We start from the raw sequence: 72,089 nt of genomic DNA, 5'->3' as shown, positions 1-72,089 counted from the left end.
TTTATAGTTTACAATTGTCTAGAAAAATCACTGTATACTGAACATAATACGACTTCTGTTTAAAACCTTCATTTAAACTTAGGCATGTATTTTTTTATGTATCTTAAAAGTCTACCTACAGCAATTTTGTGTATGCAATCTTGTACTAGGATACTGACATGACAAGATTACATTGCTGATCAAAGAATGGAAAGAATACTGTATCTAAAAACTGAATAAAACAAGATATAAGCATCTGTATCATGTTTTTTTATTATTATTATTATTTTTCCATAATGTCTGTCCACATGGAATTTGTAAGCACTCTTGTGCGTTCTTATACCACCAAAAGGGTGGGTAAACTGGAATCAGGTTGTCTATCCGTCCATCCATCTGTTTGTCTGTCTGTAGACACATCTTGTCTGGACAACTCCAATGAAACTTTTCAGTAATATTCGGGACAATGTGTAGATGTGCATGCACCATTTTCCCTCGAAATATTCATTGCCATGGCAACTGGTCAATATAGACGGGTTTTGCTCGTCGGTCAACTTCTAAACCTGTGGACCAATTTCAACAAAACTTTGCAGGAATGTAGGGGAACGTGCACATGCCGCTGTGTTTCAGAGGATGTTTCTGTGCAAAAGGTCACCATGGGGAGATAGCTAAGGCTGTGGGTGTTGGGGGGTATTAGTTATCATTTGGATTACAGTTTCAGTTATCCCTGGGCAATGTGCAGAGGATATAGTAATGATTTTGAGGATTGAATGTAGAGGTCACAGTACTTGCATAAGTACTATATGATTACCTTGTAAACGCATTGAGACTAAGACAGTATACCTTAATCAAATTTGGAACATGTATCCCTTATGGGAAGTCGGTTTCTTTAGAACTTCAGGGTCAGATGTCGAAGATCAAGGTCACAGTCAAAAAACGGATAGATGCATGGGGGTGTTCTTTGCATTACCCTCATTTTTCTATCAAATTTCACAACCTAAAAGATATTCACATCTTGCAAATTTCAAGGTTCAAGGTCACTGTTAGTATGTAAAAATTATAATACAAGAGGAATAAAATATCTTGCGACAAGTTTTAGAGAACAAAGAATATATAAACATGTCAACAGAATTGTAGAACCAGTAAAACAAGTGTAAAATTGAAACAAAGGCAATATCTACTCGAAGATTCCCTGAAAAAGTACAAGGAGAATAAGACCAGGTGTTCCGAAAGAACAGGCATCTTTTATTTTAAGATATGGTGACATATCATGTTTGTTTTAGAAAATTGGCACTCTTATGCAGTCATTTACAGAAAATCTGGAAAATGAAGCTGCCCAATATTTGTATGTAGCATGTTATTTGCATGATGGTCTAACTAATGGTCTTAAACCAATAAGATACGCAGTCTTTAAAGTGATAATATGGTGTCCAAGATCAACATTTCCTACAATGTATCCAAAGAAATGGACAACTTCCCTATCATTGCATCTTGGAGCCTACTTGGGACATGTATTACATAAGTAATACTACTATGCTTGTTATTTCTGATATCTGCTGGTCATTTTATGGGCTGTAATGATTTACTGCTTGCATATAGTTGGTTTCAGTATATAGCAAGCTAATAACAAAGAATTTGTTTTTTTAATGGTCTTAGCATACCAGTACTTTCAGTACTTTGATTTTCTTTATGGTTCATAATGTCAACACAGAGTAGTTACCCTTGAAATATCATAGATTTCACCTTGACCTTTAGTCCAGTGAAATTCACATAACTTTTTTTCAAGATGATAAAAGATGTATTTACCATGTAGTTACGACATAGGTTAGATGATTTTGAGTTTAAGCCATTGTATTTGTGAACTTTGTAAATATTTCCATGTAAATAAAAAATGTAAAAGTTTGACCTTGACATTTGACCTGATGATCTTGTCTGTAGTCGGGCGACTTAACATTTGATTTCAGTCAATTTGCTTCATAATACTATGAAAGAATATTTACTGGTGATATATTCATATGTCTTTTACCTGTATGTTCCCAGATCTGATTGATAAAAACATTATCCTTTTGCACATCGGCATAACACAGTCTATCAGCATGTGGCATTTCAGAAAGTTTGGCCTTCTGCTATGACCTTTCATCATGTATTTTTGACAAATTCCGGGATCTTTTTTGTAACAACAACAATGCCCTCGACCTGAGGGACTTTTTTAAAATCCGTAACGCGCAGTACAGTATATCATAACGTAAACTTAGCGTTTGGTCTTCTGTATTATGAGGAAAAATTTGATAGACGGACAGAAGGATGGATACCGTGATTTCTATAAACATGTAGATCATCCGCATTTTCCTTCATATCTTTACCAAGTACGTAACAATCCTCATAAAGGATTTTATCCGCCACAAAACCACATGTATAAGCAAGTGGCGTCGATATTTGTCCAGTCGGTGTAGTGTTATAAAGTATCTATGTATAGATGACCTTGATCTACATTCAGTGTCACAGGGAACAAATATGTGAAGACAGGTAATAATCTACTCGAATTTCAGGAAACCAAGGTCTAGTTATTAGACCTGCGGTTACATGGATTGAGGAGATATAAAATTTCATTTAAATGACCTTGATCTTAGTTCAAGGTCTCATGGGCACAATGCGTTACGAGCATGGATTTCCCTAAAGGTTATACAAATAATGACCTTGACCTCCTTTCAATGCCAAAAAGACCATTTGTACTAATTTCAGGCCAACAAGTACCCGGAATACAGTGCAATAAGGTTTTAAATATTTATGTGAACTCTAATTCCATGGCTACTGGGGTCAATTGTGTTATGACCATTTAGAAATCTTTTTTGGCGGGATGAAGGAGACACGGGAACCTGTTAGTAATCAAAGATATCATGTGTCTTAATGTAAATGACCTTGACCTATTTTCAAGGTCATAGAGGCAATGTATTTCAGATATATTTAAAAATCTTTGGTTCCAGAAGGCAAAGTGTACTGCTCTTTCGGAAAATGGTAGTATTGACGGAGCCTTTTTGATTGTTTAAATATAAATAACCATTGGCTTTAAATATCACAGGGTTCAGTAACGTTGAACACTGTAAGAAGCTTCTCTGGCTACACGTGACTCTAGAGTCATCATATTTTCAAGTAGGTAACTGGAATGTAATGCTTTAATGTATTCAGTTATTGACTTCCATTCAGTGTGACAGAAAATAAGTGTATTTAAAAAGTTGTGTCGTAACAGAAAATAAGTATATTTAAAAAGTTGTGTTGTGACGGAAAATAAGTATATTTAAAAAGTTGTGTTGTGACAGAAAATAAGTATATTTAAAAAGTTGTGTGTGACAGAAAATAAGTATATTTAAAAAGTTGTGTTGTGACAGAAAATAAGTATATTTAAAAAGTTGTGTTGTGACAGAAAATAAGTATATTTAAAAAGTTGTGTATCTACTCAAGTTCAAAAATACACCTAGTTCTGATATTTAGCCAGTATGCATACCTTGTATTATGTCAACAATCAGAACTTCAAGAATTGGTTATATTGAACACCAGCAGTGTAAATAGTTGTCAATTTACGTTGGCACTTGAACACGGGTGATTGAATGCGTGATATTAGAACACTTTTTACTGGAACAATTTGCCCTTATTGTTTGTACATGTAGCGATACAGATCCTTCGGGCCTCTTGTTTATGTTTCAGCAGAGAACAAAGAAATATAGAAAAATCATGAACAGGAGACTCGGATCGATCTTGGCGCACAGCATCTTATTGTCTTTTATGCGACTGTTATAAATTTGCACTTTTCTCATCTTTCTTCTTCTTTTCCCGCAAAATCGGATATGCACTAGTGGGGACAGGAACATTCATATAAATTTTGAAAAAGATTCATCCATGACTTTTCAAGATATGGTAATAACAACTGTCGTAATCCAACATGGCCGTCTGTTGGCCATTTTGGTGTTCAGTCCAATGTTGGACAGTGTATGACTACTCTTTTTGTGGCACGCGGCCTGCATATGAAATTATCAGAACCACAGATAGAATGATAACAGTTTCCAACTCTCATTGACTACCTGTCGACCATTTGCTCATGCATGAAACATGCTTAACATGGGACTGAGGGAAACCTACCTAATATATTTAGGTTAGATCCACCCATTCTAAAGAAATAGCGATAAAAAAACGTCAACTTTGAACATTCATTATTTCTTTTGCTCAGTCACAGAGTCTACCTGCGAAATCTAAGAAAAACCCATACCATACATCTCTCTAGAGATAACAATAAGAATTGCAAAGGACTGACGGACGGACCACGGTGGTGGACGAGAAATTGTTGTCTGTCTGGTGTTTTTTAAACATAGATACGTAAAGGTGTTATTCCCCATCAATACTACACTGTTAAGACCTTATCTCTACATGTATTATCCAAGCTCATAAACATGTCGTAGTTCTCTCAATTTTTGATCTAGCGATCTATTTCACCATAAACATTTCTACATATATGTGGTTTCATCACAAGTATTGATAATTAAGACGCCATTTCTTGATTGTTTTTCTAGCTTTAAACATGTTTTATGTGAGTCTGTAATCTCGACTTAAAGTGATGTCGTAGTCATTTGTTGATATATTGTTTTGTGCATTTTCAGTGGGAAGATGGACGACGGTAGAACAAGATTCAAACAGGAGCCAGTAAGTCCCGGGAGTCGTCACGGACACGATCTTATGGCCATGCAACAGACTTATCATCAAGGAGAGGTTTTGTCTCGGACCAGCACCCAAGGCGCCCTCGATATGTCGCAGGGAGGGCGCACGGCAACAATAGCCGCCGGAATGCCATACATTTCTGATACAATGACGTCATATGCAATGACAGCTCACGATGTCACACCGGCCTACGTCATGCAGGACCGTAACCTTATGTTGGGGATGTATGGATATGCTCCAGTGATAGGTGAAAACAAAGGGTCTGGTCACGTAGACCTGCTGGCTAATAGCATAGACAGTGCTGAGGTGAACGGCGACGGGGCGGGGACTCCGGAGAGTGTTCAACCAAAGCTTCGTAATACAGCCTTACCAGGAATGGGCAAACGATCGCACCTTCCTAAACGGTACAAATGCGCGATGTGTGCCTACCGCACCAGATACAAGTCCGATTTGAACCGTCATGTAAGGAAGCACGCCGTAGCAACGTTCAACTGCGAAATATGTAATATGCCATTTAAAACAATTGGAAACGTGGAATTCCACAAACGCAAGGAGCACGCGGATTTGATTGTGTCGTCAGCTACAACAATATCCGGGTCAGGAAAAGATCAGCCTCCAAAACATAGTTGTAAGCATTGTGACTATAGCACATCATACAGTTCCGATCTGACTCGCCATGTCCGAAAACACTTGTCGTCCAAGTTTCATTGCAACATGTGTAATCGACCTTTCATGACCTTCTCAAGTCTGGCGACACACAAACGTACAGCACACAACAACGGCGATCACGACATTGAAGTCCTTGGAAGTGAAGGTGAATGTGTGATTGCTGAGGAGGTTGGACCGGAGGGAGCCGGTGGAGATATAGACGAGGATGGCGCTAAGGGTGAAGAAATGGACATGACAGTTACTGGTTCGCAAGCTATCGGTGATGCTGGAGACAGACTCGAGGACGTGACGAGGCAACAGGTCAGTGTTGACAGTAATGAGAACGGTAAGAAGATAGAAGAGGACGAAAACAGAAATATCGCAAACATGAATCCACAACTCGAGGAAAAACCTGATACTGATATAGGTCAGTTGCCATCAACAAAGACAACCAACTCACCAGACAGCGTGCCTAGTACAAAGTATACCTGCGAACACTGTGATAAATCCTTTGGTCGAAAACTAGTTTTGGAGTATCATCTTAAAAATATTCACAAGATAGGAAAGTCTGGGCAGGAAGACACCGACGTATTTGTCGAATACCCTGATGACGATTATGACCTTGCACTAGACATGTCTATTCAAGAGTTGGAGAATTCTACGTCTGATGGTCTAGCTGAACGCACGCTTGATTCTAATGGTAAACTACGTCACCAGTGTCACTTGTGTGCCTATGCCACCAACTACAAAAGTACATTCGATCGGCACGTGCGCAAGCACGACCTCGAATGCCATATATGTGACGTCTGCCGAATGCCATTCATTACCTTTGGACATCTTCAGCGCCACATCCGTGACAATCATCCTGAACACACCCAAGCAAGCTCTCGCAAGGAGACTGCGGAAGGACACCATGATCACATGCAAATGAACGCCAGAAAAGAGTCTGCGGATGGGCGATCTATCGTGTACAACTTCCCACCAAGCGACGTGCACCACCGTGGCACTAACCCTCCGTCCCCCTCCTGCTATAAGATGGAGGGTCCAGCTTTGTCACAGGGTAACTTCCAGGGGATGTCGGTGAACAAATCCTTAACGTTATCACCAGGGAAGAGTCAACAGGGCCATAGTGATGGGACAAAGGCCAGCTGGACCAGTCTGCGACGTGTGTCAAATGTTGAGGATGGAGTGATGACTAGCCCACCTACCTGCGGACGTTACGCCAAGCTAGTGTCCGACTATGACAGTTTTGCTGAACAGCCTTTTGCTTGTGCATTGTGCTTTTATAGAACAGGTGACATTTCAAGCCTTGTCGATCACGCGGAGAATCACCTGACCGGATGCAGCATGACGCCAGTGCCGGACACTTGTAAGTTTAGAGTGGGTGCTTCGATGTCGCGCGGTACAACCGACCCGAACCGTTCACTGAGATGTCCGAGTTTACCATCATACAGTATATATACTCCACTTTCCACAAATGGCCATGGTCATGGGGACAGGTCGGTCACGCCTAATGACATTTCACGATCGCACGTTATGGTTGCTGATCATACACGTGCCTTTGTATCAAAGAATCATAATTCAAACCACAGGCCGATTTCTCAAAACCAATATTTACCAAACAATTCAATTCAGAGCCATGAAAATCAAGAAAAGAAACAAGTAATTTCTTGTGAACAACAGTCATCGATGATGGTACAACAGCCATCAAGTCTTGACGATACCACTTTGAGAGTTAACGACATCCAGAAAAGAAATGACCGCATGATTCCAACATTTTCCGTCCACTACAGAAAGGACAAGACTAACAAAGTGCGGCCGTACCTGTGTCTGTTGTGCCGTAAACGTTTCCGTCATCTAATGTTACTAAAACAGCATTTCAAAGTGGCTCACAGCGAGTCACAGGTAGGAAATCCACGATATTATAACTGTCGTATGTGTAAGGAGGTATTCGACAATCCCATGTTATTACAGGAACACCACGACATTAATCACTAGGCATAGAGACACCAAGACATCACTTACTAATGGTAGACACCAAATGAAAGGACTCTTTAGGGATATTTTAGATATTTACTCATTCTATCCTGATGATACGTTTCTGATGTGTAACTTTCCACGTCCTAGACGGGATATTATGTATGTTACAATGGTAACAAGGCTGATTTTAGAAATTAATTGATCTAGTGCTTTGTCAGCTGTATATTCAGTGCCTTGTATTAAGTCAGTTGTAAATAACATATGGATAAAGTTATATTTACAATCCATTTATTAAGTGCCTTGTATCCAGTCAGTATTAGATAGTATTTGGATAACATTATATTTACAATCCATTTTTTTCAGTGCCTTGTATGAAGTCTGCAATATACAATCCATTTATTCAGCACCTTGTAATGAGTTTGCTGCATAAAACAAATTAAAATTTACAATCCATTTTTTCAGTGTTTTGTATCGTCAGCTGTATATAACGCATGGATGTAATTATATAAACCAGAAGGGCCAGGATGTTATCTGACCATTGTGTTTCATCCATCGTTCGCCGAGCGTAAACTTTTCACAATTTAAATTTCTCAGGTTATACCTTTGGAAATGAAACTTGCTTGAAATGATCCCATGATTCCAATTCCTGACCAAGAGTTAATTTCGGGTTGTGAAAAACATACATTTTAAATCTCAAGTTCCACTAGTGTCATTGAAAAGCTACTTGTTAAATGTATTTTTTTCAAATTCGTCAAAAGTTCAATACAACATCCAGTTTTGTAATGGTTGTCCCATCATGGTTTCCCTGACAATATCTTCTTTAAACGTCTCAAATTGTTCTTGTGGAATTGGGCAAAAACTTACCAGAAATGATCCTTAAAGCCCCAATATACGTAAAAATCACTATAAAAAACTTTATCTTATTTTCCCCGTAATATATGTAACAAAACAATTACTTTCCTTCAATTAAAGAAAATAAAAATTGAAAAAATCGGAAAATAAACAATGTGGGACCCACAATAATTCATACATTACCGCTCGTATCGATGACATTGCGCATGCGCATATTCCGCTTGTGTAAACATGGCAGACACAGTACAGACGTCCACCAGTCGCTTCCTTTTTTCCCGATCATACATCAGGCCAGTTCTGAATTTTTACATTATAATTGTGCGTCGTATCGTTTCTAAACTAATTATTCCTTCTAATAATTTCCCAAGAACTGAAAGGTTATCACAGGAATACCTTAAGTCTACGACAAGACTTCGCAAACAATGTTTGTAAACAAAAACTTACCGTATTAGTAGAAACCTCAACTCTCGCGAGATAAGGTCATGAACTTTCCGACGTGGTTCGGCAACAATCGTAATTTCGATGGCGGCGTGTTTAAAATGGGGGTGTGTTTACAAACAGCGAGTTTCAACTGCTCATATATCAATACTTTATGCACAAAGTCATGGTAACTATTGTTTGAATAACTTAATTCTAACTACACCTTAGAGAATATCTCAATAATTATGTGTGATTTTACACTAAATTTTTGGTGAATGTTACGTATATTGGGGCTTTAAATGGCCCCTATCATATGTTGTTAATTTTTGGTCGGTCCAAAATCCGAAATCGTTGTCATGGCCACTATTTTGAGACTTCTCGATTTTACTTGTGCCTTTATATGGGAATATTTACAAACCGAAATAAGGAGTGTTTATTGCCTTTAATACTGAAATATTCTGATGCCTACTATTGATCCTGTTGTTATAGCATATACAAGATATCTCCTTTGACCTAAAATAACCCACGGGAAGGCATTACATAAGTTAAGGACATTTCCTGAAATTTAAGAAATTAAGATAAGTTTTGGACGATTAGCGATACTGGGGCGAGATCTTTATAATCTGCCCCGTGGGTCTCTTGTGTTCAAAATGCACATATCCAGTGCCTTGTATTAAGACATCTATATATAGCACGTGGCTCTAGATGTATACCCAGTGCCTTGTATTAAGACAGCTATATATAGCGCGTGGCTCTAGCTTTATACCCAGAGCCTTGTACTAAGACAGCTATATATAGCACGTTGCTCTAGCTTTATACCCAGAGCCTTGTACTAAGACAGCTATATATAGCACGTGGCTCTAGCTTTATACCCAGAGCCTTGTACTAAGACAGCTATATATAGCACGTTGCTCTAGCTTTATACCCAGAGCCTTGTACTAAGACAGCTATATATAGCACGTGGCTCTAGCTTTATACCAAATGTCTTGTATTAAGACAGCTATATATAGCACGTTAATCTAGCTTTATACCCAGAGCCTTGTATTAAGACAGCTATATATAGCAGGTGGCTCCAATTTTATACCCAGAGCCTTGTATTAAGACAGCTATATATAGCACATTGCTCTAGCATTATACCCAGTGCCTTGTATTAAAACAGCTATATATAGCACGCGAGTCTAGCATTATACCCAGTGCCTTGTATTAAGACAGCTATATATAGCACGCGAGTCTAGCTTTATAACCAGTGCAATTAAAAAGTTTTCTATAGCGATAGTCTACAATTATGAAGTTTTCTATAGCGATAGTCTACGATTTAGAAGTTTTGTTTGGCGATAGTCTACGATTTAGAAGTTTTCTATGGCGATAGTCTACGATTAAGACGTTTTCTATGGTGATAGTCTACGATTTAGAAGTTTTCTATGGTGATAGTCTACGATTAAGACGTTTTCTATGGTGATAGTCTACGATTTAGAAGTTTTGTTTGGCGATAGTCTACGATTATGAAGTTTTCTATGGTGATAGTCTACGATTAAAGTTTTGTTTGGCGATAGTCGTTTTCTATGGTGATAGTCTACGATTTAGAAGTTTTGTTTGGTGATAGTCTACGATTTAGAAGTTTTGTTTGGCGATAGTCTACGATTTAGAAGTTTTGTTTGGCGATAGTCTACGATTAAGAAGTTTTGTTTGGCGATAGTCTACGATTAAGAAGTTTTCTATGGCGATAGTCTACGATTAAGAAGTTTTCTATGGTGATAGTCTACGATTAAGAAGTTTTCTATGATAGTGATATTAAGACGTTTTCTATGGTGATAGTCTACGATTTAGAAGTTTTGTTTGGCGATAGTCTACGATTATGAAGTTTTCTATGGTGATAGTCTACGATTAAGACGTTTTCTATGGTGATAGTCTACGATTTAGAAGTTTTGTTTGGTGATAGTCTACGATTTAGAAGTTTTGTTTGGCGATAGTCTACGATTAAGAAGTTTTGTTTGGCGATAGTCTACGATTTAGAAGTTTTCTATGGCGATAGTCTACGATTAAGACGTTTTCTATGGTGATAGTCTACGATTTAGAAGTTTTCTATGGTGATAGTCTACGATTTAGAAGTTTTCTATGGTGATAGTCTACGATTAAGAGGTTTTGTTTGGCGATAGTCTACGATTAAGACGTTTTCTATGGTGATAGTCTACGATTAAGACGTTTTCTATGGTGATAGTCTACGATTAAGACGTTTTCTATGGTGATAGTCTACGATTAAGAAGTTTTCTATGGTGATAGTCTACGATTTAGAACGATTTAGAAGTTTTGTTTGGCGATAGTCTACGATTAAGACGTTTTCTATGGTGATAGTCTACGATTAAGACGTTTTCTATGGTGATAGTCTACGATTAAGAAGTTTTCTATGGCGATAGTCTACGATTTAGAAGTTTTGTTTGGTGATAGTCTACGATTTAGAAGTTTTGTTTGGCGATAGTCTACGATTAAGAAGTTTTGTTTGGCGATAGTCTAAGATTAAGACGTTTTCTATGGTGATAGTCTACGATTAAGACGTTTTCTATGGTGATAGTCTACGATTTAGAAGTTTTCTATGGCGATAGTCTAAGATTAAGACGTTTTCTATGGTGATAGTCTACGATTAAGACGTTTTCTATGGTGATAGTCTACGATTAAGACGTTTTCTATGGTGATAGTCTACGATTAAGAAGTTTTGTTTGGCGATAGTCTACGATTTAGAAGTTTTGTATGGCGATAGTCTACGATTATGACGTTTTCTATGGTGATAGTCTACGATTAAGACGTTTTCTATGGCGATAGTCTACGATTATGAAGTTTTCTATGGCGATAGTCTACGATTATGAAGTTTTCTATGGCGATAGTCTACGATTAAGAGGTTTTGTTTGGCGATAGTCTACGATTAAGACGTTTTCTATGGTGATAGTCTACGATTAAGACGTTTTCTATGGTGATAGTCTACGATTAAGACGTTTTCTATGGTGATAGTCTACGATTAAGAAGTTTTCTATGGCGATAGTCCACGATTATGAAGTTTTCTATGGTGATAGTCTACGATTAAGACGTTTTCTATGGTGATAGTCTACGATTAAGAAGTTTTGTTTGGCGATAGTCTACGATTATGAAGTTTTCTATGGTGATAGTCTACGATTAAGACGTTTTCTATGGCGATAGTCTACGATTTAGAAGTTTTCTATGGCGATAGTCTACGATTAAGACGTTTTCTATGGTGATAGTCTACGATTAAGACGTTTTCTATGGTGATAGTCTACGATTAAGAAGTTTTCTATGGCGATAGTCTACGATTATGAAGTTTTCTATGGTGATAGTCTACGATTAAGACGTTTTCTATGGTGATAGTCTACGATTAAGACGTTTTCTATGGTGATAGTCTACGATTAAGAAGTTTTGTTTGGCGATAGTCTACGATTAAGAAGTTTTGTTTGGCGATAGTCTACGATTTAGAAGTTTTGTATGGTGATAGTCTACGATTAAGATGTTTTCTATGGTGATAGTCTACGATTAAGACGTTTTGTTTGGCGATAGTCTACGATTAAGACGTTTTCTATGGCGATAGTCTATGATTAAGAAGTTTTGTGCGGCAATAGTCTACGATTAAGAAGTTTTGTTTGGCGATAGTCTACGATTAAGAAGTTTTGTTTGGCGATAGTCTACGATTAAGACGTTTTCTATGGTGATAGTCTACGATTAAGACGTTTTGTTTGGCGATAGTCTACGATTAAGACGTTTTCTATGGCGATAGTCTACGATTAAGAAGTTTTGTTTGGCGATAGTCTACGATTTAGAAGTTTTGTTTGGCGATAGTCTACGATTAAGACGTTTTCTATGGTGATAGTCTACGATTAAGACGTTTTCTATGGTGATAGTCTACGATTAAGAAGTTTTGTGCGGCGATAGTCTACGATTAAGAAGTTTTGTTTGGCGATAGTCTACGATTAAGAAGTTTTGTTTGGCGATAGTCTACGATTTAGAAGTTTTCTATGGTGATAGTCTACGATTAAGACGTTTTCTATGGTGATAGTCTACGATTAAGAAGTTTTGTTTGGCGATAGTCTACGATTTAGACGTTTTCTATGGTGATAGTCTACGATTAAGACGTTTTCTATGGTGATAGTCTACGATTAAGACGTTTTCTATGGCGATAGTCTACGATTAAGAAGTTTTGTGCGGCGATAGTCTACGATTAAGAAGTTTTGTTTGGCGATAGTCTACGATTAAGAAGTTTTGTTTGGCGATAGTCTACGATTTAGAAGTTTTGTGCGGCGATAGTCTACGATTAAGAAGTTTTGTTTGGCGATAGTCTACGATTTAGACGTTTTCTATGGTGATAGTCTACGATTAAGACGTTTTCTATGGTGATAGTCTACGATTAAGACGTTTTCTATGGCGATAGTCTACGATTAAGAAGTTTTGTGCGGCGATAGTCTACGATTAAGAAGTTTTGTTTGGCGATAGTCTACGATTATGACGTTTTCTATGGTGATAGTCTACGATTAAGACGTTTTCTATGGTGATAGTCTACGATTAAGAAGTTTTGTATGGCGATAGTCTACGATTAAGAGGTTTTCTATGGCGATAGTTTACGATTTAGAAGTTTTCTATGGTGATAGTCTACGATTAAGACGTTTTCTATGGTGATAGTCTACGATTAAGAAGTTTTGTATGGCGATAGTCTACGATTAAGAGGTTTTCTATGGCGATAGTCTACGATTTAGAAGTTTTCTATGGTGATAGTCTACGATTAAGACGTTTTCTATGGCGATAGTCTACGATTAAGAAGTTTTGTTTGGCGATAGTCTACGATTAAGAAGTTTTGTTTGGCGATAGTCTACGATTAAGACGTTTTCTATGGTGATAGTCTACGATTAAGACGTTTTCTATGGTGATAGTCTACGATTAAGACGTTTTCTATGGTGATAGTCTACGATGAAGACGTTTTCTATGGTGATAGTCTACGATTATGAAGTTTTCTATGGTGATAGTCTACGATTTAGACGTTTTCTATGGTGATAGTCTACGATTAAGACGTTTTCTATGGCGATAGTCTACGATTAAGAAGTTTTGTATGGCGATGGTCTACGATTAAGAAGTTTTGTATGGCGATGGTCTAAGATTAAGAAGTTTTGTTTGGCGAGTGTCTGTGTTTTAGTTTATTTCTAGAATGTCTGCCATAAATAGGTTAACTTGGCGAATATATTCGAGTAAGACTTTTTATTTGGCGAGTGTTTAAGACTACAAAGTTAAAAGTTTGGGAGTGTTTATAATAGCAGTATACCTTTCCATTTATCCCCAATGCCATTGTCTGGTGCCTTAGATACCAATATACGCGTCATGACACATGTACGGGTTAGGAAGTACGTGAAATCTCGAACGTTCCTTGTTCTTCGTGATATTGCTTTACTGATGCACGTGGAACCATTTTTTTTCTGAAACCATGTACTACATTTGAAGATTAAACCTATGTCGTTTTCTTATTCTCTTAATTTATATTCAATTCCTTAGTATTCGAGTTTGTATTAATCAACACAAAATGAAATCTATCTGTCGTCTGAATTTTGGATGCTGATTTTTCATTGATTCAAAGGCCCTTATCAGGTTATGGTTTTGACTATTGACCGGTAACATGACAACACAAAGCTTTTATGATAGCTACTTATTTTTGAGAACTCTTTTAACAACTCTTATTGATTCACTAAAATAACGTTACAACCTAATCCAGCAAAATCGATTCTTTTTACTTTGTTTTAAAATTAATGCTTATTATTTTTAATTGATTATTTGTTATCAAAGTTTTAAGTCAAAACATATGTTCATGGTGTATCTATAGAGACCATACGTGTGGAAAACTAACTATGAAAAAAACAATCTTTCACGAACGCGCACCTATCAAATTAATTACTTCAGCGAAACAATTTAAGCGAAATCAGGCTTCAATTTTGCATTAGTAAACCTTACTGAAAACTCACAGGAACCGTTTTTCTGGAACTACATATAGTCTCAAAACTTCTTTTGTATTGCCGGCCTATGTTACTGTGTTCCATATAGTTAAAAACTTTTTTGTTGTGATAAAGTATGTAGATAGTCTCAAGTCTCGGGTACATCACTCCTAAGCAATACTTCGTACCAAAACCTCGTAGAAGCAAACATACCAACAAACCTCTAGAACGAGTGTTCCATAATCAGTATCATAGCAGCCAAAAAAGAACACTTCAATGTTATTCATCTACAAGATGCAGAGGTATCACTGTATCACCTGATCAAAACTTCTGTCAACCTCGACCTCCATGGTATTCGATCACTTGTGGAGGAAGAGTTTCATATTGAACACCCTTGGCTCGCGAAGACGCTTTTTCCATATAACTAGGATTCATGTGAACAAGAGGTGGAAATTGGTACGTTTAAATTGAGATCAATACATGATGTAAATTTGTTAAGTCTCATCAAACTTCCTTTTACCTCATCAGAAGACACTAGGATTGACTGCGAGTTTGAGAGCAGATTTATCTAAATTAACCTCAACTTTTACACACTGTACATGCGTAATCACTATTCTATCTATTGACTGAATTTCTGTTCGCAACTGAGCCCTTGGTCACATCCGTCTTCACTCAAGTGTTTCCATAGACGCTGTCATTGCACCTCCACTTGCTCTCGTACAAGCAGCGATCACCAGTATCGCGGCCATGCTGCTGAAATCTCCACAATGCACTACCAACGTCTGACTGAGATAGCACTACAAAGTGAATCGTCCACTGGCATTCACGTCAGAGGAATCTTTGAAAAGACATGCAAATATATGTACTTGGTCAAGAAGGCCCTCATGCAATATCAAATAGAACAAAACCTACAAATTAGTGGCATACTTTTAAAAATTGCCAGGGATTTATCGAGGGTTTTAGGAAGAACAGAAAAAAAACCACGAGGCCAATCAGTCCAGAGATAATTTGCAATTGATACAGTTGTGGATACTGACCTTGTCTGCTACCAGTGTGCTTTACGTTCACCACCACTTTCTTAGATAGTCGTTCGTGAAACTAAGCCTATATATGACACAAATTAAGTGATTGTATTGAAACATCTTAAAATATAGATTCATTAATATACACTTTTGTGTTAGTCTTATGACACTTCAATGGATACTAATAGGAAATATTATGTTATCCACAGCAGCTTTGAGAAAATCTTAATTGGCTTAAACGTATATAAGCAGAGATAGACTAATCATTTAGCCAGTTAATGAACAATGATTATAAGAAAACTGTAAAAGAACATCAGTGCCAACATTCATTAAGAATAAAGACGCGGCATGCTGATCCAACAGCAGAGCTTACCATCCAACAATATCAAGACTTGTACAAACCAGAAATCCAAGAAGGATATTGGCACCCGCCATCGTATGATTTTATTGATTTATAATACGCATAAATAAGTACTTTTCTTAGCCTGATCATTCTCATAATGAACCATGCATAAGCTTATCAAGAAATAGCGTTATGAAGTTTTCAAACTGATCAAAACCTAAGATAGCCAAATGTCAACCAATCCGTCTCTCTAACCAGTCCCAAATTGACCATGAAAGACCAGGAACCAAAATGAAGTTCGAAACAAATTTATCAAGTACAAGAAATAGCGACGACAAACTATTAAACATGTACTGCCAAGATTCAATATGGCCTTATGTTTGCCATTTTGTTTCTTCGATCAGTCTTAAACTGAAGGACTGGCAACCGAGGTGAGTCTACGTATGAAATTTGAGAAAGACCCGTCTTGTGTTTATTGAGAAACAGTGATAACAATTTTCAACTTTCAAAATCTCAACTCGGACAAATGGTCTCCTTAAAGAAGCTAATAGAAATTGAAAATGCCCGCCATTATTATGTAAAGGGTCAGGGTCAGTAATTTGCCAAGTAAAGAGTATTGTTTCCTATTGTTGCCAATATATTTAAAGGGTTGTTCATGGATTTTACAGCCATTTCATGTGAAAAATAGACCATCTCTAAATTGAATGATTGAATCACAAATTTTGCCAATTTTGTTTTAACTTAATTTCTCATACTTATTTAGCAGAAAACGCACAAAACTAACCATCAATATTTAACATTTAAAAACGAAATGTTCATTTTACACGAGCATAGTCCCTGTAACCCTCGGTATACATAAAAAAGTGTATTTTAACGGGTCCTAAAACCATTGCCCCAGCTGTCATAAACCTGCATTTGAAAATATTGTGTGCTCTTATACCTTATGTTTAGTGATAAACTCTCAGCATACATGAACATGTGTATTTTAAGAGGTCTTCAAACTACGAATCAGCTACACGTAATCATTATAAACAGATATCTTGGAAGCAGCGAAGTTTGTAAACTGGTAAAGAATATCCACAAAAAAGGAACAACGTAATCATCTGTCTATGATACACAGGGCAAGTGAAAAACTGTAAGTCATTCAGTAAGTTTATTTTTTCAGAAATTTGACAAAAGTATAAAGCCGTAAAACAGCCCTGAAATCATTTATCGAATCATACATCGTCAATATTACTTACTTAATATAAAACGGGCAAGGTAGATTATAACTAGAAAGTGTATGACTATATGGTCGCATCCGCGATTCTCCAGGGGTCAGCTCACTTTCGCTCTCTGCAACCCTAGAACATGTCATGGTAAAATTGAAGGCACAATCGAAGTAATCTTACTGGTTCCATAAGAAAAAAAACTGACCAATCACAGGCTGATACGCTCCTTCTGAAGAAGCGACATCGAACTTCAAAGCCATTACAATGTACCGTTTTGCAACCTTGAGATACATTTGATATACATGAAAGGATCAATATAGTCTTTTCGCCCTGTCATCAAGGCCCCGAACATGGAACCTTCCATTTTGTCCAGGGGTGCAGCCAGTGAATGTGATTGTAACCCCTGGAGTATCGAGGATGACATGACCTATGTAGAAGATGAGAGGAATTAATGTCTCGTATACATCAGTGTATATGGCATGAAGTGCGTTACATTATGGCCACTGTCCCGTCCCCTTTAATTCCAGATCTGCATTCTCTACATAGCTGGAGTTACAGCAGAGGCCAATGAGAGTACACTTCACACGGAGTACACTGATCTTATATGTTTGAAACGTGTTGGTAATTATTAAGACGGGCATCTCTTGAAAAAGATCTCACCTGTCTTTCATAAAGCATATGAATAAAACAAAACATAAATGTCACAGATGGACTCATGGGAAAGACAAACGGACACACAGACACTCATTTTTCCTATCGTCAATGCTTCTATACAGATAAAATAAGGAAAGAAATGAAAAACTAAATGATAATAAACTTAAGGTTCTAGTTATTTTTGTTACATAGTTGTATTTTCAGGTTTGTAAGGATGACATACAGTTATACAAAGGGAAAACAACACTTTATATGTGACAGCAGCAGACATTGATATAACCATTTAATCTTACAAAAGTCACAAACATCATAAATACATGTACCTGCACAATGATATTCTTGGTGACGTTCAAAACACATATTCCAGACAACCAAGACATCCATTCCTTATGTAGACTTCGTATATATATATATATATATCAGTGGAGACATCAAATACAACTTTACTCAGATTGCAATTTATAATCTAATTTCAGAACAAGCAACCGCGGTCTACGACTTTTACAGAAAAAATATGATAACTAGACAGATACTGTGGAATTTTAGCAGTAATAAATAATACAGACGATTTTCTTTATCAATGTGTGAATGTAGTACAAAAAGGTACCACTTGACTCTACCTTCTACACAATAAATGGGAGTTATTCCCCTTACCATACAAGTTTCGGGAGTTATTCCCCTTACCACACAAGTTTCTGCACTTTCAGTGTTGGCCGATAGCTCAACCTGATAAAATCTACACCAAGTCTCAGTGGTGACACTTTTTACATTACAATTGTAAACGGTCACTTACAGAAGATTAAATAAGGATCTATTTCTACTGAAATGTCTTATAACTTAAAATAATAGATCAGAAGTATTAAGGGTTTAAAATAAAATAAAAATGTGTTTACTTTATTGACAAATGAATATCTTTTAAAAGCTAACAACCATTCATCTTTACATAACTACACAACTTTGATAACTGCAACATTCTCACACATACAGCATTTAATGTGATTATATTAGCAAAGTATGACATTCACATTTTTTTTTTCATTCACAGGAGCATTTGGCAGTTACATCAGAGAGCTTAGCGACACACCTAAGAGGACTAGTACAGACAGTATGGGTACAAATTTACACAGGTGTTATATATAGCAGGAACAATTGGACCCTCATAATCACAGTAGTCAATCAGTCACAGTCACTCCTTCAATGTGGTGTTAATCATTAATTACTAACAATCATTCATCATTTCGTCACCAAATTCTTAACTGTCACTAAACCAATACTATTGATGACCAATTATCAATCACAAATAATCAATATACATGAACATCAATAACATTAATACTTGTCATGCTAATACAGCATTCCTAAGTCAATATTCACATAAACTAACCAATCACAATTATAATACATGTAAAAATCAACCAATCAATTTTTTTTAAGTTCTTCAACTGGTGCAATAGATTGCATTAGAACACAGAATGGAAGCTTATTAAACACTTTGTTCAATGGTTATATAAGGTCTTGTTATCCAACCAACTCAAATTCCTCATCACTGTCATCTTGTGTTCCAACTTCAGTGAAACCTGTTGCCAAAAAACCAAAATCAATCTTTATTAATCAGTAAATTCTAGACACATTATCTAAAAGCTTATTACTGTTTTTCAAGAATCAACATACATGTATACCTATATCATGTGAAACATATTAATGTCTTGGTACCAGGTAATACCAATTTTGAACACAAAATAAAAATATTCTGTTTCTCATAGAACTGCTGCAGAAGGTATACAACGGGACAATGGACTGCTATCTATTTCCTAGTGTAACATTCTGTTTCTCATGGAACTGCTGTAGAAGGTATATAGTGGGACAATGGACTGCTATCTATTTTCCAGTGTAACATTCTGTTTCTCATAGAACTGCTGTAGAAGGAATGAATTGGTCTGTTAATTCTCAACTTTTATCAACTTCTGTTTAAACATGAGCTGAACAAAGGTAGGATATCTTATTTCTTACAAACCTGTTGTAGATGATGAAAGCCCAGTATAAGGTTCATATGGAGGCCAGTGGGAAGGCCTATCCTGGAACATTTCAAACATGGGTGTCTTCTTGGCATCAGTAATGTGTTTGCGTGCCTGACTACAAAAATCTGTAAAGTCCTCCTCATTTCGACAATAAAATCCCTGAAAGGCACATCAAGTATTATTCATGAGTGGATATAAAGCAACCATTTTTATTTTTATTTTTATACGCCACAATAAAGAAATCTTAGACACATCTGGGAATTCATTGGGACAATTTCTGAAAGGGTCAGACTTCATTATACATACGACAGCTGCAGCTGACTTATATGTATGAAGCTATAATGGGCTCAGGAATTTTTAAACAAATGGCAGCTATAGGCAGCTTAGGTTTTGTAACATATGACAGCAATAGACGGCACAGACTTTATAATACATACAACAGCAAATGAGAGCTCAGACATTGTTATACACCTGACAGCTATAGAGGGCTCAAATTTTGTTATTCATCTGACAGCTATTGAGGGTTCAGTCTTTGTTATACATTAAGTATGACAGCTATAGAGAGCTCAATCTTTGTTACACATCTGACAGCTATAAAGGGCTCATGCTTTGTTATACATCTGACAGCTATAGAGGGCTCAAGCTTTGTTATACATCTGACAGCTATTGAGGGTTCAGTCTTTGTTATACATTAAGTATGACAGCTATAGAGAGCTCAATCTTTGTTACACATCTGACAGCTATAAAGGGCTCATGCTTTGTTATACATCTGACAGCTATAGAGGGCTCAAGCTTTGTTATACATCTGACAGCTATAGAGGGCTCAAATTTTGTTATACATCTGACAGCTATTGAGGGCTCAATCTTTGTTACACATCTGACAGCTATAAAGGGCTCAAGCTTTGTTATACATCTGACAGCTATGGAGGGTTCAAGCTTTGTCATACATAAGACGGCTATAGAGGGCTCAAGCTTTATAATACATCTGACAGCTATTGAGAGCTCAAGCTTTGTTATACAGCTGACAGCTATTGAGAGCTCATGCTTTGTTAAACATCTGACAGCTATAGAGGGCTCAAGCTTTGTTATACATCTGACAGCTATAGAGGGCTCAAGCTTTGTTATACATCTGACAGCTATAAAGGGCTCAAGCTTTGTTATACATCTGACAGCTATAGAGGGCTCAAGCTTTGTTATACATCTGACAGTTATAGAGGGCTCAAGCTTTGTTATACACCTGACAGCTATTGAGAGCTCAAGCTTTGTTATACACCTGACAGCTATTGAGAGCTCAAGCTTTGTTAAACATCTGACAGCTATAGAGGGCTCAAGCTTTGTTATACATCTGACAGCTATAGAGGGCTCAAGCTTTGTTATACATCTGACAGCTATAAAGGGCTCATGCTTTGTTATACATCTGACAGCTATAGAGGGCTCAAGCTTTGTTATACATCTGACAGTTATAGAGGGCTCAAGCTTTGTTATACACCTGACAGCTATTGAGAGCTCAAGCTTTGTTATACATCTGACAGCTATAGAGGGCTCATGCTTTGTTATACATCTGACAGCTATAGAGGGCTCAAGCTTTGTTATACATCTGACAGCTATAGAGGGCTCAAATTTTGTTATACACTTGACAGCTATAGAGGGCTCAAATTTTGTTATACACCTGACAGCTATAGAGGGCTCAAGTTTTGTTATACACCTGACAGCTATTGAGGGCTCAAGTTTTGTTATACACCTGACAGCTATAGAGGGCTCAAGCTTTGTTATACATCTGACAGCTATGGAGGGTTCAAGCTTTGTTATACATCTGACAGCTATAAAGGGCTCAAGCTTTGTTATACATCTGACAGCTATAGAGGGCTCAAGCTTTGTTATACATCTGACAGCTATTGAGGGCTCAAGTTTTGTTATACACCTGACAGCTATAGAGGGCTCAAGCTTTGTTATACATCTGACAGCTATAGAGGGCTCAAGCTTTGTTATACATCTGACAGCTATAGAGGGCTCAAGCTTTGTTATACATCTGACAGCTATAGAGGGCTCAAGCTTTGTTATACATCTGACAGTTATAGAGGGCTCAAGTTTTGTTATACATCTGACAGTTATAGAGGGCTCAATTTTTGTTATTCATCTGACAGCTATTGAGGGTTCAGTCTTTGTTATACATTAAGTATGACAGCTATAGAGAGCTCAATCTTTGTTACACATCTGACAGCTATAGAGGGCTCAAGCTTTGTTATACATCTGACAGCTATAGAGGGCTCATGCTTTGTTATACATCTGACAGCTATAGAGGGCTCAAGCTTTGTTATACATCTGACAGCTATTGAGGGCTCAAATTTTGTTATACACCTGACAGCTATAGAGGGCTCAAATTTTGTTATACATCTGACAGCTATGGAGGGTTCAAGCTTTGTCATACATAAGACGGCTATAGAGGGCTCAAGCTTTATAATACATCTGACAGCTATTGAGAGCTCAAGCTTTGTTATACAGCTGACAGCTATTGAGAGCTCAAGCTTTGTTAAACATCTGACAGCTATAGAGGGCTCAAGCTTTGTTATACATCTGACAGCTATGGAGGGCTCAAGCTTTGTTATACATCTGACAGCTATAGAGGGCTCAAGCTTTGCTATACATACAGTATGACAGCTATAGAGGGCTCAAGCTTTGTTATACACCTGACAGCTATAGAGGGCTCAAGCTTTGTTATACATCTGACAGCTATAGAGGGCTCAAGCTTTGTTATACATCTGACAGCTATAGAGGGCTCAAGCTTTGTTATACACCTGACAGCTATAGAGGGCTCAAGCTTTGTTATACACCTGACAGCTATAGAGGGCTCAAATTTTGTTATACATCTGACAGCTATAGAGGGCTCAAGCTTTGTTATACATCTGACAGCTATAGAGGGCTCAAGATTTGTTATACATCTGACAGCTATAGAGGGCTCAAGCTTTGTCATACATCTGACAGCTATAGAGGGCTCAAGCTTTGTTATACACCTGACAGCTATAGAGGGCTCAAGCTTTGTTATACATCTGACAGCTATAGAGGGCTCAAGCTTTGTTATACATCTGACAGCTATAGAGGGCTCAAGCTTTGCTATACATACAACGGCTATAGAAGGGTCGAGTTCTGTGACCTTCATCAGACTTGGGTACTTGCAGTGGTAGCTCTGATCACTACTTGTAGGATCGTCTAGGTCTGCGACTCCTTGTGTTGTATGTGGGTCCAGGAATACAAGTTTGTCACCTGGATGTAACCAAATGCCAGGATTAATCATCTAAGGTACAGGTGTTCATGTAACACAAAAGTCATACAACAGGTCATACAGGTTTTCATCTTATGTCCAGGTGTTCTTATAACAGGTCATACAGGTTTTCATCTAAAGTCCACGTGTTCATATAATGTACAGTTGTTTCTACCTAACTACAAACTATAATTCATCTTATTAAAGTAGCCTAAATCATTAACAAAAGACCTTAAGGGCCTTTATAACTCAGTAAAAGTTATCCATAAAACAAACTCACACATTATGGTACTTACCTACGAAACCTACAAACCAGTGAGCATGGTTGGGACGACCTCCAATTATGCCTACACTTTGTCTGAATGTGAAACATCTCTGTAAGGAAAGATATGAAGCCAAAATATTTACAAATATTTTTTATGTTATATTTAATTCTGAGTCTAGTTGATAAGTGGCCTTCAAAAATATAATCCTAGTGATCAGATGTTTACAATGTGTGATCACAACACAGTAAAATCATATGGGTGTATGATAAATCAATTTTAATAATGCTACCCAACCTAAAAAATTGTACTTTGATTCAAGCAAAAAGGCAATATTTGACAGGTCCAGACTTTGGATACTTCACCATAATTAAGTGAATCATCTCCAATAGCATTTCTATAATGGCCTATTCTTTGGACATTAGAAAATTCACTATTATTTTTTATTTTTTACAAATTGTCCATCATCAAGAATATCTATAATGCTGGCTCAAACTCATAGAATTTCTAGGAAAAATGAACTTTAAACTCTTAGCATTTCTATATAATTCTGTCATAATTATAGACACTGATGCAAGTTTCCTCCCTTTGACAGGAAACTCCCCTTGCCTAGATATTAAGTGTTATCTTAATATCCTTATGAGAATCTCCACATCAATTGGACATTTAATGTCGCAAATAATTTGACAAACTGTTTGCTTCATAAGTTCTTTAATTAAATGAAACAGGTTTTTGTCTATAGTTGCAGTAAACGAGTCTATCATCAGGTTTGCCTTTCTAAATAAACCTGATTGAGGAAACCAGAAACCTGCAATATCCCTCCAGAACATACTTTACCTGTATGATGTACTGACTTACAGACTATATATATATACAGAGTGGATGTCAGACCTCTCAGTGGTATTTATATATACAGAGTGGATGTCAGACCTATGAGTGGTATCTAGATCTATACTTACTTACAGACTTCCAATATATACACAGTGGATGTCAGACCTCTGAGTGGTATCTAGAGGTATCTAGATCTATACTTACTTTCAGACTATCTATATACACAGAGTTGATGTCAGACCTATGAGTGGTATCTAGATCTAAACTTTCTTTAAGACTATCTATATATATATATATACAGAGTGGATGTCAGACCTCTGAGTGGTATCTAGATCTATATATATAGAGAGTGGATGTCAAACCTCTGAGTGGTATCTATATATACAGAGTGGATGTCAGACCTCTGAGTGGTATCTAGATCTATATATATACAGAGTGGATGTCAGACCTCTGAGTGGTATCTAGATCTATATATATACAGAGTGGATGTCAGACCTCTGAGTGGTATCTAGATCTATATATATATACAGAGTGGATGTCAGACCTCTGAGTGGTATCTAGATCTATATATATACAGAGTGGATGTCAGACCTCTGAGTGGTATCTATATATACAGAGTGGATGTCAGACCTCTGAGAGGTATCTATATATACAGAGTGGATGTCAGACCTCTGAGAGGTATCTAGATCTATACTTACTTTCAGACTATCTATATATATACAGAGTGCATGTCAGACCTATGAGTGGTATCTAGATCTATACTTACTTTAAGACTATCTATATATATATATACAGAGTGGATGTCAGACCTATGAGTGGTATCTAGATCTATATATATACAGAGTGGATGTCAGACCTATGAGTGGTATCTAGATCTATACTTACTTTCAGACTATCTATATATATATACAGAGTGGATGTCAGACCTATGAGTGGTAGCTAGATCTATATATATACAGAGTGGATGTCAGACCTCTGAGTGGTATCTAGATCTATATATATACAGAGTGGATGTCAGACCTATGAGAGGTATCTAGATCTATACTTACTTTCAGACTATCTATATACACAGAGTTGATGTCAGACCTATGAGTGGTATCTAGATCTATATATATACAGAGTGGATGTCAGACCTATGAGTGGTATCTAGATCTATATATATACAGAGTGGATGTCAGACCTCTGAGTGGTATCTAGATCTATACTTACTTTCAGACTATCTATATACACAGAGTTGATGTCAGACCTATGAGTGGTATCTAGATCTATATATATACAGAGTGGATGTCAGACCTATGAGTGGTATCTAGATCTATATATACAGAGTGGATGTCAGACCTATGAGTGGTATCTAGATCTATACTTACTTTAAGACTATCTATATATATATACAGAGTGGATGTCAGACCTATGAGTGGTAGCTAGATCTATATATATACAGAGTGGATGTCAGACCTATGAGTGGTATCTAGATCTATACTTACTTTCAGACTATCTATATATATATACAGAGTGGATGTCAGACCTATGAGTGGTATCTAGATCTATATATATACAGAGTGGATGTCAGACCTATGAGTGGTATCTAGATCTATATATATACAGAGTGGATGTCAGACCTATGAGTGGTATCTAGATCTATATATATACAGAGTGGATGTCAGACCTATGAGTGGTAGCTAGATCTATACTTACTTTCAGACTATCTATATACACAGAGTTGATGTCTGTTAGACCAAGCCTAAGCGGTATCACAAGAAGAAGAGGTTTCCAATGCCCTGGCTTCCCCTTTAGTTTGTGGTTTTTATCAAAATGACTTGATCCACCTTCTGCTCCTTTGACATTCTGACATCCAATAATATCACAGCTATCCTTATCTTTGCCATCCAAGCATAAACCTCCTGAGGAGATGAGGTCAAAGGTCACAATTACACAGCTCATATATCAATCACATGATAAAGATTTCTGTTACGGGAATAAATCAATAACACATGCAATTTGTGTGATAATTTCCAGAGGATGATTCACCAAGAATACAAAGACATTTCCAATATATTGTAAATAATAATGTATTGACATATGAGGTTTTTCCTTATTAACGGACCATTCTGTTGTCAATGTCACTAGTCACAACTGAATTGCATCATCATTTGATGAAATAATTAAAGAACATCACTACTCTATACATGTTTCAAGGACCATTTATTGTGGCATGACCTGTTCATCACAACACATCAACAGAAATATTCAATCACCTTATATTCTAGAATCTTGATGATTACATCAGACAGCTCTGAACGATTACATCAATCAATGGTAATGATACTCACGAATATCATTTTCTATCACAGTGTTGTCCATGGCTACATGGATCACAAGGTTGGACCAGTCATCATACACTGCCAGCTTCCTAAAATAGACAAATCCAAATACCTCATCATACACTAATTCCCTTATTGTCAAAAATAAGTGTAATTTTGGCTGTCCATCTACTCATACACGTAGAAATATCTTACCTAGATTCTCTAAATGATGAAAACACCTTTTGATCACTTATGTGGTTCTACAAACACCAATGGAAAGTTGATGTTTCTCTAATTTTAATTTCTATTTTAAAACATCTTCAATCACCAGCTCTCCAATATGAATGATCTCTTGGTAAATCACAAGCTTTCTAGGGAATTGCAGAATAAATCGTTCAAATACTGAATATCCATGTGTCACCTATACTTACTTTAACACTTGCGCAACAGTGTTTGGTCCAAACCACTGGCCAACAGCTTTGCCCTCTGACACGCCCATAGACGCTAACAAAACAAAGCATAGATTTGTCTTCATCTGTGGCATTAAACACAGGCCAAGACTAAGGTCACATTCAAATAAGTGGTGGAAACAGTTGGCCCGGTTGAACCTGCATGAAAAACGCCAGGTACCGATCGGACCCAAGGCTGGACTGTGAAATATTTGGCAAATACAGATTGAGGGGTCTAGCCCTACATGTCTGAAACTAACTTGCTAAATATCATTAGTTTTCAGAATTTCAGCATTAAGCAGGGCCAGTGCTTGCACAAATACCCATTAACTGTTGGCTATGTTATGCTTAGGAGTCCAGGTTCAAATGGATGATGATTTCTTTTTGACTCAATGTTTCATGTTTGACAGGAAATTCAAAAACTGCACTTTAAGTTTTACATACATGCAGTTCCAACACCCAAATATATTTGCATTCATTCATCTTAGAATAATTTCGGGCTACCTGAACTATTCAAACCAAGTTACGCAAAAGTGGCCTAAAAGTAGTGATGTTTTCCTAAATGTCATGGGTCAAAGAACATATTCTTTCAATATATGAAACATTATAATTTTGAAGAGTTTCACCGATCTATGGCTGATGTCCCATTGTTTCAAAAATCTAAAACACTTTGAATCATTTAAGTTATTGAATTCTCCTATAATCCAAAGTATTTGTGTTTTATTTGTGTAAATTAATACCAGACAACTGACAACAAACTAAAAGATGACTTCACCTGACTTTTTCCTTCAACTTATGAACCATAAGAACAACAACATTACTGTACTATCAAAGAAAAAGCGTTTTCAACGATTGTATTATCTAGATAAGTTCTGTGTTAGCTTGATATGTTTTCTTCTTTCTCTTTAATGCATTTTTTTTTTAGAATTGTGAATGAGACAGGTGGTAAAGACACAGGAAGAGAGTCTTAGATATGGAATTCAAATACAATCTATGATTCAAAAGTTACTGACAAATGACAATAACAAATTTTACCTGTTAGAATCCAAGATGGCTAAATTACAGCCATTTTGTTTTTGGATCAGAGCTTAAAAGAAATATTCATGTATAAGCACAGAAAAGTCTTCCTTATTTCTTCTCATTAAATAGTACATGTAAGAACATCTTTAACTGTAAGATTGAAGATTTCTGGACATGTGAATATTGTTCTTACAGTAGCGTATACATCTGGCCCCACTTGTATAAAACATCTCAACTTGAGATTTCCTCAAGTCGAGATTTTCCTCAGCTGATATCTCCTTGAAAATATCTTGTTATGAAAATTCCTCAAGGAATTTCAGGACATCCTAGCTGATGACTTCCTCCTGTTCCTTGAGAAAAATTTATACAAGCCGTTTTTGAGGAGATATCAGCTGAGGAAAATCTCGACTTGAGGAAATCTCAAGTTGAGATGTTTTATACAAGTGGGGCCTGATCTTTGACCAAAAGTGATATCATTTAAGCATTCATATGTACACACCTATCTGCTGTATGGAGTAGTTGGCACTTTTTTTGTCCTGAAACAAGCTGAGAATTCTCCAGTATATGTCATCATGATGACCATTATCCGCCCACACCCATTCTGTAACCAGAAAACTTTTTTTCTACTAAAAACAGAAATATCAATATGCTCAATTCACATTGGCATCAAGAAATCATAAAATGAATCAATTCAAATGAATTTTCTGAAACGAAAGCCCATTGAATTTTCTATGCATTTCTCATATTTAATATTAATTAAAATAATCAAGCAGTGTTGACTCAGGACTGTACATTACACTGTCAATAGACATCTCACTGTACCTGGACAGTGCATGCTTCCCTAAATAGTTCATAATTGTTATATTCTACAAGCTTCTGTGATTGAGTGCTCCAACCTTACAGCTTGAAATCTTACCTCTTCCACAATGGTGAACCAGAAGTGTTTGTGCTAGCATCATTTGACCACAGCGTAACATACATCCCCAGCCTGTGTCTCCCGTTGGCCCTGTGCCACCTGTCAGATACATAGCAATGTCAAGTCAATGTGTTACAAACTAACAGCATCACCACAGCACCATCAATGTTAATTCAGGAACAATGCTCTAATGAATAGTTATCCATACAGAAATTAATTTGAACACAGAAAACTTTCCATGTTGACAGCCTCCAATAAATATTTCCTTTCTGATTTAAGCCTATTAGTATTTGCACCATTGAAGAGCAGGAATAATAGACTTTATTTCATGAGGATTTAAGAATGTGTTTGGCCTAATTCAAAATATATAATGAAATGTTCTCATTCTTAACTGAAATTCTCCAGATCTGAGTATTAGGTACAGCTTAATAAATGGCTAATATATACCAACACATCTGAGTATCAGACGCAACTTAATAAATGGCTGATGTTTAACAACACATCTGAGTATCAGACACAACTTGATAAATGGCTGATATATACCAACATATCTGAGTATCAGGTACATCTTAATAAATGGCTGATATTACCAACACATCTGAGTACCAGACACAACTTAATAAATGGCTGATGTTTACCAACATATCTGAGTATCAGACACAACTTAAAAAATGGCTGATATATACCAACACATCTGAGTATCAGGTACATCTTAATAAATGGCTGATATATACCAACACATCTGAGTATCAGAAAACAACTTAATAAATGGCTGATATATACCAACACATCTGAGTATCAGGTACATCTTAATAAATGGCTAATATATACCAACACATCTGTGTATCAGGTACAACTTAAAAAATGGCTGATGTTTACCAACATATCTGTGTATCAGACACAACTTGATAAATGGCTGATGTTTACCAACACATCTGAGTATCAGGTACATCTTAATAAATGGCTGATGTTTACCAACATATCTGAGTATCAGACACAACTTAAAAAATGGCTGATATATACCAACACATCTGAGTATCAGGTACATCTTAATAAATGGCTGATATATACCAACACATCTGAGTATCAGACACAACTTCATAAATGGCTGATGTTTACTAACATATCTGAGTATCAGACACAACTTGATAAATGGCTGATATATACCAACATATCTGAGTATCAGGTACATCTTAATAAATGGCTGATATTACCAACACATCTGAGTACCAGACACAACTTAATAAATGGCTGATGTTTACCAACATATCTGAGTATCAGACACAACTTAAAAAATGGCTGATATATACCAACACATCTGAGTATCAGGTACATCTTAATAAATGGCTGATATATACCAACACATCTGAGTATCAGAAAACAACTTAATAAATGGCTGATATATACCAACACATCTGAGTATCAGGTACATCTTAATAAATGGCTAATATATACCAACACATCTGTGTATAAGGTACAACTTAAAAAATGGCTGATGTTTACCAACATATCTGTGTATCCGACACAACTTGATAAATGGCTGATGTTTACCAACACATCTGAGTATCAGGTACATCTTAATAAATGGCTGATGTTTACCAACATATCTGAGTATCAGACACAACTTAAAAAATGGCTGATATATACCAACACATCTGAGTATCAGACACAACTTCATAAATGGCTGATATATACCAACACATCTGAGTATCAGACACAACTTCATAAATGGCTGATGTTTACCAACATATCTGAGTATCAGACACAACATAAAAAATGGCTGATATATACCAACATATCTGAGTATCAGACACAACTTAAAAAATGGCTGATATATACCAACACATCTGAGTATCAGGTACATCTTAATAAATGGCTGATATATACCAACACATCTGAGTATCAGACACAACTTAATAAATGGCTGATGTTTACCAACACATCTGAGTATCAGACACAACTTCATAAATGGCTGATGTTTACCAACATATCTGAGTATCAGACACAACTTCATAAATGGCTGATGTTTACCAACATATCTGAGTATCAGACACAACTTAAAAAATGGCTGATATACACCAACATATCTGAGTATCAGACACAACTTAAAAAATGGCTGATATATACCAACACATCTGAGTATCAGGTACATCTTAATAAATGGCTGATATATACCAACACATCTGAGTATCAGACACAACTTAATAAATGGCTGATGTTTACCAACACATCTGAGTATCAGACACAACTTCATAAATGGCTGATGTTTACCAACACATCTGAGTATCAGACACAACTTCATAAATGGCTGATGTTTACCAACACATCTGAGTATCTGACACAACTTAATAAATGGTTGATGTTTACCAACACATCTGAGTATCAGGTACATCTTAATAAATGGCTGATGTTTACCAACACATCTGAGTATCAGACACAACTTAAAAATGGCTGATGTTTACCAACACATCTGAGTATCAGACACAACTTCATAAATGGCTGATGTTTACCAACACATCTGAGTATCTGACACAACTTAATAAATGGTTGATGTTTACCAACACATCTGAGTATCAGGTACATCTTAATAAATGGCTGATGTTTACCAACACATCTGAGTATCAGACACAACTTAATAAATGGCTAATATATACCAACACATCTGAGTATCAGACACAACTTAAAAAATGGCTGATATATACCAACACATCTGAGTATCAGGTACATCTTAATAAATGGCTGATGTTTACCAACACATCTGTGTATCAGACACAACTTAAAAAATGGCTGATATATACCAACACATCTGTGTATCTGACACAACTTAAAAAATGGCTGATATATACCAACACATCTGTGTATCTGACACAACTTAATAAATGGCTGATGTTTACCAACACATCTGTGTATCAGACACAACTTAAAAAATGGCTGATGTTTACCAACACATCTGAGTATCAGACACAACTTAATAAATGGCTGATATATACCAACACATCTGAGTATCAGACACAACTTAATAAATGGCTGATATATACCAACACATCTGAGTATCAGACACAACTTAATAAATGGCTGATATATACCAACACATCTGAGTATCAGGTACATCTTAATAAATGGCTAATATATACCAACACATCTGTGTATCAGGTACAACTTAAAAAATGGCTGATGTTTACCAACATATCTGTGTATCAGACACAACTTGATAAATGGCTGATGTTTACCAACACATCTGAGTATCAGGTACATCTTAATAAATGGCTGATGTTTACCAACATATCTGAGTATCAGACACAACTTAAAAAATGGCTGATATATACCAACACATCTGAGTATCAGGTACATCTTAATAAATGGCTGATATATACCAACACATCTGAGTATCAGACACAACTTCATAAATGGCTGATGTTTACTAACATATCTGAGTATCAGACACAACTTGATAAATGGCTGATATATACCAACATATCTGAGTATCAGGTACATCTTAATAAATGGCTGATATTACCAACACATCTGAGTACCAGACACAACTTAATAAATGGCTGATGTTTACCAACATATCTGAGTATCAGACACAACTTAAAAAATGGCTGATATATACCAACACATCTGAGTATCAGGTACATCTTAATAAATGGCTGATATATACCAACACATCTGAGTATCAGAAAACAACTTAATAAATGGCTGATATATACCAACACATCTGAGTATCAGGTACATCTTAATAAATGGCTAATATATACCAACACATCTGTGTATAAGGTACAACTTAAAAAATGGCTGATGTTTACCAACATATCTGTGTATCCGACACAACTTGATAAATGGCTGATGTTTACCAACACATCTGAGTATCAGGTACATCTTAATAAATGGCTGATGTTTACCAACATATCTGAGTATCAGACACAACTTAAAAAATGGCTGATATATACCAACACATCTGAGTATCAGACACAACTTCATAAATGGCTGATATATACCAACACATCTGAGTATCAGACACAACTTCATAAATGGCTGATGTTTACCAACATATCTGAGTATCAGACACAACATAAAAAATGGCTGATATATACCAACATATCTGAGTATCAGACACAACTTAAAAAATGGCTGATATATACCAACACATCTGAGTATCAGGTACATCTTAATAAATGGCTGATATATACCAACACATCTGAGTATCAGACACAACTTAATAAATGGCTGATGTTTACCAACACATCTGAGTATCAGACACAACTTCATAAATGGCTGATGTTTACCAACATATCTGAGTATCAGACACAACTTCATAAATGGCTGATGTTTACCAACATATCTGAGTATCAGACACAACTTAAAAAATGGCTGATATACACCAACATATCTGAGTATCAGACACAACTTAAAAAATGGCTGATATATACCAACACATCTGAGTATCAGGTACATCTTAATAAATGGCTGATATATACCAACACATCTGAGTATCAGACACAACTTAATAAATGGCTGATGTTTACCAACACATCTGAGTATCAGACACAACTTCATAAATGGCTGATGTTTACCAACACATCTGAGTATCAGACACAACTTCATAAATGGCTGATGTTTACCAACACATCTGAGTATCTGACACAACTTAATAAATGGTTGATGTTTACCAACACATCTGAGTATCAGGTACATCTTAATAAATGGCTGATGTTTACCAACACATCTGAGTATCAGACACAACTTCATAAATGGCTGATGTTTACCAACACATCTGAGTATCTGACACAACTTAATAAATGGTTGATGTTTACCAACACATCTGAGTATCAGGTACATCTTAATAAATGGCTGATGTTTACCAACACATCTGAGTATCAGACACAACTTAATAAATGGCTAATATATACCAACACATCTGAGTATCAGACACAACTTAAAAAATGGCTGATATATACCAACACATCTGAGTATCAGGTACATCTTAATAAATGGCTGATGTTTACCAACACATCTGTGTATCAGACACAACTTAAAAAATGGCTGATATATACCAACACATCTGTGTATCTGACACAACTTAAAAAATGGCTGATATATACCAACACATCTGTGTATCTGACACAACTTAATAAATGGCTGATGTTTACCAACACATCTGTGTATCAGACACAACTTAAAAAATGGCTGATGTTTACCAACACATCTGAGTATCAGACACAACTTAATAAATGGCTGATATATACCAACACATCTGAGTATCAGACACAACTTAATAAATGGCTGATATATACCAACACATCTGAGTATCAGACACAACTTAATAAATGGCTGATATATACCAACACATCTGAGTATCAGGTATAGCTTATAACTAAATGGCTGATAAATACCAACATAACCCAGTATCAGGTAGATCTTACTAAATGGATGCTATATTTCTAAAGTCAAATGTATACACTACCTATTGCAGGGAAATTTCTTCTATAAGTCATCCATAACCTTGACACAAAATCACGATGTAGCTCCTCTCTGTCTGAAATTAAAATATCTCTCCATTCTTGTACAGCAGTAAGCATTAGATTAGGATAATCTCTATCCTTTTGTAACAAGCAATTTGTACATGCATAACTAACACCAGTATGCTCAAATAACAGAGAGCACTTGACTGCCAAATTCTCTTGATGATTTAAAACAAGACTTGGTATTATCTCCCCTTATTTATTGTATGATGGTAGATTGTATTCATATGGAAATGCTTTGCTACATTGTGTAACATGAAAAAGATTGTCATTCATGTACATTTTAATGGAGCATAATTTGAATAATTATTGCAAATCAAACAGAGCACTATAGCTTGTAACAATGTATATTTTACTACAATGTATGATATCAATTTACACATCAATGTTTATGATCCAGAGCGACAACGTACATGCAGGATTAACAAAAGACAGTTTGTATATGGTTCTTATAGCTAAAACAAGTACAAGTGGACATCAATAAGTCCTCTGTATGACTGTTACAAATCCCTCATGCAGTGCGTGGTGTAGATTTGTTGGAAATGTTACCATGAAGAGCACTGTAGGCTTTGCCTAAGATATATACAGGTTCCTCAGTTTGTGGAAAATCAGCACTGGCTACAGGACCACTTTCGTATGTAAATGTCCCTGTTGAAACACAAAAATTATAACAGGTATATACACATCTCTGTCTACTATATTACGTTTAATTCTAAACTGAGATAGCAATTTATTTCAGACTCTCATAGTCAACATTTGCTGGATGTTAATACATATTCCATGCTTTAATCAAAATTATTTCAAGGTGTGCAATTTTTATAAATATGTACATGTATATAGACATGTGACAATTTGATGACAGAACTTGGACATGAACTTTGATTTGAAATATGCTGCCCATAGTCTGAGGGGTTCTAACTTCTAACTTTCTACTTATGATTTTCTTACCTCACCAACATATTTTTCCATCTTTAAACAGTAAAACTCAATATGTCAAATTTGTAATAGGATGAAGTAATAAAAAACGGGCGCGACGATTTACCCAAATACACCCAAATGTACCCCAATACACCCAAATCTTTCACAAATATACCCAAATCTTACCCAAATATACCAAAATTAAGCCAAATCTTACCCAAATATACCCCAATATACCCAAATTAAGCCAAATCTTACCCACATATACCCAAAATCTACCCATATAAACCCAAATCTTACCCAAATATACTCAAATAAAGCCAAATCAATTTACAGGAAGGTGTCGTAACGGGCTCTGTATTATCAGGGACATATATCTGTTATTATCCTGGTATTATATCTTATTACTAATAAACGATATACACATGATCAAATAGGCTATCTTTGTCTAACTTAAGCTTTCATTTACTAAGGCAATTCATATAAATTCTGTAATACCATATAGGCTAATGGACAAAAACTGACAAAAATGAAGCGGGAACGAATTTGGATAAGATTTGGGTATATTTGGGTACGATTTGGCTTTATTTGGATGTATTTGGGTACGATTTGGCTTTATATGGATGTATTTGGGTACAATTTGGCTTTATTTGGATGTATTTGGGTACGATTTGGCTTTATATGGATGTATTTGGGTACAATTTGGCTTTATTTGGGTACGATTTGGCTTTATTTGGATGTATTTGGGTACGATTTGGCTTTATTTGGGTATATTTGGAAAGATTTTGGTGTATTTGGGTATATTTGGGTAAATTGGGTAAATTCCTCCTAATGAAGGCTAGTAAGGAAGTACTTTCAACTTCTACACTTCTCCCTCCTTCACAAAGTCTTCAATTCCGAAGACAACAACAATCAAGGTTTAATATCTCCAAAGAAGCATCTCAATCCCCTATAGCTTCTACACTTGGAGTGATCAACGACACCAAATTTGTAAAAGGAAGGAGTAATGGAAAATAACCTACCACCGCTGGGATATGAACTAGCGACCCTTCGGTCTCTAACCGGACACTCTACCACTCAACTAAGGGGAAACTCCCTCTAATCGAGGCTAGTATGGCGACCTGTACTCTCAACTTCTTGCAATATTGTAAACAGATGTTCATTATGAAAATGTGGCATTATTATCACAAAGTATTGGTATTCAAGAGATAGCCTATGGCTTAACAGGAAATACGAAAATGTATGATAATCATTAGTTGACTTAGGCCTGTAGAACTGTCTTCTCTATCTTAAATGTATACCTTATTATTTCACCGTGAACCGATTTTTATATCCAATGTTTAAACAACAGATGAGGAAATGACCAGCGGATCACTGATAAACACTAAATTGTGTGGCGATGTTTGTGCCGTTGTTGGCAATAACTGGATGGTGAAATATTGTACTACAATGAATAATCAAAGTTTACAGAAACATATTAATATTGTTTCTTAAAGCCAAGATATACTAACCGTCTACATAATCCATCTTCTACGTCTAACAAGTCATCTGCTTCAAAACGTTCTCTGGTGCTATCTACATTCGATAAGAAAAAATCCAAGAGTTACCGAACAGATGACAACATTGAAGACACACTTGTAACGGATCCGCTGATTGGTTAAAGTGAAAATATGATAACAAACCGAAATTAAGGATACCTGCTCATTATTTTTAAGTTTACCGAGACAAAATCCTGACAAAGCATGTTTTTGTTAATGTTTAATTTCATGTTAAAGAAACTTTCATCGGTTTCAACGAAATGAAAAAAACTGAGTACAGGATTTGATTAAGAAATGCATGTACAGCCAGCGACATGTATCTACAATCAATCACAGGGACTTGGCACGAATTCCAAACTCAAGGTCGATACATGTATATATGAATTATAGCAACTATATATAGTGACTGTAATACATATATACGGACCATTGGTTGGGAACAGCATCATGTTATCAAACATCAACCAGTAAAATCTGACGGGGAAGAGGGAGCGGAGGGTGGGGGTTGATCCCACAATTACATGTAGAATATAAATACAGTTTTAGGAGGAATGGCAACGGAAAGAAAAAGTAGATAACTATATTACACAATAATTGACTGACTATCTAATTTGATTTATAAGGAATGTTATAGTTTTTTTCTATATATATCTTAAGCACAAGTTAAAGTATACTGAGATACATATTTCTATTCCGCCAACGGTGAGTGAAATATTGTGGTACTTAATGGGGAACTGCTAAATTTTCTTTTTACCAAATAAGTAATTTCATAACTGATATTCACTCTGTGAGGTACTTTGAAAAAACTCTGTTTAGGACCAATCCTCCAGCTTGTAAGAATTACATCATTTTTAGAGAAGGAGGACCAAGACAATTAAATATCATTCACTGTCAGTTTAGGAATTCAGCCAGCTCTCTAAACCATGATCTACACAAAGACCATCTTTATGATGACCCATCCTGTGCATGTAGTACCCCAACTGAAACAGCTCAACATTTCTTCTTTGACTGCCCTAGATATATCAACCCTAGACAAAGTTTAATACAAACTTCAAACAACCATAATCATAACCACTATGAACTAAACCATGTTTTACATGGCTGTCCAATCTGTACCACCCTAACTAAATATCTATTGTCAAAATTACACGAGTCAGAATTATAGAATAAATCTAAAACTAAGGTAAAATACGATTGAAAAAAAAGATATTTTTTTCATAGTTAATTCAACTGTTATCAACCATGAGATGAATGCTGGTCAATAGTTATTTACTTTTCCCGTTTTTTTCCCATTATTATTTGCCCTTTCTGATTTATTTCGAATATTTCAATTATCATCTTACAATAAGGAAACAACGCTGTCCAGTTCTTTATCTTTTTCTTTAGAATAATAATCCTTTGATATAAGAAAAATGTGCTTCATGTGTACTTGTTCCCTCACTGAAATGGGACAGGGCTGACTTTTATATCATAGACATTCTGGTCCAAACCCCTTTTATATGAGAGAGAAGGAAAATATTACATGTAACGCTTATTTGACATCATAAGGCATAGTAAACAGAAAAGCTGGTGGGTTGTTAATTATCTTCTTATAACCATAACCTTAAAGTATAAAAAACAGAGTTAATTTATTCATGATTTAAAATTGATAAGTCTTTCAACACAAAATTTCTGATTGTATGTATGTAATGAAAGGTTTGTATGTATGTAATGTTTGATTGCATGTATGTATGTAGTGAATTATGTTTATGCCCAACCACAGTGTTGTCTTGGGAGAAGATTTACATTTTTGTATATAGGCTCTAGCCTGCTGTCTAATCCTATTGATTGTTTATATCAATAAATATTCTGAAATAAAAAAAAAAAACATCCCAGAAAACTGAAGTCATAACCTTTATAGCTAATGGAACAACCTTTGCCTTCTTTGGCAGGGGTGAACCAGGGTGCTTTTATTGTTTAGACTGTTGTTTGGCCTCTGGCTATATATCTCTCTGTAACTTGCCTGTCAGCCATAACAATACCATGGACTGAACATTACCGGAGCAGCAATAGTGACAGTATCCACGACGGGCGTCATCCCCAAGGCTCTGCCTGCTTCGCTTTCACCACCCACATACACTGTAGCATATGAAGGGGCATCACTCCATAGTGTTGCTACCATATCAGTATGGATCTCCTTAGGTGCTAGACCTTTCTTTGTCCATGTTGCAAAAGTCACTTGCCTTGTTTACTTTAGATTGCTACATTACCGACATAAATGACCAAATGACACCAGTCTTTGGGTACACAGCGTGAACTAGTCAGTGAATGCCATATCTACAAAATGACTTACCTGCTCAACTTATTACCTATAAGGCTCACAACTTACCAATCAGTCCTCATAACATACGTTCCTCTAACGAAATTGGCGAATTTCAATACGGTGACAAACGTTACATTGTTGAAAGCATCGCTCTAGATCTTATTGGTCAAAAGTGTTATGCGCGTCATTACTAGTGGTGAAATATCAATTTCTATATTTTATTGACAAAAATATAATAAATAATATTTTTGGGTTTTGACAAATAAGAACGGGAATTTCTATTTACCGCTTTCAAATTCGCTTTTCAGTAGGAAATAAAGCGAAAGTAGAATGGGTACATATATCTTACTACTATACTGCATCCTCGATACTCCATGGATTACACTTACTGTATCGCTCTGTGCAGTGTCGAGGATCTGACTATACAGCGAGTCTTAGAAGAGGACAGTACAGTGGTTATTACAAAATGGTTCTCTCTTGGTGTCAAACATAGCGTTACAATTATACGACATCAAAGATGTTAATGTTTCTCGTCTTTTCTCAGAAACTGATTTGTGATTTGTTTTTTATGCTCGAATCAAATGTTTTGCCAATTTTTTAAAGATGAAACAGAAACTATTTCCTACATGCATTTCACTCGTATGACTGAATACACGTTTTTTTATTCTGACTTCGCAAATATTTATCTTTTTACGTTTGAAACCATTTTTTCTGCAAGGACAAACTAATCTGTTGCGTATGTAAGATATGGATAAGTCGACTTTGATATTGTACTAGTTCGCTGGTTTAGTGATGAGGTAACCGTAGAGATATTGATCGTGAACGTAAAATAATGCTTGACCTCGTCAAATGACCATGTCCAGCCGTACAGCCACATACATAATGGAGAGAAGTGACACAGGTCAGTAGTATAATATTATACATTATGAATAGGTTACCTGATGTGGCTCATTTAATTACACGTGTTAAACTTAAGTAACGGTCGAAGCCGAGATAGATGTTTGTTTAGGCTACAATATATTACTGTGATGTTGACTTAGATATACAATATATTACTGCTGTTGACTTAGATATACAATATATTACTGTGATGTTGACTTAGATATACAATATATTACTGTGATGTTGACTTAGATATACAATATATTACTGTGATGTTGACTTAGATATACAATATATTACTGTGATGTTGACTTAGATATACAATATATTCCTGTGATGTTGACTTAGATATACGATATATTCCTGTGATGTTGACTTAGATATACGATATATTACTGTGATGTTGACTTAGATATACAATATATTACTGTGATGTTGACTTAGATATACAATATATTACTGTGATGTTGACTTAGATATACAATATATTACTGTGATGTTGACTTAGATATACAATATATTACTGTGATGTTGACTTAGATATACAATATATTACTGTGATGTTGACTTAGATATACAATATATTCCTGTGATGTTGACTTAGATATACGATATATTCCTGTGATGTTGACTTAGATATACGATATATTACTGTGATGTTGACTTAGATATACAATATATTACTGTGATGTTGACTTAGATATACAATATATTACTGCTGTTGACTTAGATATACAATATATTACTGTGATGTTGACTTAGATATACAATATATTACTGTGATGTTGACTTAGATATACAATATATTACTGTGATGTTGACTTAGATATACAATATATTACTGTGATGTTGACTTAGATATACAATATATTCCTGTGATGTTGACTTAGATATACGATATATTCCTGTGATGTTGACTTAGATATACGATATATTACTGTGATGTTGACTTAGATATACAATATATTACTGTGATGTTGACTTAGATATACAATATATTACTGTGATGTTGACTTAGATATACAATATATTACTGTGATGTTGACTTAGATATACAATATATTACTGTGATGTTGACTTAGATATACAATATATTACTGTGATGTTGACTTAGATATACGATATATTCCTGTGATGTTGACTTAGATATACGATATATTCCTGTGATGTTGACTTAGATATACGATATATTACTGTGATGTTGACTTAGATATACAATATATTACTGTGATGTTGACTTAGATATACAATATATTACTGTGATGTTGACTTAGATATACAATATATTACTGTGATGTTGACTTAGATATACAATATATTACTGTGATGTTGACTTAGATATACAATATATTACTGTGATGTTGACTTAGATATACAATATATTCCTGTGATGTTGACTTAGATATACGATATATTCCTGTGATGTTGACTTAGATATACGATATATTACTGTGATGTTGACTTAGATATACAATATATTACTGTGATGTTGACTTAGATATACAATATATTACTGTGATGTTGACTTAGATATACAATATATTCCTGTGATGTTGACTTAGATATACAATATATTACTGTGATGTTGACTTAGATATACAATATATTACTGCTGTTGACTTAGATATACAATATATTACTGTGATGTTGACTTAGATATACAATATATTACTGTGATGTTGACTTAGATATACAATATATTACTGTGATGTTGACTTAGATATACGATATATTACTGTGATGTTGACATAGATATACGATATATTACTGTGATGTTGACTTAGATATACAATATATTACTGTGATGTTGACTTAGATATACAATATATTACTGTGATGTTGACTTAGATATACAATATATTACTGTGATGTTGACTTAGATATACAATATATTCCTGTGATGTTGACTTAGATATACGATATATTCCTGTGATGTTGACTTAGATATACGATATATTACTGTGATGTTGACTTAGATATACGATATATTACTGTGATGTTGACTTAGATATACAATATATTGCTGATGTGGACTTAGATATACAATATATTACTGTGATGTTGACTTAGATATACAATATATTACTGTGATGTGGACTTAGATATACAATATATTACTGTAATGTGGACTTAGATATACAATATATTACTGTGATGTTGACTTAGATATACAATATATTACTGTGATGTGGACTTAGATATACAATATATTACTGTAATGTGGACTTAGATATACAATATATTACTGTGATGTTGACTTAGATATGCAATATGTACTTGTGTACAGAGTACGTTTAAATACATATTGTCTCAATAACGCATCTCATTGTCATCTTAGAATAATTTTATCGCAACACTTTCTAAATACAACATGGGGTGGGGGAAAGCAAAGCCCATGAAAGCCTTGTCCTTAGAAAATAAATTAAATGAATATACACATGAAGTTGGTTAGAAAATTCTGCATGAATTAAACATTTATTTAACAGTATGAACACATCTGGCGTAAAACCATCAATATCTTAAATAAGTTATTTAGTAATAATAAGTAATAAGTAAATAATGGACGCAGGCAAAACTAATGCCTCTATATCCATATCTAAGGTTATATGATGATCAGGAGATGTTTCCTATAAAAATTCTAAGATTCTCATTTATTACATATATATAACCAATTAAATGCTAAATAGCAAAAACATTTCACTATTTTCAAGTTGAAATGACATTAAGTTTCCTCTTTATATATTGTTTCTGGGAAGGCACACAATTTTAGCATCTTCTTCCATATGTTTCTTTCCGTCGTGATTTAGAGGTGGCCTGTGATATTAAGATACCTGAGGTTAGATGTGGCCTGTGATATGAAGATACCTGAGGTTAGAGGTGGCCTGTGATATGAAGATACCTGAGGTTAGAGGTGGCCTGTGATATGACGATACCTGAGGTTAGAGGTGGCCTGTGATATGAAGATACCTGAGGTTAGAGGTGGCCTGTGATATGAAGATACCCGAGGTTAGAGGTGGCCTGTGATATTAAGATACCTGAGGTTAGAGGTGGCCTGTGATATGAAGATACCTGAGGTTAGTGGTGGCCTGTGATATGAGGATTTCTGAGGTTAGTGGTGGCCTGTGATATTAAGATACCTGAGGTTAGAGGTGGCCTGTGATATGAAGATACATGAGGTTAGAGGTGGCCTGTGCCTGTGATATTAAGATACCTGAGGTTAGTGGTAGCCTGTGATATGAAGATACCTGAGGTTAGAGGTGGCCTGTGATATGAAGATACCTGAGGTTAGAGGTGGCCTGTGATATGAAGATACCTGAGGTTAGAGGTGGCCTGTGATATGAGGATTTCTGAGGTTAGAGGTGGCCTGTGATATGAAGATACCTGAGGTTAGAGGTGGCCTGTGATATGAGGATTTCTGAGGTTAGTGGTGGCCTGTGATATTAAGATACCTGAGGTTAGAGGTGGCCTGTGCCTGTGATATTAAGATACCTGAGGTTAGTGGTAGCCTGTGATATGAAGATACCTGAGGTTAGAGGTGGCCTGTGATATGAAGATACCTGAGGTTAGAGGTGGCCTGTGATATGAAGATACCTGAGGTTAGAGGTGGCCTGTGATTTGAAGATACCTGAGGTTAGAGGTGGCCTGTGATATGAAGATACCTGAGGTTAGAGGTGGCCTGTGATATGAGGATTTCTGAGGTTAGTGGTGGCCTGTGATATTAAGATACCTGAGGTTAGATGTGGCCTGTGATATGAAGATACCTGAGGTTAGAGGTGGCCTGTGCCTGTGATATTAAGATACCTGAGGTTAGTGGTGGCCTGTGATATGAAGATACCTGAGGTTAGAGGTGGCCTGTGATATTAAGATACCTGAGGTTAGAGGTGGCCTGTGCCTGTGATATTAAGATACCTGAGGTTAGTGGTGGCCTGTGATATGAAGATACCTGAGGTTAGAGGTGGCCTGTGATATGAAGATACCTGAGGTTAGAGGTGGCCTGTGATATGAGGATTTCTGAGGTTAGAGGTGGCCTTTGATATGAGGATTTCTGAGGTTAGAGGTGGCCTATGATATGAAGATTCATGAGGTTAGAGGTGGCCTAAGATATGAAGATACCTGAGGTTAGAGGTGGCCTGTGATTTCAAGATACCTGAGGTTAGTGGTGGCCTTTGTATATGAAGATACCTGAGGTTAGAGGTGGCCTGTGATACAAGGATTTCTGAGGTTAGAGGTGGCCTGTGATTTCAAGATACCTGAGGTTAGTGGTGGCCTGTGATATGAAGATACCTGAGGTTAGAGGTGGCCTGTGATATGAAGATGCCTGAGGTTAGAGGTGGCCTGTGATATGAAGATACCTGAGGTTAGAGGTGGCCTGTGATATGAAGATACCTGAGGTTAGAGGTGGCCTGTGATATGAAGATACCTGAGGTTAGTGGTGGCCTGTGATATGAAGATACCTGAGGTTAGAGGTGGCCTGTGATATGAAGATACCTGAGGTTAGAGGTGGCCTGTGATATGAAGATACCTGAGGTTAGAGGTGGCCTGTGATATGAAGATACCTGAGGTTAGAGGTGGCCTGTGATATGAAGATACCTGAGGTTAGAGGTGGCCTGTGATATGAAGATACCTGAGGTTAGTGGTGGCCTGTGATATGAAGATACCTGAGGTTAGAGGTGGCCTGTGATATGAAGATACCTGAGGTTAGAGGTGGCCTGTGATATTAAGATACCTGAGGTTAGAGGTGGCCTGTGATATGAAGATACCTGAGGTTAGTGGTGGCCTGTGATATGAAGATACCTGAGGTTAGAGGTGGCCTGTGATATGAGGATTTCTGAGGTTAGAGGTGGCCTGTGATGTCAAGATACCTGAGGTTAGAGGTCACTTGTCACTTGAGGATGTATGCTAAAACATTGTTAACTTTTCATCAGTCTTTAAACATCACTGTGAATCAAGGTAAATTGTTCTTAAGATAACTAGTGCTATGTTACCAAATTCCAGCTGCATGAACCTCTAGAGCAGTTATCTTGTCAGTAATTATTAATGATACAATTTTTCTGTAACTGTAGATGTCAGTTATAAGAATATAACATCAATATCAAAGTCAGACTGTTCCGGAACTCCAAATAGAATTATGTTGTTTTCCCTCCCTGCAGGCTCTTTAATTTCAGCAAACTATTTTGTCTTTGCTTGGTGCAGATTTCTCAGATTTCAAGTTCATTTCCAGTTTAGCGATTAACCGTTTTACCTCTCTTTCCGCAACTCTATCTTCAAATTCTTGCGTGATTTGCCTACACCTCTCTTCTATTTTTCTGTCCGTGAGAATATTCTTTTCGACTGTCATTCTGCATGGTGGACAAAACCACATTGTATCTGATTTTGATAGGATGTCATATTTCTTGGAATCAAAATCCAGACATCTGATGCAGAAAAGGTCCTGGCATTGATCACACTTCATGTACTTCTTTGCTTCCTTCGAGCATATCTTGCAGTTATACTGTTCCTCCATCAATGCGTCGTTGAAGGACTCTTCCGAGTTGGATCCCAGTTGTGAATCCGATTTCTTGCTACTTCTTGCACTTCCGGTTTTGCCTTTAGTCATTTTATCTGTTATTTCGCGTATATTTTCGTATCCACGAATTCACACTAAATCTAGGATGGTCTCCTGATCACTTCCATACTATATGTATCGAAAATCACCTCCTTATTGGCAAATTATCGACGAAATTTACCCCGTTGGCTACGGAGCATCCTCAAGTACGACTGTATCCATGGCGTGACGTCACAATTATTTGAAACACAACACGTGCTTTTTATATCATTGATATTTTTGTTATTATGATCAATTTCCAAACATATTGTATCTCGACACGTCTTATTATGCTTATCTATGGTTTTGCAATATTATTGTTGTTTTTATCACTTATGAATTCTATAACTATCTCAGTTGAACACATTGGGGAGTAAATGCATTCTATATCACATGACGTAAATATGACGTCATTGTAGCCCCATTCCACCTTCCCAAGTTCAATACATGGTTCGTTCAGATACACACGATGTCGTGTACATTTGCATATGTTGGTTAGATGTTTCTGGGAGTGTGGGGTGGGTGGGGGGGTATACATAGAATGGAAACTTGCCTTAATGAACAGTAATTTATTACATTTTATACCAGACACTGTCATCTGAGTTGAATCTGTATTGACAGAATAAATTGGTTAGGCAGGACTGTCTTTTTTCCTGTTAATACAACGCTGAGGTACCGATAAACATAATCTTGCAGACCAACAGTGGTTACCGGACGATGAACAACTCACATTTGGTCTGGCCTAATTCAGTTTACCTGTTACTGACTGTCCCAGAGGTGAAACACCTAATACACCAACAATATATAACCAGGTAGCTGGTCAGGTAATACGTGTGCGTGGAAGCTATGTAGTTAGATGATATGTTGTTCAAAACAAACAGGAAGCAGTGGAGATATACTGACGACTTGGCATCATGGTAAGATTGTCGTTGTTTGTAGCCTAACGTTTTATACCGCCGTCATTATTTTTACCTTTGTTAAGATTGAGTGTGTGTTAAACATTTCATTAACAGGATAATGATTTAACAAATAAGTCTCCAGTAAATTGATGAAAGATGATAAAGTAATGGTGAATACAGTTGTCCATACCAGTAAAGTTTGACTCGTTACCGGAGAATCTTGGACGATCAATGGTTTTAGTCACTGATATTTTCCAAAATAATTTGTATGAGGACTATGTATGTGTCATCATCAACTTTTACAGCTTTATATTAACTTTACTGGCAATGAGTATCAAATTTTATAATAGACTTTTTCATTTGAAGTAAAATCAAAATATGTCTAGATTTATCTGTAGCATTTCCGTTTGACAAAAAACTACAGTGCAGTACTGAACAATAGGTTTTATTTACGGGAGAAAAAAATGGACCTGTACAATAACATGAGATGTTGATTAATGTGGAGTGGCCTGTTATTCTGGGGTGCGATCGGTGTAAACAGAGCATCCATTGTACTTCACAGTACGCGTGCTCCCTCGAAGTCAGCGGGACCGCCGCACTTGCCAGCTTGCGTATCCCGCGCGTCGTGCGCTCTTGCGCGAATTCCGCGCCCTGCACGCAACGCCCGCTATCACCTGCACGCCCGACACACGGCAAGCTACTAGTTGAAGACGACTCCATGGCCTAATGGTTCCTGACGACTGCTGATGTTCCATGTCTGGACTTACGGTGGTGGAGATTTTTTTTTTTTTTTTTTTTGTTTTTGTTTGGGGGGGGGTCCCATCATCTGTGTCCTGCCCTTTTCTTCATGCTGCCCTTCTATGTGTCCTCACCTAATATTTTGTGATAATGTTACTAAGGCCGTTTAAAGTTATGAATTAATTGGGCTCCTGGGCGGCGCTAAGCACCTACTCTTACCATTGACAACCACAGGAGGTTATTTTACATGGGAAATTGGACAGTCCTCACACGGGCCACTATTTAAAGTCCCGTCCGCTGGACTATGGTTAGTAGTTAGAGGTTAGCTGGGTGCAATCTTTGGTTCCATCTTGTTAATTTTTCCAATCATAGAGACGAAGCTACTGTTATAGTTTACAAATGTCTATTGCTCTACGAGATTCCAATACATGCCTTTGGCATTCATCTATTCATTATACCGACTTTTTATAATTATATGTGTGGTTTGTGTTGATGTTATGATTTAGAGGGGTTATAAAGGGTTTCGACAAGAGAGGTTATGTTATGATAGTGTTATGATAGGATGAAATTATCCAAGATAGATTTAAGTTTTTGGTAAGAATGTGAATCACTATACGGGGAGGTTGGTCATGTGAAGACTATGTGTTCAGAAGGAGAAACATGTTAACTCTAAAGGTTTATATTATGAGAAGCAATAGAGATAAAGCACTTTGTCTATGCTATCTTAGATTCTGTTATATACATTCGCTATCATCTCGAGTTTTGTTAAAGGTATTATTTTTATAAGGTTCGGGGTGGGGAGAGGGAAGAATGATCTTTTGAGGAGTATATTGGGTCTATGACAGAATACGTAGGCGTATATATGTTTGTTCAACTTGTTTCGGTTTTTATTTCTTAAATGAAAGAATCCCACGACGTCTGCTTGTGTGTTTATGTGTAGCTTTATAGTGTTGCGTTTCTGGCGTTCGGTTGAGTGTGTTTGCGACATGTTTTATTGTTATGTAATATTTTGAAGTTTTGATATATGATCCTATGAATAGTGTTGAATAAACAGCTCTGTGTAAAAAAATATCTAAAGCTGTTACCTATACTTCACTTGCCTGTATACCGATCACACGAACTTAATAACCGCCGTATGATCAAATTACATACACAGGGCCTCGCTAACGTCACGGGTAACTGTACACATACTACAATAACACTTATATACATATTAGACATTACAAAAGTTTCATTATAGATGGAAATTTAACATTATCATCGGCCCTCACTACCCGAGCGATTGCCACTAGCAACAAAAACAAAGATATCTATTTACAAATGCATTCCAAGATAGATTAAATTACATAATTTACAGTTTTTAGTTGTGGTATTTTCTTTTCTATAAAATTCACTCACGATCCATTCATTCAACAATGTATTACATCACACTCTCAAACTACACAGCATCACACTAACAATCCCTAACACTACTTATCATAAAATATACAGAAGCCCTAAAGTCTCTGTAGCTTCACTAGGCAATATCACAGTTGGGAATGTCACAGATGGACGTCAACAGAGTCAAAGAAGTTCCATAAACAGATACAGAATAATTATGTGACTGTCCCGCATCCAACCACTCCGCCGACCCGACAGTTGCCTCAAAGGATCTGCTGTTTCATTTGCTGACGGCTTCGGTAAGACAACTTGACTGACCTCTTCGGGTCTCCATATGACGCCGACACTCCCGTCATAAAGGTACCATAGAACACCTAGTTATGGCAAACATAGTTTCCATCTCCCGCGGACACGACACCGTATACCGCAGTACCAAAAGTGCTTATTCAGAAAATCCCTGCACATAACATTAGCATCTTCAAGCTACTTTTCCACCTGGACATTAGTGTCCCAACATCTCCCCTTCAGAAGCTACAAAATATATAGAATAGCCCTAATTATGATAAGTCTACCTAACATTAGTTCACATTGCCTGTAAAAGCTATACACGACATTATTTAGCTGTTATAAGATGTTTACATGTAGTTGACTGTATAAACACTACTCACGAGCGCGCACGGGCGTGCAGGTAGATACAGTAACAAACAATCAATACACGCTCAAAATCAACACGTTCAACTCAGAAGTTTTATATACACACACAGAAAGGAAAAAAGAATAGTTTATATAGTCAACGTGACTGATATTTCACGCTTCTAACTGTTTAAATGGCATCTGCATTTCCATGCTGCGTCAACACCATACCATTCCGGGTGGACTCTCTACTACGGTAGCACAAAACAACCAACCGTAAGCGCACGTAGCGTTACCAAATACTTACCAAATTGTCCGGAAATAGTCGGATTGTGACACCCACTTGGAATTTCAAAATATGATAACAATAAACAAATATGGGTATCAGAAGCTTACATACGGAAAAGTTAGTCTCGGAATTGATTTCTTATTGAATGGGAGCTCCTTGACTCCTTGACCTTGGTGGGTGTTAAAGTAGTTGTTATGTAATTCCTTCTAGTGCATCATTATGAGGCAATTCTAATACAATTATGTCACTTATGTGTGCACATTGTACCAACCAACATTTGGATACCACATATCACACTATTTCAGGAGAAACGTTTCTTTTTGGTTGAAAAATGCAGCCAAAAATTATATAAAAAGCCATTACTTTTGAGAAAAGCACTGTTTTGGAAACTTCAATTTTCATACTTCCGAAACCAGTCAATTTTTCATACTCGCTTAAATGTTGGCCATCGATGATATCTTTCAAAAGGAGGATTCTTGGAAAAAATGAAAACCGGTAAATTTGTCATTTTACACATTTGCTTATAAAAACAAAGAAACACTGATTTTTTTTTCATTTTCGTTAAGTAGTGACAGCTTAATAACCAAACGTCTGTAGGTCTTGCTATTTGACAAGGTGGTTGTTCATGTCAATTTGTATCAGTTTGGTTAACATTGCTGAACTTGACCTCTGTTCAAGGTCACACAAATGAAATTTGTTAAGATAATGACCTTTTTGTGCAAATTTCACAATTTGAAGATTTAGTTAGCAGTTTTATACAAATCTTTTGATGAAGGTCAATAAAGTGACCTTATTAGATAGATTATGTACAATAGTATTAACGGGTTTTGTCTTTCTCAGTTCCGATCCATAGTTTGTGGCACTTTGAAAAGCTAATAAGAGATAGAACAGTTGCAGTTAGCAGCACATTACATTGCGTTTTGGTATTTCAGAACTACTCAAGTGATTGTTTGTTTGAACTTGAGTGTTGCATGGACTGGATTAGTTTGATCTTGATGCTGAACATACCCAAGAAATACAAAACGCACACAACATGTGTACACATTCCAACGGTTCGTTAGCCCGCTGGACAAAAACAGTAGTAATCTTTGACAAGGTCATCTTGATCATTTCTGTCAAAAGCAATCCAAACATTGTATTTTGACTGTGATTTTTGCCTTGAATGGATCTGGCTTCGGAGAAGATTTTCATCATGCTGATAGACCCACACCTTAAAGTCTCCAACAGCAGCACTGGAATCTCTATTGAACAGGCATCAAGTTTCACCCAGTTGGCCTTGATGCGCATAGAAAGGTCATCTTCATCTGCTACCCTTGAGGCCAAAGTGTTGGGCAGAGCCAAACGGGATTGCATTCGCTCAGCAAGGCTACGGTCCCTCAAGTCCCTCTCTGGCGTGGACGCATAAATTGGTCCACGTATAGCATTTAAAGAAGCAGTAGCTACTTTAACCAGTTCCTCTATGACACTAACGAAGTAGTTTAAGCTGAGTTGTTCTCTGAACAGTTGCCACTGTTTCAGTCGACCATGGTAGCTCTCCACAACCAATCTTGACTTAATACACTGGCGGTCCTCGTTGGCAGTAAGTGTATCATGCTGTGTCTGACCTGACAGAAGGTAGGAAGGCATGCACACAGAAAATCGTGAACCTTGCAGCAGCTCCAACACATCCCTAAACCCCCTGTCAACAATCTCATTTTCATCTTCACTGAGCCACAAGGTCAGACTCCCAAATGTTCAAAGGATTTTTGTCAGGATATTTGCATCATTTTCATTGTCATAAAAAGGCCCAATAGTGTCTAGTACATAACCATCTGGAAAGACAATGTTCATGAATTTAACATAGTTGCGCTTCTTTTGCCCACAGTATGAAGATCTTTGAAGGGGGTGTTCAGCACCTTTTTGGACATAAATATAGGTACCATCAACGATTACAGTTACTTTGTCCCCGTAGAAACATCTTGTAAAGGCAGTGTTCTGGCAATGTGCGGAAATTGTATCTTGGACCAAGGAAACAGGGCACAATGGTCTGGCTGAAGGCTTTTAAGACACTATGAAATATGTGAGACACATACTGTTTTTTTTTTTGTCAGACCACACATGACACCAAGTTGAGACCATGAAATATTGGGTCTTCATTTTAACCCAGAAAAGAACCAAAGTAGAGGAACATGATCCTCTATTGATGTGGGAGGAGCAAATGCTATGAATTTGCTGCATTCGTTCAAGTGTGTAACCAGTCCATGCTTTGAATCCTACATATATGCCTGTGTTGGTTGGAGTAACAGCAGAAAGGGAATAATTTAGTTCAAGAAGGTCATTGATAACCTGATTAGCTCTTTCTTGAAGATGAAGAGCTAAAGGTTTTCTTGTTTGTAGATCTAGTGGCAAAGAAGGATTCAGAAAGTCACCAATTACATGGTCATTGCAAACACGAGCATCAGGGGGACACCATAGAAAATGGAAAAATCAAATTTGTCCTGGCACGCATTTATGTGAATTATCACAATGAAATAATCTCTCAACAGAGATTAGTGGTAGTTGGATGGATGACATGAAATCAGTGTTAGCATCATCTGTATCATTCGCCAGGTCATCTGGAGAGCTCAAACCAGAAGGTTAATACAATTCAGACTGCAATGGCCATTGCATGAGGTACCGCTTGTAGCACTTTCCACATGATATGCTTTCTTCTGTTATGCTATTGTTCTCAGCAGTCAGCAGCTGGAGCAGCCAGTTATACTGGGGTAAACATACATGTCTTACTTGAGCTCGGGCTCCTTGAGATAAATCTTTCTACCTGGTTTTGCAACCACGACCTATGCACATGTCTGACATGATTATTAGTTAACTTGATGAGAGATTTGCAGTAATTTGAATTTAATACAGAATGTCTGACAAAAGTGTAACTTTGTCTATGTAATTGTTTATAGATACTTAGCAAAAATGGTATGAATACTTTATAGTAATACCTTTATATGTTTCAGGAAATGAACATATTTGCACATTAATGTGTCAGACATATCATTTCTGGCCTCATTTATTAATTATCAATTAGAATATTTAACTAATTTATATCCATTATTGTTACGTTTAATGATAAACGAAGAAAAGTGGAATGACGATAACATGTTATCAGTAATACTGATTATTTAATCTTTGTTTAGTTTTTATAATACTAAACTGTCAGTTGTTCTTTAGAGAAAAGATTTCTAGCGCAGAAAACACCATGTTAAGTTATCCCTACTGAATTTAATTTTAAAACAAATCCAAAATACTTAATGTGCTTTTGTACTACACAAAACTGGAAAATATAACAGTATTTGGCACAAAAAAAACACAACGGAAATTAAATCTAAAGCATGTTAAAATTGCTAAAAGTATATTTTACCGGTTTTGAAATCACTAAAACTTTATTCAATAGACAGCATATAAACGTAGAATGTTTTTAAAGAAGTATGAAATATAGACTGAGATTGCAACTATACAAAATGAACTTGACAAACTTTGATATATTCTTTATTTTGTGAAAATTTTGCATTTTTTTTTAAGTTATCAATACGCTTACATTTTTTATGCCAATATAACATATGTGGTATCAAAATAACGGACATTTTATGTACTTGAGGCTGGTATATAAATATTTTCATTTAAAATTCTCATGCAGCAAGTATTTGTCATTATTTTAAGATACCTATGTCACTTAACCTAGTGTTATACAAGGAGGTCCAGTATGACTATAAGTAGTTATAATGACTAATCATTTATGCGGTTGTAGGTTATTTTCATGTACCTACATATAGAAATCTATGTGGGGGCCAAATGTTGGTCCCATTTTTACTACATTATCCCCGCCTTTGTTCCTTGTGTGCCCACTGTTCACAACTCGTATTATTCTCGCCGTCGACGTCATCGTAGGCTTCCGCCCTTCTTGTATACGAGGACTATTCCAGATGCCCATGGACCTAATGATGATTATATTATGTCTTTCTCCAACATGACATCAACCTGTTTGTCCGCTTCTGTTTGGGAGTGATATGGAAGTCTTTTAGGAGATTGCTTAACGGACTTGTTACTTCCAGTGTCTATTCGGTGTTTCACGATGTTCGCTTTATCTAAATCTTGGTCATCTTTTGAGAAAAGATCACCGAACATGCAGAGTAACCACTTAACGCATTTGGTTTGCGTTCTGTTAAACCTCGACGATGTTTCACTAAAAAGCCTTTCTTGGTGTGCTGGGACCAAACCTGCTTCGATGACCTGGGTAGACTGTCACACTACTCCGATGAAAGACTCAAACTTGCCGACGGTGGTACCCTTCCATAAAATTTGCAGATCATCAGATGGATTATGTAGCCATACTGGTACTTTTTCCTCTGTTAACGCTGAGGTTCTGCCTAGGAAACAAACATACACACGCCTCGCTCACGTCACAGTAACTGCACACACACTACGATAACGAATAGATACACATTTGACATTACAAATTTACTGCTAACAATGAGGTTCTTCCTAGGAAAGTGTGACCAGTTTTTTTTCGCCAGCTAACGGTTTTTTTCAGACCAAACATATCGGTATATACTTTTTTCAAGTTCCGTCGAGACGACGAACTCGTGGCGTGCTGGGATTGTGATCGTTTCCGTAAGATGAACACGAGTGCAACTGAATCTTCCAATGAGTTTACATAGTGGACAATCTCATCCATTGTCATGAAGTTGTTCAATACGTCCCTCTCGATTGACGTAACTGCGGACTTCCTGTCAATCGGAATTTGATAAAAGGCTTCTTTTGATAACATTGTACTTTTATACCTTGAGATTTTGCGGCCGTATCTACGAGAAGTACAAACGGTTAGCCATAAATGTCGGTTGCTACATACAACCGGCCTCTAGTCGCTGATATCCGGCACCAATGTTAGCGCGCTCTTTTGCGTTAGCGGCGTTCTCATTCTCTGGACCGAGAAAATGGCCCAATTTTCCGCATTTGTGTCATTCGATTCCCTCTTTCGATAGGCGGATTTCCGAGATTCTTTCAGTGCCTCGATATCAACTTGAGGTTTGGCAATCATCGCTTGAAGAGTGGCTAAATATTCCGATTCCTTAGACACAATTGATATATCGTTTTCCTCGGCAGTTCTGACATGTCCTTAGTAGTCCTGACAGCAACGCTCGGCTTTTTTGAAAGCCTCCAATTCTACTGTTGTACATATAGCATCATTAAGATTTGTCGGTTGGCTTTGTTGTACATGCTATCGGATTTCTGAACTTGTCAAAGCATCAATAAATGCATCTCTGCTAACACCTCCCACAACTCTGGCGCTGCGCTAGGACACACCGTAAGTCTTAAGTAACCTTGACTAACTGGGGTAAGCTTTCGCCAGGTTGGAGATACCGACTTTTTAGTTGAGATCAGTACATTTTCAGTTGATTAACTGGTGAAAATCTTTGCCGGAGAGCTAAAGTTAATTTCCCATCATCTGATTTATCTCTCTCAGGAAGGCTACCAAGGAATCCTTATGCCAAACCCCTCAAATAGACTGCAAGGTATATACCAAAGTAAGACCAGGACGTTGGCCAATTAAATGTGTCTGGTTTTACGTTTTTCTTTAACAGGCTTGAAACTACGGAGTAGCGTTCATTCATCTATCTACTTTCACTTAAGTCGCTATGCGGCCTAGCAAATTCACTTAAAGGGACATCGCCACCCACCGTAGGCGCCTTACTCCCGTGTTGTCTCTTAGACTTTGTGTCTTCATATGTTTCCCTAGTCATCGAACCACGAAGTTGCCTTCGCGGTGTTGGTACCTGTAGATGTTACCGGTTGGTTAGATAACCTATTACGAGGTGTATTGTTGTTCTCCCGTTTCGGACGTGCACCACCATATACACCATACACCAGAAATGACGGCTCTTGCGACAGATGATCGGCACTCAACGACACACTGGTTAAAAACGCCTAGCGTGGCGGAGTTGCCTTTGGTTAGGGACCATCGAAGTAGTTATTTTTGCCGGTGATTTGACGCCAAATAACCAGAATTTATGCTCTAACGCTGCTATCTTTGACTGCAATTTATCAATTGTCATGTACAATTCATAGGCCATTGACAGTGTATACTGGTAAAGTCACTGCTGCCACCAAATTTGTAGCGTTTCCGTTCGACAAACAACTGGAGTGCAGTACTGAATAATAGGTTTTATTTATGGGAGACAAACAATGGACATGTAAAATAACATTAGATGTTCATTAATATGGAGTGGCTTGTTATTCTGGGGTGCGATCGGTGTAAAACAGCGTGCTCCCTCGAAGTCAGCGGGACCGCCGCACTTACCGCTGGCGTATCCCGCGCGTCGTACGCAACGCCCCCTTTCACCTCCGCGCCCAGCACACGACAAGCTACTCTGAAATCGAGCTGGTCTCGGAAAGTTGGGTGCGGTGTACATTTTCACAGATTTCACAGATATTATTGTACGCTCAGACACAGAGTGTGTTACAAGAGGTCACATATAAACAACAAATATTAGACATGGCGGAACACAATAATAACAGTTTTGATACATGTATACATATATACGTTGAGTTTTCATATATTCAGAAGTTTTTCAAGTTTTTCTAGAAATCTAATAATATGAATTAGCAAACGAACGTTACACAGAGAAAAAAGACCTTCCATTTTTGTACGACTAGGATATATACAGTAATATTTTGGAATATATAAATGTCGGATTTGACATACCAATTCATGTTCACAAATAAATAAATAACGATACTCATCGCCAATATCTGTAGAGCACAAATTACATATTCTATCCTGACGAGGTGTACCGTTCCATCGCCCTGTTTCTATGGGTAAATGCAAATTTGATGTTGAAATATACTTCCTGTCTCTTTCATTTAATTTCATCAGATAATCTTCTATTTGAAACTTAGACTTAAAAATTGAGTATATCTGTCCTCTAGATGACACATCTATATCGTTAAACCATTTCTGAATAAACTGGTCCCTTAGTCGTTGTTTTAATATAGATTTTAAAGTAGCTTTACTTATTGTGCACATTTCCTGTAGATTCCATACAAAGTTTAAACCGGTGTTGGAAAATATATTTTTCACGTAAGTAATCCATTTGAAACTCTTGTTTCCATTTTCATGTAGATAATACAATAATTTATAAATGTTACTAGATAACTTATTACTAGATATCAAACTATACCAAAACATAACCATTCTACATTTAATTCCGATACTTAATGGGTATCGACCTAATTCACCGTAAACCATATAATTCGCTGTACAGCATCTCAAATTCAAAATACGTTTACAAAATTGCAAGTGAATTTTATCAATAATATTTGTATTTACAAATCCCCATATTTCTACTGAATATAGGAGTATAGGTTGTACAAGGGAATCAAAAATCTTCAATTGTAGATCAACTGGTAAAGAAATGTTTCTAATCTTTCTATACACGGCAAATAAAGGTTTTTTTCGCTTGTTGTGCAAGTTTATCCTTTTCTTTGACAAAACAGCCATTATAGTTAAATAAAACACCTAAATATGAGAAAGATTCCAAGATTTCAAGTTCTTCATTACAGAGTAAAAAGTGACCTCGTGTATTATATTTTCTTTTAGAGAATCTAACAATTTTAGTTTTGTGAGTGTTGACAGTGAGTTTCCAATCATTACAATAATTTTGAAACGTGTTAAGTGCAGATTGTAATCCATCTGCTGATTCAGATATTATAACAGTGTCATCTGCGTACAAAATAAGAAACAATCTAATATATATACCTATGTCACTACCCAAGTTTTTTTTATACAATTATCATATATGCGCTTTGCTGTATGGAATTCTTTTCTCTTTAAATGACAATCTTTTGTAAACCAGGCTTTGTTGGTATTAGGTTTAAATGAAACGGCAGTCAAATTACAATGAAAAGGGAGCACAAAACATGCACAAGCCTCGCTCACGTTACGGGTAACTGCACACACATACAGTAACGAATATATACAAATTATACATTAAAAATTGACACATCTGTAAACTGGAGAAAGTTTACTAAAAGTCATATGAGTCATCGTTGTTATGATGACGATGAACTAGCAGTTATGGTATATCCGGTTTTACTTAAATTTAATGACATTTGTAGTGTATTAATCCCTTCCGTGCCGTTGTCGACTATAATCGACAGGAGAATGTGCTCTCGGCTGTCTACAAAATATTGAGTTCTCTCTTCCTTGTTGTCGACCATAGATGACAAATTATGTTGTTATGTAAACGTCTATTATTGGTAAGTAGCAAACGATATACGTATTATCCATAATTATGAATGTTATCTTGGAAATATTTGTGAAATTCTGTTCTGCCTGTAAAATCATTGGAGGAATGTTCATATGAAAAACAAGAAATTGAATAGAAATATTTTTCTGCAATAGTACAAAGCTACAATGTACCAGGGTTCACTGGTTCTCTGTAGAAATCTATCTTTCAGGCTTTATCTGATTGGTAACCCATGAAATCTATTGGTTTAGGTGTTGGGTGTTGTATGGAGAAAGATCTCAAGAAAATAACAGTTGAAGGAGCTGCACTGTTGGCTTTTACATTACAATTGTGTCAATAATTCTCAATCATCCATAAATTTGCATTGCTGTCTCAGTAAGGAAGTGCATGTTGATAGAGGGTCAGAAGAAGTGGCTAGGCTTTGAATCCTGTCTGAAGTCTTCTGCAGGAATATGTTTTCCTGTTCATTCATAATGATATTTACATAATAAAAAAAGTAAATGTACAGAACTGGCATCATTTGCCCATTTACCATAAAACAATACAAATACCAGTTTTGAGGTTTATTCCTGTATGATTTTACCTGTGTATTAGCCTCAATATGTTGTATTCAATACATTGTCAAGTGTAAATGCAAATTAATTCTATTTAGACAGCAAAATGACAATTTTGGAAGCAATAATTTTGGTATACTTCATGGATTCTGATGTATTTTTAAACCACAATCCTGTTGAATGTTGGTTCCCCCATCCCCACCCGCCTTTAAAACCTTTAAATGCTCATTCAAGTAAATTTTTGTTCTTGCTCCACAGTTAGATTTGAATTACAAGATCATTATATTTAATAAAAGGACAGAATTGTAGATATATATTTCAGAATAAATCAGTATTTACATTGAATCTCGGTGATATCTTGTTAAAATAGACACAACAAACCACAGGAAATAAACCCCAAACTTGTTAACCATTTTCATTCCTATCAAAATCTAAAATCAAAATTTTAATCCTAGGGTCCTCAGTAGTTTCTTTCTAACATTAATATTTCAGAAAAAAGAAAGTTTCTGTTTAAAACTAAAAATGTCAAAGACTGGAAGTCACATCACAAGAATTGGATTGAATCACATGAAGTGTGTGTAAATATAAATTTAGTTAAGTTAAACATGAAACTGCAACTGATTCATTTTTAATGGTACTAAAAGCTTTTTCTACAAATTTCACTATTGAGCAGAGATCTGAACTATTCATTGGTCGTGAATGTATGTAGGTCTGAACGATCATAATGAATTAGCTGTTACAAGTGTGTAATAGAGTGGCTTGTATATAGTGTTAAACACTGTCTTTGTCACTCAGCTGAAAGAGCATGCTTCTTTGGCTCAGTTGGTAGAGCCGATCGGATATCATGCCAGACCAGGGTTTGATTACTGATTGGGGCAATCGACATAACTATGTTTTTTCCTTGTTCTTTCAATTGGCACCCAATGAAATCCAAGGCCTTGTGGTATGTGGAGTCTCTGGTGGAGATTAAGGAATTCGAAATCTGAGGGAAAACGGAGTGTAGGAGCGGGTTGGGGTGGCTTGTATATAGTGGTAAATACGGTATCTGTCTCTCGATTATCACATCAGAGACCCGGGTTCCGTTTCTTGGCCGGGCACTCGACAGGAATGTATATCTTCCCTGTTCTTTCACATATGTATTAAAGCATGGATTCGGAATTATTAAGCTGTTACTATGAGTAAGACTTCATACTGCTTTGTAAAACGACATATTTCCGTGAAATATTTACAACTGCACATCATCCCACCATCCGCTGACACGTGGCTAATTGCCGACGTATGTATTGACAGCTTACATGCCGTATGTGTGACACCTTCACAATCGACATTGACGCAACCAATAAACAGTGCAGCAATGTCCTATATCAGTTGATCCTTTCTTGTTACGACAGGGATATGATAGCATTCAAACATGCGATGGCCAACTGGTGCCCGATATGATATCAATTCACAACATTTCAATGTAGAAAAAAGTTTAACCCGAAAGATAGAAGATTCTCGATACAACCTCGAGATACATTTAATGAATTTATGTATAACATCAGATCTCCACGACGAGAAATAGGGTCAACAATACACTAAAGACATATTCTACAACTCTAACGCTTAATAAAGTCATGTCTTGACACTGACCTGTTAACAATCGTCTCAAAATACAACACGCCAAAAACGCACAAGGGCGCCGCCATTTTGTTACACTTGCATTGGCGAGACTAAAAGGTACATCCGGTACTGCACCCGGACGAAACATGCGGCAAGGAAATACTTAAGAACGACCACATTTATATAAAGTAAGTCATATATACGGAAGAGAAACCATCCCGCTAATCAGAACTGATGTAACCTTAGAGATAAAATGAAAAGTTAGAGATGCAGGACCACTTAATATATTCTTCCGTGAGCTTGGCGTCCTTGGCGGTGAGTTTAGTATTGATATTTAGAAACATTAAATATTTTAGACATATAGAAAGTAATACTACATACATAGTAAATGTATAATTTATACACAGAGATACAGTCAATACTTCCTAAAAGATACCTCAACAGAAGAAAGTGATCTCTACGGACAGATTGCCTATAGACAGTTGTTATATACAGATGTCCTCTATAGACAGTTGTTTGTTATATATATATGTCTTTTATAGACAGTTGTTTGTTATATATACATAGATGCCCTTTATAGACAGTTGTTAGTTATATATATATATATGTTCTCTATAGATGTCCTTTATAGACAGTTGTTTATTATATATAGATGTCCTTTATAGACAGTTTTTTATATATAGATGTCGTTTATAGACAGTTGTTTGTTATATATATAGATGTCCATTATAGACAGTTGTTTGTTATATATAGATGTCCTCTATAGACAGTTGTTTGTTATATATAGATGTCCTCTATAGACAGTTGTTATATATAGATGTATATTTTTTATATATAGATGTCCTCTATAGACAGTTGTTTGTTATATATAGATGTCCTCTATAGACAGTTGTTATATATAGATGTCCTTTATAGACAGTTTTTTATATATAGATGTCCTCTATAGACAGTTGTTTGTTATATATAGATGTCCTCTATAGACAGTTGTTTGTTATATATAGATGTCCTCTATAGACAGTTGTTTGTTATATATAGATGTCCTCTATAGACAGTTGTTTGTTATATATAGATGTCCTCTATAGACAGTTGTTTGTTATATATAGATGTCCTCTATAGACAGTTGTTTGTTATATACAGATGTCCTTGATAAACAGTTGTTTGATATATATAGATGTCACAGATATATTTATTTGTACGTCAGTGTATCACAGATTCACGTACACTTATTTTTATTTTGTATATATGTGTATCATTGATATAACTATATATCATTGTCTCAGCATGTTTATCAACAACAATATCTAATGCTTCAAGTTGCATGTAAACACAAAAATAAACATGAACATGAAGTAACTGAGTCTTAATATCTCACTATGTGTAACAATGTATTCGACATTTCACTGTTCCTCTGTGTGTACACATATACAATATCGCAATATGACTATCTACTTACATGTGTAAGACATCCCAATGTTTCAATACACACGAGATGCTTTATATTACAATGTGTTATTCGAGAACTAAGTAAGAATCTACGAGATCCTTCGTTATTTTCTCACACTTTGAGGATCTTGCATAAAAGTCGATGTAATATGAATTTATTAAACGAACTCAGTGATTTGATATCTAACGATTATTTAGGAGGGTAACTTACGAAATCATTTCACGAATTCGATTAATTCCATATTACATCAACACGAGTTTTATCTATGACGTCACAATTGTGGCTTTAATATTTAAGATGCATTTTTCTAAGTGCTTCCTTAGAAATTGTAATAACATATCGCCATATCTCGTTTTTGATTATGTACACGAATATAACATAATATAATATCTTATATAGAGATTCAAGTGGTACAATGTGGAATATGTGTGTAATTATAGATATGTATGTTGTTTGTATAGGAAGGCACTAATATCGCGATATCACGCAATGCACTTTGTATCATGCCAGACTAGGGGTAAAGATCGACAACTCCCGTTCATACTGGTGAGGCATAGACAGATTTGAAAATAGGCATACGAGAAAAATAAATCGACTCTGGCATATAATGTACTTTTTTTATGGATTTTCTTATTTATTCAGAAAATTAAAAACATCTTCATCATGTTTTAATGAATTGAGTGAGACAAGAACTATATGCACACATCTGCATGTTGCTGCAAAAATGTTGCATTTTGTATTTTACGACAGAAAATCTCAATGTCTACCCAAAGTCAGTTTTACAATGTGCACAAGTCAAATAGTAAAAGCAAATCACTTTCACTGACCAAATACGGGAAAAGCTGTTATTTTCAAAGTATTGCAGCTTCACTCAAGGCTTAAAGTAAACAAGACGTGCTTTTTACGGAATTCATGAGTGCTTTGTACTAATAATTAATGTGTGTATTTCTAACGTTTTGATGAAGACTGACAATTGAGTCCGTTACTCCTAAATTAATTGAGGAGTGTTGTGTATTTCTAGAACAGGATGACGAAGATTTACCAAATGGACTTTTGATACTTCCGTTGAAGCTACAATGACGTCATCCTGGGCAATATGGATTTGTTTAAGTTGGTGTCTTCCGCACGTGTTCTGTAAGTATCTTCTTCACATTTTTTATAATCATATCAGTGACGTAAGCAGTTTTGTGTAATATTACAACATTGTCTTCTGTATCACAATATCACAGCCCACAGACAAGTAAAGATTTGTTGATGGTCTGGAACGTGATTGATATGGTTATTAATCTCGGCCCTTGTCCACTGGTAAATATTTGTTCCGATTGTTTTTAATAAAATTTAAAGACATACACCTTATCGATGACAAAAGGTTTCAAATGCTTGAAACCAAACTTCTAATGAACAATTCTGTCGTCTTCCAAAATAATATGACTTTCTTCTCATTCTATTCGCAATAATGATTCTACATGGGACGGAATTGATTTTTTTTAAAGTTTATTCGTGAGAACGGAATGTTCAAAAATAATATTTCTGGACTTTTAAAAATCGATAATACATTATATACATTGTACCCTAAAGAGGAATATAAATGATTGTACGCCAATCAATGTTATCCATATTATTGAGTGAACATCCTTGTCAACGTACAAAACACATGTATATCTCAACGCATTCTTTTGTACAGAAAATGATATTTTAAAGTTTGATTGTTTAGGGTATACCAATCGAAGTCTTGTCTTTAACGTGTAGATACGAGAGCTGATTAATAATTTGTGAGCCTTGTATTGAAGAAGTTAAGCAGGGACGTCCTTTTTCAACTCTACCATTCCCTGCCTAGTTAAGGCTGGTGTTGTCGAGTCAATTTATGTCGAAGAGGTAGCACTCTGAAGTAAACAATGCAAATGACTATTGCAAAATAGTCAAAGTTGCTGAAACAACAGTGATTCAATATTTGCATAAGAAAGGTCTAGCACCTAAGGATATCCACACTGATATGGCAGCAACACTAGCGAGTGATGCCCCTTCATATACTACAGTGAAAAGGTGGATGGCGCAATTTAAACGAAGCAGGCAGAGCCTTGGGGATGACGCCCGTCCTGGAAGGCCTGTCACTACTGCAACCCCAGAAATGGTCAATAAAGTGCATGATGTTGTTATTGCTGTCGGGCGAGATACAGTGAGATGTATAGCCAGTAAAGTCTGGATTTTAAAGGAAAGGGGAACATTCCATTCTTACGGAAGATCGTGCGAGAAGAAAGCTCTCAGACCGATAGATACCAAGACTTCTGACAGTTGATCAGAAGCACACCGTGTGGACTTTGTATCGTGCTAATCTGAACCTTTCAGAGGAAGATCCTGATAACTTTCTGCAGAGGCTTGTGACGATGGATGACACGTGTGTCCATAATTTCACCCCAGAGGCCAAACAACCGTCAAAAAAAAGCAAGCACCCTGGTTTACCTCCCGCCAAAGACGGCAACAACTGATACAATATGTCCGCCAAAAGTCAAACCCTTAAATATGAGGCTCACAACTTATCAGTCTTCGTATGTCTCTTTCATGCGCGCCTGACGAGAAACTTCATACAAGTATATATAAATTGTACGTCGTTTAAAAACAAAAACTGGACATCCATCCAAATATATACTGAAAATTATCAATATCAATGCAAACACATACCATAAATTTTCTTAAAAGCTTGTAAAAATGACAAACATGCAACTTTCAATAGAAACATAGAATTAAATAAATTAAATAATGAATTAAAACCCGCAGTTAGTTACCAGAAGTTTCATCGCGTTCATTGAATGTATTATTACAGTAACATTTTTATGTCCTCAGGTTTCGTGCCTTGTAATAACGCCTCAATGCCCGGCTATTGTTTCGACGGATGGCATTGCTGTGACAACGGTTGGTGCTGCTCGGACGATTTTGTGTGTGGCGACAACAGATGCATCTACCTCAAGTAAGTATCCGATACAAGAGATGGTGAAAGGGATTAATACATAATTCAAATGACATCGAATCAGTGTTTACTCTTATGATAGTCTGAAAATGAAAATGGTGTCAAATTATTGGATCAGAAAACAGAACATATTTTTATTCGTAACATCTGACATAAGAATTTAGTTGTGTACATTTTGTATGTGAGGTACCGGCAAATCTCGAGAAATAGGAAGTTCTACCATCAGAATAAAAGTTGTCAAAAATGTTTCTAGCTCAAATTAGACTGTGTCTCTAGCTATCAGAAGAAAGGAAATATTGAATATAGTAGGAAGTTCCAAACGCGTCTTTCCTATAGTCTTTTGTTTACCAAGGAAGTCACAAATATTCCACAAACCTTTAACTGGTCTCAAAATCTAGATTACCGAAACGGTCACCGATATCTTAACTAAATGAAATAGTTACAAGGATATTTGTTTTTCGCGATGGTTACATAAACAAAATTAGAAAACAAAATGTTATTCAAAATAGTGTACAATGTGTTGTGCATTCAAATAAAGTTCTTTTGATAAAAGGACAATTTGTTACAGCGTGCGGTTTGCTGACAACATCATGTTGACATTAATAAAGTGTTATGTAAGAACTCTTTTGTAGCGTTACACTTTCCTGGTTTTAGACATCAGTCGCGTTACGGTTTACTTGTTTGTTGACATCAGTCGCGTTACGGTTTACTTGTTTAATGACATCAGTCGCGTTTCGGTTTACTTGTTTGATGACATCAGTCGCGTTACGGTTTCCTTGTTTGTTGACATCAGTCGCGTTACGGTTTACTTGTTTGATGACATCAGTCGCGTTACGGTTTACTTGTTTGATGACATCAGTCGCGTTACGGTTTTCTTGTTTGATGACAGTCGCGTCATGGTTTACCTTTTTGATGACATCAGTCGCGTTACGGTTTACTTGTTTGATGACATCAGTCGCGTCACGGTTTACTTGTTTGATGACATCAGTCGCGTCACGGTTTACCTTTTTGATGACATCAGTCGCGTTACGGTTTACTTGTTTCATGACATCAGTCGCGTTACGGTTTTCTTGTTTGATGACATCAGTCGCGTTACGGTTTCCTTGTTTGTTGACATCAGACGCGTCACGGTTTCCTTGTTTGATGACATCAGTCGCGTCACGGTTTACCTTTTTGATAACATCGGTCGCGTTACGGTTTCCTTATCTGTTGACATCAGTCGCGTTACGGTTTCCTTGTTTGTTGACATTAGTTGTGTCGCTTTTTCTTGTTTATTTACATTAACAGCGTGACTTTTTCCGTGTTCTCTGACATTAGCAGCGTGACATTTTCCATGTTTATTGACATTAGCAGCTTGACATTTTCCGTGTTCTCTGACATTAGGAGCGTGACATTTCCATGTGTATTGACATTAGCAGTGTGACATTTCCATGATTTATGGCGTCAGGGTTTCCTTGTGTGTTGACGTAAATATTTTCCTTTGCACCACAGGGGTCTTTACGTGCCTATTGGAATTGTCGTGGTGTCACTCTGTGGAGGAATATGTGTTTGCATACATCAGTTTCGTGAGTATTTAAGTAAAACCCTTATTATGTTAGCTACATTGAAAGATTTATTATGTCATGTAAATGGTAACACACGCACCTGTCTACCTGTGTATCCAAGGTGCGATAAGTCAACACGTCAAATGGCTTTTTATAATCTGCGTTTCATGAGTTCTTGTTATCAAAAAAAATCTGTACACATACATATTTCATCATATATGAAAGTAAATAGGACATGATTTAAAACGAAACAAATTCCAACGTAATATCATTCTTATCTATAGGTCTACTTATAAATCAGAATCAAAAAATAAAGACGACATTTTGTAAAGGTTTCTTGTGGACTATATTTTGTGGCGGTATCATAAATGAGTTGAATGGCGTGATTCAGTTAATTGCGTCAACAATTTCAACGTTATTCCTCTTGAATATAACTAAATCAAATTTAAAAAAATGTTAAACAAAGAATGCCTGTTAATTGGGTAAAATCAAGACTAATCTGTTAGAATCGTTACTTCCTCTTACACACATTCTAATGTCCGTGGCAGAATTAGAAATGCAGCTACTTAAAGATTTTTCGGTTTGAGATCATTTCTAAAATTAATTTAGAGATAGTGTACTATCGTCGATGTATTATTATAAAACGGGTAAAATGAAAATTTTCATCTTGGTTTGCAGGTAAAAGGAACAAATTCGAGGGAGCACAAAGAATGAAAAAAACATCAAAAGAAAAACTACAAGATCCTGAGGACATTATCAATGAGCATTTCTGAGTAGATACGTCACTGGCTGAGTGAATGAGTCAATGGGATATTAAAACATTTTTAATTAGATACGTCACTGACCGAGTGAATGAGTCAGTAGGATATTAAAACATTTTGTGTGATCTATTCTTTTTTAATGTGATTGATCTGCTTCGACAAGTTGGATTTTCTCACATGTTTATTCCTATAACTGAAGTTAAATACTTTTTACAATGTATTTCTGAACTTCTGAATGTAACCGTGCTGTGATATAAAACGACCAATAAATACTGGAGATTTCCGCAGACCATATTATTTTGACCAGAGTTTGTTATACAATGATGTCATGTTCCTTCAGGAGAAGTACTCGTACAAACATAAAGCCATACACAGTCACTGAATTCAGGCAATATAATCTACAAACCCAAAAATATCTACTCTTATATAATTTTTATTTCTAGAAAATCAACGACTACAAGCTGTGTTTCCATTACTTTTCCATTACGTGAATCTATGTATCGCAGGATTGACACACCAAAAACGAGAATCTTATTTAAACGAGAATGTTATTTAAATATTCACAGTTGCATGAAGATGTGTGTGTTATTTATCTGTTGACTGAAAGTGCTGTGAGAGTACTTTCTAAACATTAACGGCTATTGTATGTATTCTGTGTCATAGACACAAGGTTGTCATTGATTGAATACCTGTATCTCAGAATGGTGTAATATTTATATATATATATCTATCGTGTTCATTATTCATTCATTATTTCGTTTGAAATCGTGTGTTTATTTGTTGAATGGTGGTACAAGTATTGATAGATAATATTATAAGACCGAGAATCAAAACCTAAGATGATGATGTGACATGTTTTACACATACATTAATAGTATACTAAAACATCTTGTTGTTGCTGGTGTGTTGATATACATCACAACGAGTGATATTTAAACCCATTGTCTCACAATAAACAATATCCGTACATTGTAGTATACGGATGACAACTTCACAATATCGCTATGTCAAAACACGTCCATACCAGCCAACTTTCCTAATTAAGTTGGGAGTTTCCCGTTTTTTACTAAACAGTCTCGTCTCTCGATCGTATTGATTCAAATAGGGGTAATCTGCCGATTTCAGAGATCTCGCTAGGTAGGTTATAAATAACCTTGATCTATTCGTCAAGTTGGTAAGGCTGACTACCTTGCCACATTGTTAAGGCCTAGCTATTTAAGTACACTACTGTAACAAAATCAGTGTCACGGATTTGAGATTATTTTAAAATATAATTTAAATTATAACTACACAGCTTGGGAATTATTTAGAAATATAATTTTAATTAGAACCTTCATAGATTTAGGATATTTACCTTAATATTATAACTTTTACAATTTTGGGATTTTATCTAGTAAAGATACTGTAGTGTATAACAGTGATTTTGGTCTTAGTCTAGACTATATTACTGTGCTCCGTGGGATGATCAGGTGGCAGGTAATTAACAAGTGGCAGTATCTTAGGTTCACGTTAATGAATTGATCGGCGGGGGCGGGGGGGTCTTCGGTCTTAGCAGAGAAGTGTGTCTCTTTCATGATATATAATTACTCAAGACTGTAAAACTGAAACATCTGGTGTTCTAGAACAATTAAAAGAGGGGGATCAGTCACGTGATGTTTCTAAGTATAAGTCATGGTTCTCGGAACTAGAGGGTATGGTTCAGGCCATATTCGGGAATGGGTTTAGAACCAGTGTCCAGGGGCTATAAATCTAGGGCTGGGCACCGAGTTGAGAGAGCGTACCTGACTGAGCAGACAGACGGACGTTGGCTATTAACACCTCCAGAAGATCTGAAATAAAACTACGGTGTCCTACTATACTACACTACTTAGTCATCTAATTAGTGTCAACTAATTCCAGTTAATCCTCGCTAACCGCTTGGGAGCACACGTGGACAAAGCCAATTGTTTACTACCCAATTAAAGGTAGACCAATGTCAGGACTCAGGGGTCAGCCCAGGTAAATTGTGGGTTAAGATGAGATCATTCCATTGATAATTAAGCAGTTATTACCATGTTTGTACTACCTTTTCGTCAAATGACAAATTCAACAAGAAAAAGGTTTGAATTTTTTTTTATGATGTAATAATGTGGAAGCGTTCCTCAATCAACAACAATAACTTAACCATATCAGCCCCTAAATACGACTAAGTTGGCATCATGAATAAACAAATCTACTAGTGAACATTATACAATATTGATGTTTATAAAATAGTCCAGAGAAGTTGTGTAAATGATACCGTGATCGCATGGTATATAGGTACTGGAAAGATATTATTATATAAGTATTGTTATTTTTTACTTAATACTACTGATAATCTGTTTAACAATTAAACTTAACATGGGCTTTATGTACAAGAATTTTGGAAAAAAAATATTAGATCATATAACAAGCGATAGAAATTATTCAAAAACAAAAAGAATATACTACATTTGTTTGATATGAAGTTATATGTTTACTGTTCTTCTTACTACAGCAACGCTTCTTATTTCGAAAACTTGATGTTACTTGTTTTTAATTTTTTATTTTCTAGAATAAATTTCGTCTGTCTCTTGTATTTTCCGACAGTCTAAAACTCACATTTGTTTATTTTCCGACAGTCTAAAACTCACATTTGTTAATTTTCCAACAGCCTAAAACTTACATTTGTTCATTTTCCGACAGTCTAAAACTCACATTTGTTTATTTTCCGACAGTCTAAAACTCACATTTGTTTATTTTCCGACAGTCTAAAACTCACATTTGTTAATTTTCCGACAGTCTAAAACTCACATTTGTTAATTTTCCGACAGTCTAAAACTCTCATTTGTTAATTTTCCGACAGTCTAAAACTCACATTTGTTAATTTTCCGACAGTCTAAAACTTACATTTGTTTATTTTCCGACAGTCTAAAACTCACATTTGTTAATTTTCCGACAGTCTAAAACTTTACATTTGTTTATTTTCCGACAGTCTAAAACTTTACATTTGTTAATTTTCCGACAGTCTAAAACTTTACATTTGTTAATTTTCCGACAGTCTAAAACTTACATTTGTTAATTTTTCGACAGTCTAAAACTCACATTTGTTAATTTTCCGACAGTCTAAAACTCTCATTTGTTAATTTTTCGACAGTCTAAAACTCACATTTGTTAATTTTCCGACAGTCTAAAACTCACATTTGTTTATTTTCCGACAGTCTAAAACTCACATTTGTTAATTTTCCAACAGCCTAAAACTTACATTTGTTTATTTTCCGACAGTCTAAAACTCACATTTGTTAATTTTCCGACAGTCTAAAACCCACATTTGTTTATTTTCCGATTTTACATTTGTTTATTTTCCGACAGTCTAAAACTCACATTTGTTAATTTCCTGATAGTCTAAAACTCACATTTGTTAATTTCCTGATAGTCTAAAACTTACATTTGTTTATTTTCGGACAGTCTAAAATTTACATTTGTTAATTTTCCGACAGTCTAAGACTCACATTTGTTAATTTCCTGATAATCTTAAACTCACATTTGTTAATTTTCCGACAGTCTAAAACTTACATTTGTTTATTTTCGGACAGTCTAAGACTCACATTTGTTAATTTTCTGATAGTCTAAAGCTCACATTTGTTTATTTTCCGACAGTCTAAAACTCACATTTGTTGATTTTCCGACAGTCTAAAACTTACATTTGTTAATTTTCCGACAGTCTTAAACTCACATTTGGTAATTTCCTGATAGTCTAAAACTTACATTTGTTTATTTTCCGACAGTCTAAAACTCACATTTGTTTATTTTCCGACAGTCTAAGACTCACATTTGTTAATTTTCCGACAGTCTGAAACTCACATTTGTTAATTTCCTGATAGTCTAAAACTCACATTTGTTAATTTTCCGAGTCTAAGACTCACATTTGTTAATTTTCCGACAGTCTGAAACTCACATTTGTTAATTTCCTGATAGTCTAAAACTCACATTTGTTAATTTTCCGACAGTCTAAAACTCTCATTTGTTAATTTTCCGACAGTCTAAAACCCACATTTGTTAATTTTCCGACAGTCTAAAACTCACATTTGTTATTTTTCCGACAGTCTGAACTTTAATTTTTGTTTATATTTTGACCTCTGTATATCAACTTTCATTGCGAATCGTTATTTTCTTGAAATGTCGATATTCTCTCGTTGTTTTGGGAGTTCCTTAGAAAATTAGCTGATAGAGACTTTATTTAGTAGTATAACAAGAACTTACAATGGTCTTATACTAAAATAAGTTTAGTTTCATAGTTTAATTATTACAGGATGGTGATTTGCCACCTCAAGTTAGTACAGTTGTGGTAACGCACAACGCAACCGCTGAAATTAAAACAAAGTACGAATAAAGAAATATTTACAAGAACACCCCAGAAAAAAGAACCCGGAGAATAAGACCACGTGTTCCGGAAGAGTAACCATCGTTTGCTTCTTTGACGACACATGTCATGTCAATGCAAATAGTAACGTCACTTTCCCAAATAAGAAAATAATAGTATTTACTACAGGTAAACGACAGGCTTATTGTCAAACGTTACCGTATGTTATATGTACTTAGTTTGTATCTATCTATCGTACATGTTGTACAGGCTAGGATACTGGTAAACGAAAATAATTAGACAGATTGGGTTATTCTTATAGCAGGCACAACAAGGCAACCAGTCCGCAAATTAGTCACAACATGGTATAAATACTTCACTTTTGGCTATTACTGCTGAACAGATTTTTTTCTAAAACGTGCTTTCATTGCTTTTTATTCCTCATCAAATGATTTTTATTGTACTACTTAATGAGCTATTTCATCGCGAATCAACGTGCTTTATTAAGTATGTATACTGATCTGACTCGTGCTACATCATACCAATGGTTATGAAAACCTCTAGTATATAAATGCTAAAATATGAGATAGTTTTTCTTGGTTTGTTAACTTTTAAAGTCCTATATGTTAAAATAATCCAGAGACGTTTAGGGCGAAAATGCGTATGTATGTCTCAAGCAATGCATTCTGACAAAATGTAATATACGTTTTTGCAGCCCAGAAACGCATTTCTTCTTGTTAAATCGTGGCTTGAGCAAACAAAGACAAATTCGTGTGATTCAGATACAGGTGTCTTCAACACTCTTGTATACAAAGTTTAGAATGCCCAACAATGTTTACATAGGGCATTAAAGTTGACTTCAAACACAGACAACAACTTGAGTTTATGGCAGAATAAACATCATTAAAGATTTCACAAAAGAAACAAGAAAATAGCACACCTGAATACAAATTTGAGAATATGAATTGATTACTTTATACTGCTGTTGACCTTGCCACAGTTGACCACGGAATTAGCTTTGTTCTGTCTTTCCTCGATTACACAACGATTCAAATTA

The 72,089-nt window shown here is 36.0% G+C and overlaps 3 protein-coding genes across 8 annotated transcripts in view; 2 read left to right on the top strand and 1 right to left on the bottom strand.

The window, feature by feature from the left end:
- Positions 1-7,764, top strand: part of LOC132544486 (uncharacterized) — a 12,106-nt gene extending 4,342 nt beyond the window's left edge. Inside the window, exon 2 of the mRNA XM_060208090.1 lies at positions 4,626-7,764. Coding sequence (XP_060064073.1) covers positions 4,633-7,329 — 2,697 coding nt within the window. The 5' untranslated portion in view covers positions 4,626-4,632 and the 3' untranslated portion in view covers positions 7,330-7,764. The remainder of the gene's footprint in view (positions 1-4,625) is intronic.
- Positions 7,765-17,059: 9,295 nt separating this feature from the next.
- LOC132544477 (cysteine protease ATG4B-like) lies at positions 17,060-36,844 on the bottom strand. The gene is made up of 12 exons (XM_060208075.1): positions 36,796-36,844; positions 34,916-35,014; positions 34,309-34,380; positions 28,845-28,943; positions 28,428-28,529; positions 26,891-26,963; positions 26,487-26,566; positions 25,852-26,057; positions 23,359-23,437; positions 22,925-23,064; positions 19,800-19,962; positions 17,060-19,362 (listed from the first exon to the last, which is right to left on the bottom strand). The coding sequence occupies exons 1-12, from the start codon at positions 36,809-36,811 to the stop codon at positions 19,304-19,306; spliced, it is 1,188 nt and encodes a 395-aa protein (XP_060064058.1). The 5' UTR covers positions 36,812-36,844; the 3' UTR covers positions 17,060-19,303.
- Positions 36,845-57,728: 20,884 nt separating this feature from the next.
- LOC132544519 (uncharacterized) lies at positions 57,729-66,964 on the top strand. Of its 6 annotated transcripts, none has more exons than XM_060208126.1 (5): positions 57,729-57,812; positions 62,424-62,536; positions 64,244-64,367; positions 65,859-65,932; positions 66,590-66,964. In XM_060208126.1, the coding sequence occupies exons 2-5, from the start codon at positions 62,479-62,481 to the stop codon at positions 66,682-66,684; spliced, it is 351 nt and encodes a 116-aa protein (XP_060064109.1). In that variant the 5' UTR covers positions 57,729-57,812; positions 62,424-62,478; the 3' UTR covers positions 66,685-66,964. The 6 variants fall into 6 exon arrangements, with proteins under 6 accessions (XP_060064109.1, XP_060064111.1, XP_060064107.1 ...); XM_060208128.1 differs by lacking the exon at positions 57,729-57,812 and adding an exon at positions 59,510-59,632 and having other exon boundaries at positions 62,429-62,536; XM_060208124.1 differs by lacking the exon at positions 57,729-57,812 and adding an exon at positions 59,510-59,632.
- Positions 66,965-72,089: the final 5,125 nt, after the last annotated feature.

This window comes from Ylistrum balloti, unplaced genomic scaffold (genome assembly GCF_031769215.1).
Source record: "Ylistrum balloti isolate Yb309-2 unplaced genomic scaffold, AGI_CSIRO_Ybal_v1 Utg369800, whole genome shotgun sequence".
NCBI lineage: Eukaryota > Metazoa > Mollusca > Bivalvia > Pectinida > Pectinidae > Ylistrum > Ylistrum balloti.
The sequence above is the reverse complement of the archived record's forward strand: the minus strand, read 5'-3'. Positions and strand labels throughout refer to the sequence as shown.

Coding starts and splice junctions, on each gene's coding strand:
- LOC132544477 (XM_060208075.1), bottom strand. Junction 23,438..25,851: donor TGTATATAGATAGTCTGAAA/GTAAGTATAGAT, acceptor CTTTCCTTACAG/AGATGTTTCACATTCAGACA. Junction 19,363..19,799: donor GCTTTCATCATCTACAACAG/GTTTGTAAGAAA, acceptor TTTTGGCAACAG/GTTTCACTGAAGTTGGAACA.
- LOC132544519 (XM_060208126.1), top strand. CDS start 62,479: ATGACGTCATCCTGGGCAATATGGATTTGTTTAAGTTGGTGTCTTCCG. Junction 62,537..64,243: donor GTGTCTTCCGCACGTGTTCT/GTAAGTATCTTC, acceptor TTATGTCCTCAG/GTTTCGTGCCTTGTAATAAC. Junction 65,933..66,589: donor TGTTTGCATACATCAGTTTC/GTGAGTATTTAA, acceptor CTTGGTTTGCAG/GTAAAAGGAACAAATTCGAG.